At 46.3% G+C, this 72,089-nt stretch overlaps 1 protein-coding gene across 1 annotated transcript; it reads right to left on the bottom strand.

Moving 5' to 3' along the window:
* Positions 1 to 29,350: 29,350 nt before the first annotated feature.
* SEPSECS (Sep (O-phosphoserine) tRNA:Sec (selenocysteine) tRNA synthase) lies at positions 29,351 to 71,760 on the bottom strand. The gene is made up of 11 exons (XM_056855551.1): positions 71,644 to 71,760; positions 66,681 to 66,835; positions 62,306 to 62,424; positions 62,046 to 62,204; positions 54,986 to 55,139; positions 48,978 to 49,080; positions 41,415 to 41,544; positions 41,195 to 41,286; positions 31,694 to 31,787; positions 29,941 to 30,031; positions 29,351 to 29,633 (listed from the first exon to the last, which is right to left on the bottom strand). Exons 1-11 carry the CDS (start codon positions 71,755 to 71,757, stop codon positions 29,351 to 29,353), a joined length of 1,494 nt encoding a protein of 497 aa, XP_056711529.1. The 5' UTR covers positions 71,758 to 71,760.
* Positions 71,761 to 72,089: the final 329 nt, after the last annotated feature.

The raw sequence follows: 72,089 nt of genomic DNA, 5'->3' as shown, positions 1-72,089 counted from the left end.
TACAGAGACTAAACCTCCTTCTTGGGGTTTCCAGGGGAATCTCAGGTAAGAGACAAAAACCAAAGGAATAGGTTATTTTCTGCTTGGTTTGACAGCTTTTGCTAGCAGCTCCATGTTCTACAAGCTCAGCTTGAAGTCAGACCCCACTGATTGCCATCCTTTGCCCCCACACCTGGTGTTATGCCAAGCACAGGGGGTCTCCATTTATTGGGGGAAATTAGTTGGAGACTAGATAGAGCTTTGCAAGAGGCTGGCGTGGGGGTCTTTTAACCGCTTCTGCTCCAGGTGTGCAAACCACTGGAAAGCAACCCAATAACGAGGAGGCTTTTATGACTTTTAAGGATTTTATTAAAAAGTAATCAAATTGGTTACACACACACAATTCCCAACACATATAGAGCTCAGAAAATAAAGGTTTAAGAGTCCCAAGCGGGTTTATAGTTACCTTCCTGAAGAGAGATGTCCTGAATGGCAGCAGCAAAGAAAGCAAGTACTGGCCAGCAATGCTTAGCTAGGAAAACGACACACGCAAGTATCATGGCTCACGCTTTGGATCCAGGAAGTGGTAGCAATTTTACTGTGGCCAATGGGGCTTTGCGTATACCCCAAAATGTAGCTGGAGGCTATGTCTGTGCTATCCTTTGCGCACCAGCTTCAGTCCTGTACCCCATGTAGGGTGTCCCAGGCTTATCCAGGGTCTGTTCGGCCACCATAACGCAGGCTCCGCCACAGCACATTCCACCTGCAGTTCTGTAAAGATCTGTAATTTCTAACTCTCTCTCCTCTGTCATGTGGGGATTCATACTTTAAAGATCTGGCAAACCATTCTGGAGACAAGTGGTGAACAGGACAGTGCAAGTGTGGAAGAAAAGCCATGGGCCTAGGAGAAAGGAGGCAAGAGCCAGTGAGGTGTGGTGGCAAGTGTGTCAGACTAGGACCCGGGAGACACGAGTTCAATCCCCACTCTGCCATGGAAGCTTTCTGGGTGACCATGGGCCAATCATGCACTCAATCTAAGCTACCTCACAGGGTTGTTATGGGGATAAAATGGAAGAGAGAAGATGTAAGCTGCTTTGGGTCCGCATTGGGGAGACAGGCAGGGTATAAACAAACAAATAAATAAGATGCCCCTTGCTGAAACAGAAAAGGCCTCTGACTGGGAAGAAATGAGCACAGACCTGGAAAGGGGGAGTGGAGTAGACGAGGAGTGGCTAAAAGTAAAAAATAATGATGCTTACACTAGTAGCTCAGGAATTAACTGGAAAATACTGAGACCAGTGACCTTCCAAATATAGTGGTATAAGGCACAGTATTATAAGGCTACTTAGAAATGAACAACGTAGTACTAGTATATCCTGACCCTTAGGGTTGCCAGGTTGGTGTTTTTGGTGGGCAATTGCCCGTCAATCCATTGCACTGCTTGGAGCAGTGATCGCCTGTGCAGCCGCATGCAGTGCAATTATGTCACTTCCAGGGGTAAACCCGGAAGCTCCGCATTGCGACGGGATGCTTTAACACTCAACCCCCAAAACAGTAGTATTTTGGGGGGATGGGGGGGTTGAGTGCAAAGCGATGCTTCCGGGTTTACCCCCAGAAGTGACATAATCATGTTGCGTGCAGCCATACATGCACCCCCAAAAACCTCCCGCCAATGGAGAGGGGGGACCTGGCAACCCTACCTGACCTGGATGGTGGCGTAGCTTGATCTCATCAGATCTTGGGAGCTAAGCTGGGACTGTCCTGGTTAGTACTTGGATGGGAACCACCACAGAAGTCCAGGGTTGCTACACAGAGGCAGGCAAACCACCCGTTTGTCTCTTGCCTTGAAAACCCCATGGGGTTGCCAGAATTCTTCCACAACTTGGCAGCACTTTCCATCGCCAGGACTACTATGTGGAAACAGAAACTATCAAACCTGATAGTGAACACACATGGAAATATTAAGCTTCCTTATTCTGAGTCAGACAGTTGGTCTGTCAAGATGAGTATTGTCTCCTCAGACTGGAAGCAGCTCTCTAGAGCAGGGGTGTCCAACAGACGGCCCACAGGCCGGATCCAGCTCCTAGAGAGCTCTTATCTGGTCCACAAGCCAGCCAAGCCAGCCACCCCCACCCCCCATTCCCAATCTGGGCTCGTGAGGCATGGCCCGTCCTGACCAAGTGACATTTATGTCATATCCGGCCCTTGTAACAAATGAGTTCGACACCCCTGTCTGAGGAGGAGGTCTTTCATATTACTTCCTACCCGATCCTTCTAAATGGAGATGCCAGGAATTGAACCTGGGACCTTCGGCAAAGCAGATGCTCTGCTACAGAGCCACAGGCCCTCCCCAGAAGAGTTGTGCTGTGGTCTCAGTTTGGCACAAACAAAGAGGCTGATTTAAAGCATATATTTAATTATTTTAAGTTTAATGCTGGTTTAGAGCCCCTTCATTGAGGAGGTTAAACGTTTAATCCTTGTGATACAAAACTAAGCAATGGTCGCGCTATGGATAGAGCAACATAAATCAGGGGGGCAGATTTATAACTGAAGTACAAACGATCCATGTTCAAGAAATCTAAGTAGGTAAATAGATTTTATTTATACACATACGCAGTGTTTTCATATAATCTCTCAGCAGGTTTGTTTCCTGAGGAGAGGGGAAAAAAATCTGGGATGAATGTAAATTAGACTACAGCATGGCTCTTAAGGGACATTGCTTGTGATTAGAAATTCCCGCAAGCCTTGGGCCGAGGCCAAATGTTCCGTCACCGTGTGGGACAGGCAAGACAAAGTAGGCAAGACACAACATACAATAATGGGATTTGCCTCTACAAGGTGATGGGATGACTGCTTGACTGACAAATAGTAAAGCACCGTTTTTGATAGGGTTGCCATCTCCGGGTTGGGAAATACCTGGAGATTTTGGGGGGTGGAGTCTGAGGAGGGCGGGGTTTGGAGAGGGGAGGGACTTCAGTGCCATAGAGTCCAATTGCCCAAGTGGCTATTTTCTCTAGGGCAGTGGTTCCCAACCTTTTTTTGACCAGGGACCATTAGGACTTTTTTGTTCGGAGCAGGGACCCCAAGGTTCAAAATAAAAATTCCGAGAATTTGAAAACAAACTTTAATCATAACTGTTAGTTAAAAATTAAACTTAGAATAATATTTGAATATATATATTTTTATAATAGAGAACTTTTAATTGAAAATATTCATTTATTATGGGTTTATAACTTTGTTTCGCGGACCTTAATTTAGTTCTTGCGGACCCCCGGGGGGTCCGTGGACCCCCAGTTGGGAACCAGTGCTCTAGGGGAACTGATTTCTATTGCATGATCAGTTGTAACAGCAGGAGACCTCCAGACACCACCTGGAGGTGGACAACCCTAGTTTTTGAGAGGACTTGTTTTAGATCGGGGGGGTCACCAACCTTGCTGAGCCTGAGGGCACTTTTGGAGTTCTGAGAAAGGTCCATAGGCATCACCATAAAGTGGCAAGACCAATCACAAGATGGCTACCGTGCAGGGAATTATAAAACGGTGGGAGGTTACAAACATCCTTCTAAGATGGAGGGGGATGAGTTCGTGATTACCTTTCTCACTCACGCAGAGTGCCTACCACCCTCCACAGCCTCTCTCCCACAGGTTCAGGGTTACAAGTAGGTCGGGTTGCCAACCTCCAGGTGGTTCTCAATAAATCACAACGTGTGCTGAGAAAACACTGGTTAAAGGGGAAAACAGCACCAGCTCCAATTAACAATAATCAAACTGAATTTTATAATAATTACTCAAAAATAATTCAGTATTGGTGTACTATTCTGTACATTTGTCATTGATATAATCAAAACAGTCACAACCAAGGTGTCACAGGTTACCCTACCAATGAAAAATAAAAGTATTATAAACATCAAAATGAAATAGAGTCCAAAATGTACAATTCGAGTTCAAATCAAAGTCCAATACTGAGTCCTCTTGAGAGAAAATGAACTGGTTCCGGGAAGATCCAGAAACCATCTGGTATGAAACTTGATTTGAACTCGAATTGTACATTTTGGACTCTATTTCATTTTGATGTTTATAATACTTTTATTTTTCATTGGTGGGGTAACCTGTGACACCTTGGTTGTGGCTGTTTTGATTATATCAATGACAAATGTACAGAATAGTACACCAATACTGAATTATTTTTGAGTAATTATAACCTCCAGGTGGTGGCTGGAGATCTCCTGGGATTACAGCTGATCTCTCGGCGACAGAGATCAGTTCCCCTGGAGAAAATGGATGCTTTGGAAGGTGGACACTATGGCATCGTACCCCATGGAAGTCCTTCCCCTCTCCAAACCCCGCCGTCCTCAGGCTCCACCCCCAAAATATCCAGGTATTTCCCAACCCGGAGCTGGCAACCCTACTTGGTAGGGTGGGATTTGGGGAGGGGGAGAGACCTAGGAGAGGGACCTAGCAGGGTATAATTTCATACAGTCCACCCTCCAAAACAGCCTTTTTCTCTAGGGGAAAGATCTCTGTAGTCTGGACATCAGTTTTAATTCTGGGAAATCTTCAACCTTACGAAAAAAACAGAATCTTTCTGGAGTAGGGTGGGGACTTTTGAAGTGATTCCTCATCAACAAATGAGCCAATTTCCTTTTGACATGATATGGAATGTTGTTGAAGCCCTATTTGACCTCTCTTACCATGTGTGGTTGGAGAGTCACACATATGCCGGTCACACACGTGCCAACCTGGAGCTGGCAACCCTACAAGTAGGTCAGGCAGTCACATGTCCCCTGCTACCCTTCTTGCCTCTTTTAAAACATAAAGAGAGCCGTGAGCGTTTCCCGTCCCAGGTCTTCTCTCTCGCTCGCAGAGATATCACCAGGTTGGTTAGCCCAGCCCCTCACTCAGACAATGCACAGACCTGTAGGGGCTGGGGGAACCAATGCTCCCTCCACAACCAAGCTCCTTCCGCCTGCTCCAGTTCCGTGGTATGTCTGGCCTCACCCTCGGACTAATTCGCTCTGTCATAATTAAATGGGATCTCCATTCACAGCGCCACTTGGGGAAGTCATTGTGGCAGAGGCAGACCTCGCTCGCAGGTCTGCCGGTGCACAGAAAGCAGTGCCCAAACATAATCTTAACTGTTGATACCAGAACTGTATGTTTTCTCGTCTCAAGTGTTTCCGTGAAATTTGATTCAGTCGATAGTTCATTTCACTCAGCGGACGCACAGCCTTCCTCCTTGTTCCAGAGCTTGGTTGCCAGGTAAACTCTTAGGGGTGGGTGGGGGAAGCTCATTTGTATTCCACACTCTGAGTCCCCGTGATAAGAAGCCAAAACACTCCTAGGAAACGGCGCAAATGAAATATGGCATGCGGGAGGCGAGATATTTATAGAAACAAAATATCAGCATTTTCCACACATTTACACAAAGCAATTTCAGGCTTTTCATGGGGAGAAAAGAACAACACGGGTGCTCATTCATTCGTTTCCCCTGCAGCCACACATTCCAGATGGAGATTGCCAATTGTGGAATAACCCTCCAGAAACCGTCGCTGCAGATTAAAGATCAATGACAGCGTATTACAGAGGAGACCATATTTTCAATCCCAGTATGTATTTGCAATTTAAAATGCCCTCTTTTAGACAAGTAGCAGGGTTACAGGGGTGGAAGAAGCGTTTGCTAGGAAACAGGTTGGCCTTATAGCCTCGCTCAGCCCACAGAACTTTCACTGAGGATGCTGCAAAGGTCAGCCTTGGAGTTGTTTGGACCTCCAAGTGGTTTTCAAAACTACAAGACTGTATTTTTCACCAACAGAAAGGGAGCTGTAATTTCCATCAGTTCCCCCATCCTGCTGCAGACCTCCAGTTTGCCCCTCATACCATTTCTGAGGGTCCCCCGAGCAGCATTTTGTGATCAGTGGGCTGCAGAAAGAGGGGGTGAGATAAGAAAGTTCTGTTCTACTGAAGGATGTGCCTTCCATCAGTAGGAAACTTAGTCTGGATTCTGAGGAAGAGAAAGATTTGTTTCTCTGGCCTGGGATCTTTTTAGAAAAACCAATATTCGTTTGAATATGAGATAGAACTTGTGAAAGTCTTTTTTTCTTTTCTTTACAGAATCCCAGGAAGAGTTAAACAGCGAAATTTAGTAGAGAGACTATGGTTTACTGAATATGTTAGGATCAGTAGACTTGTGGAGTAATAAACTCAGTTCCTCACAGAACGGTTAAATAAAACTCAGATTTACTTCCATACGGATAAGTTGAACGTACTTAAAACATAGGCAGTTTATGCTTGGTAATTAGCAGCGCTTTCCAGGCTGAAGTGCCCCACCTTTCCCCCCCCCAGTTTTTCACGCTGAACCGTGGAGGGCACCAGGAAAGGTGTCACCGGGTGCCATGCCACCCACGGGTGACCCTGTTCTAGGACATAGTCTCTGTCTAAAAGTGATGACCAAAAAGTCCAGCATTACTGATCAGTGTCCTGCCCAAATTTTGTACATCTTTGTATATGTCCCAGAATCCTTTACATCCTCTTGGGAAATTCTTATAGCCAACAGGCAACCCAGAAGTGAAAATAAAGTATGCAACTCAAGTTTTAAGGGGCCTCAGCTGAACAGTAAATGCTTGACAAAACCATACAAATCATTTGGAAAATATATTTGAGAAACCACGCAGGTGCTTCTTAGAGATATTGTGAACACTGGTACACACCAAATTTTAAGCATGGACATTTGTTGTTGTTGTGTGAGTGCATGTACGAAGGTTTCCTCGGCCTCAGCCCACTCAGCTGGGGAATCGGAGCTCTCTTCCCCGCCTGAGTCCGCCAGGATTGTGGGCTTCTCACAGCCAGCCCGTCCTAGCTTTTTCCTCCTCGGCCTCTACCTCCACAGCCTTTTGAGGGTTTCCTCCCTTAGCCCCACCCCCTCCGAGCCTACAAGGCTCAGCACCCCACCTGCCAACTGGGGCCAATCGGGCTGCCGGGCAGTCTCTCCAACCCCGACCCCACCCAGCCCTCGCTTGTCCGCAGCTCAGCTGGCTGTCAGGGCAGTAACGAAGGCCCTCGGAGGTTCACCTTTTTTCCAAATCATGTTTGGAAACCGCAGCCAGTAGGTCTCCTCCGAGATCATATACCTCTCCAAGACGGCGGCCTTCAGCCGATCGTAGTTAGCACTATCTGTCTTGGACATGGCCCGCAAGGCAGCTTGGGCGGGCCCCGTCAATTGAGGCCCAATGATGAAAGCCCATCTTTCTTTGGGCCACCCGGAAGCCTCCGCTGTATGCTCGAAAGCATCTAAATAGCCGTCAATGTCATCTTTGGCTCCTAATTTAACCAAGGGAACAGGAGGCATCCGCCCAAGAGTGCCCTCGGGGTTGGCTCCGCTGGCTGTTCCCCGGCCAGCTTCGAAGGCTTTAAACATGTCCCACATCAGGGCCGCTTGGGCTTCTTGATGTTGTAGAGACATCTCCTTAAGGAGACGCATCTGTGCTTCTTGCTGGTGTTGCATCATCTCTTGCATCATCCTACTTTGTTGCTCAGCCAGCCATTTCCCCATCTGGCCCAGTTCGGTCGGGTTAGTTCCTCCTGCCTCCGTTGGCTCCATGGGTCGTGGTGTGGCCCCAGTGGGTGCTATCGACCGAGGTGGTCGTAACACTGGTTTACTGGCCCGCCAGCCTGGGGGTACGGGAATCTGTGGCAGGGGCTTCTTCGCGTTAGCCCCTCCCATTATGCCCGCATTCTCCACCACTCCGTGGGGTCTTGGACCCACCGTCGATGCCCCCTGACTCGCCCCCCTTTCCACCTCTCGGGGCTGTGGGGTTTCCTCGGCCTCAGACTACTCAGCCGGGGAATCGGAGCTCTCTTCCCCGCCTGCGTCCACCAGGATTGTGGGCTTCTCACAGCCAGCCTGTCCTAGCTTTTTCCTCCTCGGCCTCTACCTCCACAGCCTTTTGAGGGTTTCCTCCCTTAGCCCCACCCCCTCCGAGCCTACAAGGCTCAGCACCCCACCTGCCGTCTGGGGCCAATTGGGCTGCCGGGCAGTCTCTCCGCCCCCGCTCCCACCCAGCCCTCGCTCGTCCACAGCTCAGATGGCTGTCGGGCGTGGTTCCCGCCGCAGCTCCGGGCAGCGGCCCACCCCGCCCTTGGAGCTCAAGGCGTTCTGGGCTGCGCATCTCTCCGCGGACGCCTGTAGGTCCTCTTCCTGGCTGCCACCCTGTAGAGATGAGAGGAGTGCCCCATGAGATGGCGCTGGGGTGATCTGCCAGCAGCCGGCGGGGAGTGGCATCATTCTCCTGCCCCCCCTCCATTCAAGCCGCAATGACGCCCTGTGCGGGGAGTCAGACTTTGGGACCACCGTTACCTCCGTTCCCTGTCTGCGTGTTTGCCTGGGCCATCCCTCTGCCCGCCCCCCAAGGACCAGGTGAGCGATAGGCCCGAGGAAGGGTCTACGCCCAGGACGTGGTCTGTCGCAGGACAGCCTGTATGGCCCCTTCCAACTCTGTGATTCTATGATTCTACTTTGAGCCGGGGGCATCCACCAGGAGGGAGTTATTTTGATTCTCAACAGAATTTCAAGGCGAGGATGTTGTTGTTGGTGACCCCAGGCATATTTTTCCTGTTGTGAAAACAGAGAATGAATAGCAATTCTGATTGATCTGAGCCACGGAGACTTTGATTCAAATCCTTGCTTAGTTCCTGTTCCACATTAAGAACTGTATTAGGTAGGAGTGGTTAAATACCCACAGGTGAACAGACATCTCTAGCAGGGCTGATAAACTTGTTACCAGAGCAGGATGGGACCACAGGACAGGAAACGGCAATGCTGACTTTCTCTGAGGTAGGTGGGGCTGAGAGAGCTCTAACAGAGCTGTGACTGGCCCAAGGTCACCCAGCTGGCTTCATGTTTAGGAGTGGAGAAACCGACCCAGTTCACCAGATTAGCCTCTGCCACTCAGGAGAGGGGAATCAAAACCGGTTCTCCAGATCAGACTCCACTGCTCCAAACCACCACTCTTAACCACTACACCACATAACACATTCATTAGACTATAGATTGCAGGTACCCATGTTGGTCCTAAATAGGGTTGCCAGCTCCGGGTTGGAAAATACCAGAAGATTTGGGGGTGGAGCCTGAGGAGGGCGGGGTTTGGGGACAGGAGGGGCTTTAGTGGGGTATAATGCCATATAGTCCACCTTCCAAAGTGGCCATTTTCTTCAGGTGGACTGATCTCTGTCACCTGGAGATCACTTGTAATAGCGGGAGATCTCCAGCCACCACCTGGATGTTGGCAACCATAATCCTAAACTAGGTTCCAAAACAAAAGCCTTACAATCCCTTCTACTAAGAGGAACCACAACTACACATTGGTGGTAGAAAAAATTAACACCCTTGACTTCTTCTTTACTATGGTACACCTCCTGGTGTTCACCTAGTGTTTCCTGTCTCCAGCTGTCATGTTCTGCTGTTCACAGTTCTAGTATCGACACCAGCAAAATCAATAGGCTCTCCTCTTCCTGGCATGTGAATGTGATGTCCCACGACTTCTTATCACTTTTTGCTGTTCAGTGAGCCCCATGGGTTCTGCGCAACTTGGGACACCATGGCTATGAGATGTGGCAAAGTACTCGCTTTGCATGCAGGTTTCAGTGCAGGGTCTCAGAAAAAGGCAATAAACCTTTTTCTGAGTCCCTGGGGAACTAAACTAGGCAATACAGAGCTAGATAGATGGTCCTAATCTAAGGTTGCCAGGTCGCCCCTGGCTACTTGCTGGGGATTGGAGGTATGATTGCCAGATCCAGGTTGGGAAACTCTTGGAGATTTGGGGATGGAGCCTGGGGAGGACAGGGAGCTCAGTGGGGTACAATGCCATAAAGTTCGCCCTCCAGAGCATTCCTTTTCTCCAGGGGAAATGATCTCTCTAGCCTGGAGATGAGCTGTAATTCCGGGAGATCCCCAGGTCCCTCTTGAAGGCTGGCATCCCTAATCTAATCTCATTCCATAAACGAAACACAGCCCCCCTCCCAAAGCAGGAGTTTTTCTGAATCCCAGATTGGTTGCATTTGGCAAGTCATAAACTGAGAAAGCTCACCCCGAGCATGTTTTATCAATCTACTGTGCTACTATTAACCACATTGCTTTTCTGCATTTTCCCCTGTAAAATGAGTATGGGACAGGAAAGTCTTTGGATATATTCAGCAAGGAAGTGCCTTCACTGGCATCTAGTTAAATGGTGACCAAAAGTACAACCGTAAAAAAAAAATTAGTGGGGACAGAGTTATTCTAGTAGACTACTACAGCTGTTGTCTGAATTAATTGGTTATTTTTAAAGATCAGAGCTTCTAGGAAGTTGCTTCTACTCTGACTGGACATTCAGTCCTTCCCCCATGACTTCTTTGCCTGCCCTTGCAGGAAAATAATAGCCTTTCTGGCACACAAACTGCATGGCAGAGGTTGTTGAAACAAGTACACAAAGCACACGATTGAGGGTGCTGGAAAGCAGTGCCTGACCTGAGCATAGGCGCCTGCTGAAACATTGTGTGCTTGCACATGTTTGTTTGGAAATCAACCCCACTGAATTCAGTGGGATTCACTCCCAAGTCATTATGAAATGAAGTTGCTATTTTGGTTCAGCTGCTGCCCTGCCAGTGTGTGTTTAGCTTCTGCAGGAAGAATGTCAAACCTGAAATGCATTCTTCATACTCCAAACCATCTGGTGAGTGCATGCAGCCATCTGTGGCTTTCATGGAGCAGGGCTTTCCTGCTTTCCCCTGAAGCAGCTCACTGAGACCCCTGAATTGTTTCCCCTGGGGGCCAGGAGTCCTTCTGAAACAGCCTGAGGGGAGGGGGCAAAATCCAGGTCTTCAGTGGGAGGGGGGGAAACTCTGTTCTGCCAGAGGAACTGCATGGCTGGATGCATGCCAATACCTATAAGGTCAACAACCTATATCCGGTTACAACCCAGACATTTCAAAATGTAAGAAACACAGATAAATCATAACATTACGACAACCGCTAACCCTTTCATCAGCTCTCCTTTGTATTTTTTCTTTGAGTGTGTTTGGTTTTGGTTGAGGCGTTGACCTGTGGGTGTTTTGTTTCATGCTTGCCTGGGTATTGTTGTGAGAAGGGTACTTCACTACTCAGATTAAGGCAGATGGCAAAGTTGGTGTTCCATTTTGTTTGTTATGCTGTGGGAGTGGGGAAAAGAAATTGTTGGAGTTTATGTATTTTGCCATTTCCTTGGGGGAGGGGGGAAACCCTGTGTGGTGTAATGGATTTGATTCTCCACTCCTCCACTGACCAAATAAGCAGCCACATAGGTTGTTTGGGATTATTTCAGGATTCTCTCAATTGTTCGATCTGAAACTGACCAACACTCACTGTGAAACTGACCAAATAAGCAGCCTCATGGTATTCCAGCATTATTCTCTCGCTAGTGCACTCACAAATGGCTTCGAGGGGACAGGCTGGATGAGGGGGACAGACACGTAGGAGGGAGAAGTGAGAATGGGTGTGGGGACAAAAACCCGAAGTGGCAAGCATGCACAGGACCTGCTTTCAATTTGGGATTGAGGCAGACTTTAAACTTGGTGTAAAACAGCATCCAGAAAATGTAGGGGAAATGTGAGGGGAGAGGAGGCAACTTCTGCATAATTAAAACAAAACCCTGAAGTAGTTGTGTGTGTATGTGTGTGTGTGTGAATGTGATGGGAACAACCCATGCTTAAAAGGCATTTGTCTCATCTAATGCTGGGAGGGTCCTTCAAGCTTTCAGGGGGCAGGTGGACAATGTGAGTGACTGTGGGGAGTGGTGATGTCACCGACAGAGGCACAATCCTCATGCAGGTTGTCTGGGCGAGTCCAGCACCCCAGGCACATAAAGCCTACTGCCATTCCTCGTTCTGAATCTACCCAGTTCCTCATTGACTTCTAATTTGTTAAGTGCTGCACAGAAGTCCTGGCATTTTCCAATTTATTGTTTATCGACCAAAATAAAAATATGAAATCAAGGTTGCTTCACAAGACTTCCATCTCCCATAATTATATTCCTGTCCTATAAATCTTTGTATGCTGTAATTGCTTCTCAGAAAATTTCACTCTGGATTGATCATGTCCTTTCTTGCATTTTTTTGTCTAGGTAGTTCCATCTTGGTGGAAGATGATGTACAACCACATCATCTATATAAGTTCCAAGAGAATTATTACAGATGAGAACAAAGGATGGGAAACCCTCAACAACATCTGGATCTTGAGAAGTGTCATACACACAAATTCAATGCCAGGCAAATCTTGCTGACCCAAAGTATGTCAGGATTTGTCTCCAAACTTTTTCCTGCTGGTCATCAGTGAGGACTGGATAAGATGGTTTTCATGGTTCAGTTGGTTTTAGTCTCCCGGCAACTTTTGCAAAAGGAAGACAGTTGTGTTTTGATTTTGGAGTCGTTCCTGCTCTTGTGCTTTTTCCAGCAGCCGAACATCCAGAGATTAGCTTCTTTCTTGGCACAGTGAGCAATGGGGAAGTGTAATTAGCTTCATTTCCACCTGCCATTGGAGAGGCTGGAACAGGGCCAGTAAGAACGGGGCCAATCCTGCCTACTCAGAGGATGAGGGAAGACTTTGCCCTGCTTTTTTGCATGGTAGTCTGAATACGGTTTGCCATATGGACTGCCTCATGTGTTGCATGTTTCTTCAGAAGCATACCCTACTGAGTTCCATAAGGCTTGAGTAAGTATACACAGGATTGCAGTCTTGCAGTGTAATCCTAAACAGAGTTACACCCTTCTAAATCCACTGACATTGACTCTGTAACTTTATTTTGGATTGCACGGATAAACATCTTAGGGTAGCAGTGGTCCTCCCAATGATGTTATAAATCCTGTAAAAGCATTTTGCTAACATCTTTTATTCCCCTACCTTTTTTTTTAATCTATGCTGACATTTATCTCTCTGATGAGAGAAGGACTGTCTCTAATAGACTATTACACACTGTTATGTAACACCTCATGAGAACCAGCGTGGTATAGTGGTTTCGAATGGTGGACTCTAATCTGGAGAACAGGGTTTGATTCCCCACTCCTCCACATGAAGCCTGCTGGGTGACCTTGGGCCAGTCACGGTTCTCTCAGAACTCTCTCGGCCCCACCTACCTCACAAGGTGCTTGTTGTGGGGGGAGGAAGGTATTGTGATTGTAAACCACTTTGAGATTCCTTAAGGTAGAGAAAAGGGGGTATAAAAACCAACTCTTCTTCTTCTGCCTCAACAGCATGGGTAAGTCTAGCAGTGCAATCTTGTGTGACACCAGTAACTGGAGTAACTCTTAAGTAACTCCATAGAATATTGTCGAAGGCTTTCACTGTCAGAGTTCATTGGTTCTTGTAGGTTATCCAGGCTGTGTGACCGTGGTCTGGGTATTTTCTTTCCTGACGTTTCGCCAGCAGCCGTGGCAGGCATCTTCAGAGGAGTAACACTGAAGGACAGTGTCTCTCAGTGTCAAGTGTGTAGGAAGAGTAATACATAGTCTGAAAGAGGTTGGGTTTGAGCTGAATCATTGTCCTGCAAAATATATCAAAGGTAATGTGCTAACCATTGTCCTGTAAGTATCAAGATAATGTGCTAATGAGGGTGTGGTATGTTAATATGGAACCATTGTATCCTGAAGTGATCTGTTAATGTGTGAAATCCAAAGCTAATCCGCATGGCTATTGTGGACTGTAGTCTTTGTTAGTCTGGCTCATGAGCTGGATAAGAACTCTCAAGGGGCTGAATCTGGCCTACAGGCCATATGTTTGACACCCCTGCCCTATGGGGTACCCATAAGTTGGCGATGACTTGATGCCGCTTTTCACTACCATGCCCATCTCAAAACTCCTCTCAGGATTTTTAAAAGATTTTTTAACAGTTTATATTTTTAATCAGGAAATTCGCAGCTGATGGAAGGGAGAAACATATTGAGAATGTTTGACACATTACAAATAGAATCCTGAGCTGACAGAGCAGACTATAATAAGCTACAAGGCTTTTTTTTTCCCAACATGCCTACACATTTTTAAAAATCCTGGCCAGAAATAAACTAGCATATCCAGCAGAAAGGTTCTAATTCTATGATGGTTTTCTACTTTGAAGGGGTTTTTTTTAAATCGTAATGTCGGCTTTATGACTGTGAGACTCCCCATCTGCAGTCTGAAGTGGCACAATTCATTTTGCAAGTTTTGGTCTCACCTTCTGCTGCAGATATAGGCCAGGCAAAAGTAATCTAGGGATTACTCAGCACTCAAGGTCTTTGACGCATGGCTGTTTCCCTCACGGTCACCCCTCCGAGGACTTCAGGTCCTTGTTTGGATTATGTTTGCCGTTTCCTTCAGAAGTCGCCTTGCTCTCCCCCTGTGTTTTCCCATGTTTTGCCCGTGTTTTCAGAGACCCATTTTATCTTGAATTTGAAAACACATGGAAACACAGGGGGAGAGCAATGCGACCTCTGATAGTCAGAAACGGCAGGCATAATCAACACAAAACCCCGAAATCATCGGATGGGTGACGGCGAGGGAAATAGCCATGCATAAAAGACCCAAGATTGCACAATCCTGACTGCAGGTGCAGAGGCAGAAGCATATATTGTAATGCCCCTGCATATAAACCCCCTACCCCCACCCCCCTTGGCTCATTTCTCTTCATTGTCTTCAGGCCATTATGCATGTGCAAAAAAACATTGAACTGAGCCCACTTCTGCATCCTAGAGATGTGCACACCTGGTAGTGTTTATTCATTTACCTATTAAAACATTTATATCCTGCCTTTCCTCGTGATTTCAGGTGGCTTACAATAATAGTTTTTAAATGTTTCCAGTTAAAACCAAAATAAAATAGCACCCCCCAATCTCTCCTTTCCCCCCTTCAAAGAGGCCTGCCATTCAAACCCCTTTAAAAGCCCTGGCAAACGGGAAGGCCTCGCAGTGCCTCCTGAAGATCACATCTTCAGGGAGCCCATTCCACAGAGCTGGAGCTCAGCGAAGAAGAGTTGGTTTTTATACCTGATTTTTCTCTACCTTTTAAGGAGTCTCAAAGTGGCTTACAATCACCTTCCCCTCCCCAACAGACATCTTGTGAGGTAGGTGGGGCTGAGAGAGAGTTCAGAGAGAACTGTGACTAGCCCAAGGTCACCCAGCAGGCTTCAGTTGGAGGAGAGGGGAAACCAACCTGGTTCACCAGATTAGAGTCCACTGCTCTTAACCACTACACCATGCTGGCTGAAAAGGGCCCAGGCTCTGGCTGATGCCAGACAGGCCATCCTAGGTGATGGTGCAGCCAACAGATGGCTGCCTGACAACCATAGTTGGTGCACATGGATGTATGGAGGGAGACAGTCCTTCACATGCTAACTGATAGTGAAACAGAGGTGAATGGAGAGCCTCTTTGCTTTATGCCATCTTCATTTTCTGAGCACTCCCTTTGGGGTGGGCTGCGGCTCAGTGGAAGAGCCTCTGCTTTGCATACAGGAAGTTCCAGTTTCAATCCCCAGCATCACCAGTGAAAGGGAGCCGGTGATGTGAAAGACCTCTGCCTAGGATTGCCAGCTCAGGGTTGGGAAATACTTGGAGATTTGGGGGTACAGCCTGGGGAGGGCAGGGTTTGAGGAGGGGAGGGGCCTCAGTGGGGTATAATGCCATAGAATCTGCCCTCCAAAGTGGCCGTTTTCTCCAGAGGAACTGACCTCTATCACCTGGAGATCAGTTGTAATAGCGGGAGATCTCCAGCCACCACCTGGAGACTGGCCACCTTACCTTTGCCTGAGACTCTGGAGAGCTACTGGCAGTCTGAGTAGACAGTACTGATCTTAAGGCTCAGGAGAAGGCATCATACGATTCTACATATTATCCTTGGGTCTATAAAGAAAGCAGAGACTGGAATATGTTTAAAGGTGGCTTGTTATTTCAGCATAACAGGCTAGGGATGCCGGCCTCCAGCTCATCTCCAGTCTGGAGCGATCAGTTCCCCTGGAGAAAATGGATGCTTTGGAGGTTGGACTCTATGGCATTGTACCCCACTGAGGTTCCTGTCCTCCCCAGGCTCCATCCCCAAATCTCCAGGAGTTTCCCAACCTGGATCTGGCAACCCTACCCCCCGCCCCATTCCCCACTGGTGGCCAGAGGGGACCTGTGGCAACCCTATCACAGGCCCTAGAAGTAGGGCAAATTGAACTGATGAAACAGTGACAAGGACTGCCAACTTATTTTCAGGGAGGGCTCCTGTGCCTTCAACCACAAAGAGTTTTAGGCCATCGCTGCATCAACTGTCTAGGAAAAGTTTGATTGGCTTAATTTCTGCATGTCCATCACACGTTGAAGGCACTGGAGCCAACCCAGACAAAAAGACTTGGCAGGAACACTTGCTAATCATGACAAATCTGGCCCTCCCTTCTATCTTGCCATCCCGCGCCCACAATTACTCTCCATCTTCGCTCAGAGGAGGACCTTGCTGGCATGTCCGCTATCCCTTGGATCGACAGAAAGATAAATGGGGCCCATGGTTGCTGGAGGGCTGATAGCCAGTTACACTGTTCCGTGTCAGTAATTGAGAAATAAAGTGTTCGTCGGAGATTATTTATTTATTTCCCCCCTTGAAATGATCTGTCCCATTTGGCTCTTTAAACCAGGTTCCTCCCTCAGCCCCATCAAGAAATACAGGTCAGCAATCCAGCCCGCTGATTCCTAGGCAGTATTCGGGAGAATTTGCTTACTCTGGACAGAAATACTGCAGACAAGAAGGGAAAAAAAATAATGATCTTATCAAGGGAAAACAGGTGCTGTGGTCATCACAGCAAGGTCGCTAGCATTTGGCTTTTTTTTTTTTTTTTTTTAATAATTGCTTTGAAAAGTTAACAGGGTCTTGTTCCCAGCAAGAGATTAGAAAGTTGCAGACAGAATGTACTCTGTTTCCTGGGGACAGAGCCGCAATATGTTTTATATTCCCAAACAGCTTTTTAACAGCAGAACATTTGGAGCTTGGCTCTGAAGCATCCCCTGAATGGAAGAGTTAAACTGAAATTACAGGGCTCACCATGTGGCGCTCAGCATCTTGCTGCTGTGATTTACCGAGGACGGAAGCCGCGATATTGCAAATTGGGTCGCAAGTTTCTAAAAACCATTGGATTCTCTTCGTAAGGCTAGAAGGTGAAGCTGGGGTAGGCTCGGATGGAACCTGGCAGATAGGGGATGTGGCCCTGGCTGAATCAAATGGACACGGTGCAAAAGGCCAAAGGTTCACGGACCAAGTCTGACTAAATCTGAAAAATGAACTTTGACTACAAAAAGACTTGCAGATATTAATCTTTCCTGCCTCCTGCTTCCTCTACCAGCTCTGAGACTTCCTCAAACACAAGAGAACCTCATGGAGACTGTGAGAACCTTATGCAGAAAAGACCATAGTGTCACAGTGGGCTAGGGTTGTCAGCTCCGGGTTGGGAAATACCTGGAGATGCTGGGGGTGGAGCCTGAGGAGGGCAGTGTTGCAGAGGGACTTCAGTGGGGTATGATGCTATAGAGTCCACCTTCCAAAGCGGCAATTTTCTGCAGGTGAACTGATCTCTGACACCTGGAGATCAGCTGTAAAGCAGATCTCCAGCAACCACCTGGAGGCTGGCAACCCTACAGTTAGGGTTGCCAGCTCCGGGTTGGGAAATACCTGGAGATTTTTGGGGCAGAGCCTGAGGAGAATGGGTTTGGAGAGGGAAGGGACTTCAATGCCATAGAGTCCAATGGCCAAAGCGGCCATTTTCTCCAGGTGAAGTGATCTCTATTGGTTGGAGATCAGTTGTAATAGCAGGAGATCTCCAGCTACTACCTGGAGGTTGGCAACCCTACCTACAGTGGGCTGCCTTGAAGAGGCGGAATCTGGTGACATTGGCCCTCTTCTGTCTTCTACAACCAGAGCCTCTTGACCCACTGCTGGCAGAAGAGCTCTCTTGCCCAACTCCCCTCCCTTCTTGCAAGTTCCCCATGGCTGTTGGCCCATGAGGCTCCCACTGCCCCCCTCCCTCATGAACTTTCCAGAGATCTTAGGCTGGAAAGGTCCATAGAAGCAATCTTGATATCTTTTACTAAAACCACCAGTGGCTTAATTATCTGCAACTTTCTAAGGTTCACAGACCTCTTGAGACAAAAGGAATATTTCAAGCATAAAATTGAGACTGTGCACTTAACTGTCCATTCAGTGCCAGCGGTTTCTGAAGAACAAAGCCTGATAACGGCCCCCTTAATACAATCTTTTAATAAAGGATTGCCTCTGGAGACCCAGTGTGGTGTAGTGGTTAAGAGCTGTGCCTCTAATCTGGAGAACCAGGTTTGATCCCCCACTCCCCCACATGAGTGGCAAACTCTAATCTGGAGAACCGGGTTTGATTCCCCACTCCTCCACATGAAGCCTGCTGGGTGACCTTGGGCCAGTCACAGCTCTCTTAGAGCTCTCTCAGCCCCACCTACCTCACAAGGTGTTTGTTGTGGGGAGAGGAAGGGAAGGTGCTTGTAAGCTGGTTTGAGACTCCTTAAAGGTAGATAAAATCAGGGTATACAATACAACTTTTCTTCTTTAGAACACCCCCCCAGCAAATGTATTGTCTATCTGTAATGTACATATGATTCCAGGTAATTTTTCTCCCGTTAGAATGATCATTACACTTTGAGAAGGATCTCATTATGTGAATGGGAACCATCTGAGCTTTGCAAGCATGTGTTTGGAACCAGGATATAAATTTAAGGAACAAACATACATAACAGCCTCATAACAAGAAATGCTGATACAAGATGGAGCCTTTGATTGTCACTGGGCTCTTGGCTTTTCTTGCAAAAACTGATGATTGCACAGTTTAGATGTCTTGGCTTGCATATGCTAAGCCACGGTGCCAACCTTTTTTCATTTGCGGCTTTTTCCTTTCCTCAACGCAAGAGTTTGCTGCATTTGGTAGACTTTTATTTCCACCATAGAGCTGGTACTGCAGTAAACTTCTAACAACCCGTACACCGCATGCACAAATAAATTAGTCCTTGTGTTATACACCTTCAGGGAGCCTCTTGCTTTCCCTGTTCAGCCATTCCGCTCGAACGCAGAGGTACAGGAGGCGATATTACAAGAAAGAAGTTACCAAAGATGTTTTCAGACAGAAGCTGGGCTGCAACCTTTCACTGTTCTGTTTGTGCTAACCCCAAACGTTTCTGGCCTGCTAACGTTTACTATCACGTTGGGTGTTCACTGTCCTAAAAAAAAATTATCCAGGAAATCCAAATTCTACACTCAGAAACACGGAATTCTGCAATGTTTCCCCTGCAATTTACGCACATAATTCTGCAAACTGAGCATTTTCTCCATTCCTCATGTGACATAAGTAGGGTTGCCAATCTCCAGGTGGTGGCTGGAGATCGCCTGCTATTACAACTGATCTCCAGCCGATAGAGATCAGTTCCCTAGAGAAGATTGCCGCTTTGGTCATTGGACTCTATGGCATTGAAGTCCCTCCCCTCCCCAAACCCCATTCTCCTCAGGCTCTGGAGAAAATTGCTGCTTTGGAAGGTGGACTCTCTAGCATCATACGCCACTGAAGTCCCTCCCCAACCCTGCCCTCCTCAGGCTCCACCCCCACTGGTGGTGAAGAGGGACCTGTCACCCCTAAACATAAGTAATTCTGCTTCTTTGTTTCTGTGTGACTTGGGTTTTGCTAGTCATGGGAAGAGAAAGGACACTGAGGTCTCATTCCTCGCCATGGAAAACCTCAGAGTTCTGGGATTGCAGCAGGCACTGGGTTGGATCCTGTGAAAATGTTGTTGACAGAAGGGATTTCCATCAGCGGAGTGGATCTTTCTCACCATCCTCTTCAGGCCCAAATGCCCTGTAATGCTGATCCTGAGGTAGCTGAGGGCTGAGAGAGCTCCAAGAGAACTGTGCCTGGCCCAAGGTTACCTAGCAGGCTTCATGAGTAGGAGTGGGAAAACCAACCTGGTTCTCCAGATTAGAGTCCACCCATTCTTAACCACTACACCATGCTGGCTCTCAGCAAGGGCCTTGTGAACTCTTCACTTGGCAGAAAAAACTTGTTCTAACCACTTCTTCCCACAGGAGACATGGTTAATGCAGGGACTTGGTTGCTGTAATGGAGACTTCTTCATTTCCCTGTTTGGACAATCAGTAATGTGTGGGTTAAATCTTTTCTCGTCACAATGTGCAAGCAATCGAGTCGACACTTCGACCACTATGAAGGTGGTTAAAGGTACTCAAGAGTTCAGCATGATCTGAGCAAACCACTGTGGCATAGCATGTCCTGCCATGCAAGGTGGCTCTTCTGCAGTGGTAAAAGGTCTGTTTTCTACGTTTAGATGTAAACTAGGGGTGTTTTCATAGCTTGTACTTCACTAAGCCGTTACACTGTACTGAGGTTGAAAACTAGGCCATTTTTATGTGTAGAAAAATCATCATGCGTCAAGTAGCTTTTAGAACTTCAGTGCGTAATTTGAGGCAAGTCTTTGATTTGCATTTTGGAAACCAAAATCTGACCCAAGAAACAGTATTTCCCCTGTCATACATTAGTTGTTTTTTTCCTTCACTACATAGTGATTGATAAAGGATCAAATAAAATGTGTCCTGATAGTTACTACAGTGAGAATCAATAGCTATGCAGACCCCTGCATCACCACGGCAAGTAAATTGCCAGATCAGCTGCTACCCAGTGCTTTTGTCAGGCAACTGCCTACTGTTCACTCTTTCTCCCCTTCTTTTTCTTTTTTAAGTCGACAGCGGGGTCGGAGGGAGGGATGTGTGTCTGCACCGAAGACTTCAATGAACAGCAGTTACAGGTAAGTGCAACTCTGTTTTCATTTTCAGTCTTCGGTGCAGCCCCACATGTGGGATTTTAGCAAGCTTACCCTTAGGAGGTGGGTGTCGATCTAGGAAAACAACGTCTGGAGGACTGCCTTTCCCACTGCCGCGTCTTTTCTAGCCTGCAGGTCCAACGCGTAGTGTCTGACGAACGTGTCCTCGCTCGACCATGTCGCTGCCTTACAGATGTCACCGATGGGAACCTTTCTGTGCAGAGCAGCGGAAGAACCTTGGGCCCTGGTGGAATGGGCCTGAACCTCTATTGGACATGTTTTGCCCGCACTCTTGTAAGCGAGCTTCACTTCAGAAACCACCCACCTAGCTATGGACTGGGAAGATGCTGTTTTCCCTTTCTTTGGTCCTTGATAACAAATAAAAAGGGATTTCGACTTTCTAAAGTGTTTCGTTCTATCAATATAGTAGAGGACCGCCCTCCGGAGGTCCAATGTGTGGAGGGTCTTCTCAGCTGCGGAGGCTGGTCTAGGAAAGAATACTGGAAGAACCAGCTCCATGAAAACTAGAGACCACCTTGGGTCTAAACTGGAGGCTAGGGTGTAACACTACCTTTTCATTGTACACCTTCAGAAAAGGACTATCGACTCTGAGGGCAGCAAGTTCCCCAACCCTCCTTGTCGAGGTAACTGCGACTAAGAATGCCACCTTAGCCGACAATAACGATAGATGTGTGAGGGCTAATGGTTCAAATTGAGGTAGCATAAGTTTGGCCAGCACCAGGGAGAGGGACCACTGAGGGACCAATCTAGGAGTAGGAGGGAACAAATTATTAAGTCCCTTTAGGAAGCGTTTGGAAAGGGGGTGTGAAAAGACAGTATGCACTTCAATTTTATCATGAGACGCTGAGATGGCAGCTAAATGCACCCTCACTGAAGATACAGTGAGTCCTGCTTGGCCAATTCCAGTAGGTAATCCAGTACCCTGGGGAGTGGACAGATGAAGGGGGAAACACCTTTAGTCTTGGACTACCTGGCAAACCTGTCCCACTTTCTATCATATGAATATCTGGTAGAAGGTTTTCTGGCCTGCAGTATGACCTCCTTCACTGGGGAAGAGCGTGTGTCATCTTGGCCGGGGCGATTCTCCACGCTGTGAGGTGTAATCTGTTCACATTGTTGTAGAATAAGCTGCCCCACCTGAGTAGTTCTGGATGATTGGGGAGGCTTCTGCAAACTCCCCTCGCTAAGCTCACCAGCTCCGTAAACCAAATCTGGCGGGGCCACTGGGGTGCTATTAGTATGCATGAGGTGTCGTCTGCCTTGATTTGCCCCAGGACCCTTGGCAGGAGTGGGAGAGGAGGAAAAGCGTAAAACAGGGTGCCCGACCAGGATATCTGAAAAGCGTCCCCCAATGATATCGGGTCGTTCCCTGCCAGTGAGCAAAACTCCTCTGCTTTTCTGTTCTCCCTGGTGGTGATCAGATCGACCTGGGGGGTCCCCCAGTCTTGAAAAATGAGCTGTAGGAATTGCTCCTGTATCTCCCATTCGTGATTGGTAAGGAACTTCCTGCTGAGGGAGTCCGCCCAGGTGTTCTGTAGCCCTGCTATATGTATTGCCTTCAACTGGATGTGGCTTGTGAGAGCCACCTGACATACTTTCTGAGCTTCCAGGCATAGGGGAAGGGATCCTGTGCCTCCCTGTTTGTTGATGTAATAAACTGTGCACGAGTTGTCAGACTGGAGGAGAGTTCTGGAGCCCCGCAGCATATCTGTGAATGAGGTAAGTGCGTAACGTACAGCACATAACTCTAGCATATTAATGTGTAGGAATGACTCCCTTGTCTCCCATCTACCCTGTATGGAAACGCCGTTACAATGACCACCCCAACCCTCCAAAGAGGCGTCTGTGGTGAGAGTGAACTCCTGGCTCCAGTAACCCAAAGGAACACCCCTGAGAAGGATGGGCTCCGAGAGCCACCACTGTAAGGACCTCAGAACCCTTCTAGGCATAGAGAGTCTGTGAAAATGGGAGTGTCGAGATACATCGAAAGCTCTAATGAACCAGTTTTGGAGCCCCCTCATCTGCAGCCTAGCAAATGGGGTGACTGCCGTGGTGGAGGCCATCAGCCCTAGCAGTCTTTGTATTGAAACAACTGGTTGGTGTCTGCACCTTGAAAACTGTTGGACCATACGTCTAATTGTCACCACTCTTTCCTGGGGAAGGAAAGCCTTGCCCCTGCTAGAGTCCAAAACCGCCCCTATAAACTGGGCTCGCAAAGAGGGTGTCAGTTTTGATTTCTTTAGATTGACCATGAGACCCAAACTGTCGCATGTGGACAGGACCAGCTCAAGGTGGGACGACAAGGTACTAGGGCTGTCTGCAGTGAGCAGCCAGTCGTCCAGGTATGGGAAAACGCTGCACCCTTTGCTCCTAAGGTATGACATAACAACTGCCATACATTTTGTGAAGACTCTAGGGGCTGTAGCGAGTCCGAAAGGGAGCACTGTATATTGAAAGAACTCTGAACCATAGTGAAACATAAGGAATTTTTTGTGGTCAGGGTGTATAGAGACATGAAAGTACGCATCTTTGAGGTCTAACACTGCAAACCACGTATCATGGGTGATAAGTTCCATAACAGAAGTCAGTGAGACCATCCTGAACTTCAAAATGCGTAAACATTTATTGAGGGCTCTAAGATCAATAATGGGTCTGGAACCTCCATCTTTTTTCTCCACCATAAATATCCTGGAGAAGAACCCAAACAGGTCGGAGGGACTTTCTGTACAGCTCCCTTTGTCAGAAGCTCCTGCAACTGGGGGGCAAAATCTGGAAAGGGGTTATCTCATGCTGAACTAGCGGGTGAACAGGTGGGCTGGGCCTTCAACTCTAGGTGATAGCCCTCTAACACAACTCTAAGGACCCAAGAGTCCAAACAAATATTGCGCCAAGCTTCAGCAAATTTGGCCAACCTATTCAGGAACGGGAAGTCCTGGGACTTGCTGTTTGTCGGTCCTTCTTGATATCTGTAAGAAATTCTGTGGTGTTAGCGGCAAACAAGGTGTCTCCCTAGAAAGGGAGGTCTTCAACTTGGGATCTCATTTCCACTGGGAGAGCTGTAGTGCGCAGCCAGGAGTGCCGTCGTAGTGTAATGGCTGATGCCATGGATCTGGCCGCAACCTCAGCTGCATGCTTGCCAGTGCTGATCTCCTGTTTGGATAAGCGAGTAGCCTCTGCTTGAATGATTCTCATGGCATTTCTGGATTCTTCAGGCAACAACTCCAGGTGTGGGGTGGCTTTTTCCCATAGGAAAAGTTGGTAGTCGCCCATAATGGTCTGATAGTTGGCAATGTGGAAGTTTAAAGCCGAGGAGGTGTACGCTTTTCTGCCTAGGTGGTCTAGGCGTCTGCTCTCCCTGTCTAATGGAGTGGAGTGCTGTCCTTGTCTCTGTTTGGTTTGCATCTCCCCTGTTACTATAGAAGAGTGGGGAGGATGCACCATCAAAAATTCTGCAGAGTCTGGCTTGACTCGATAGAGGTTCTCTATCTTCCTGGTGGACGGAGGAGTGGATGCTGGCTTTTTCCAGACGGATTTTGTAATATCAGACAGACCTTCTAAAATGGGGAAGGCAGCTATCCCTGGAGAGTCTGGGTACAGGCGACTGAGGATTTTGTCTTTAGGTTTGTTGTCAGATGTAGAGATATTTAAATCTAAGGCTTCCGCCATCCTTATAATCTGTTCCGTCGTAAGCCTTAAATCCTCTGAGGGGGAGACTGCATCCGTATCACCCACCAACTCAGGGGAGGGTTCGGAGATGCCTTCAAAGCTGTCAACAGAGGCTCTGGTTTCTGAATCATCTGGCTCTGATTCAACCCTGGGGCTCCGTTGAGTCAGTGGAGTAAAGGGTGAAGGTAGTTGTGGCGTGTCCAGAACTAGAGGCTTCCCCTGCAGAGTGATTTGGTGGTACTTGCAAAATTCAATCCAATCACGGACCAGCTCAGGTGAGATGGTAGGTTGAGCTACAAGAGGTGCAGGAGGCTGTGGTGTTCTCCTTGGTCCGCGAAGCCGGCCCGCCTGCCAAGGGGAGGGGCATCCCCAATTAGAGGTCTGTCTGAGGCTAATAAAAAGTTCTGGTGGCAGGCCTGCGAGCAGACGTAGTCCCACATGTGGGGCTGCACCAAAGACTGAAAATGAATTACCCAAGATTGTCTTGCAAGCGTAGCATGGTATTTATGGCAAATAAAATATTGTAGGACCTATAATTGGATCCACTGGACAATTTCTGCAAATGGAAGGGATTCCTATCAGTGGAAGGCAATTTCATCTTTCCCCTTCCCTGCAGCCCCAAAATGTGTTCCTGGGGGAGAGGGAACCCCCAAGAACAGCATGAAGGGGAAACTGGAGGCCAGCAGTGGGAGGGGGGAATCGGCTGAAATAGCGTCCCATCTATTCAAAGAAACTCTCCGGTGGATCTAAACCATAACCTGCAGCATCCCATCACAATGGCAGTTGAAATGCTAACCAACATTATATAAAGGGACAAAAATGGATGTTACGCAGAGAATGTCCTTCCTCCTGGGGGTGGGGGAGGATCAAACAATGAACAGTAATTATAGTGCAAAGAAGTCACAAGCTACCATAGCATTTTCATTAAACATATACACCAAGAGTAGATGCACACAACTCCTGGTTTCCATTTTTTCCTTGGTGGATCTCATGTTGAACTGATAATAACTGATAACAATTAACTGAGGTGGCACAGCAGCTTCCAGTGTGATTACTGGATCATGTGCTATTTCCACAATGTGGGATCCAGTCACGAGGAAGCACTAAGTTCCCCACAGAAGGAGAACACTAAAATTAGCTCCAATTAAGAGGTGGTTCCCATTTCAAGGAACAATGACACAGAATGTGGCTTAAATCACTTGAGAATGTCTAAGGCAGGGGTGTCAAACATACGGCCCGCAGGCCAGATCCGCCCCTTGAGAGGTCAGATCTGGCCTGCAAGCCAGCCGAGGCAGCCACCACCACCACCACCACCACCCCACTCTCGATCTGGGCTGGTGAAGCATGGCCCAGCCCAGCCCAACCAAGTGACATTTATGTCACATCCTGCCCTCATAACAATTGAGTTCGACACCCCTGGTCTAAGGCCTTCATAAGTCAGTCCATTTCAATAGCAATGCTTGTAAGAATTTTAAAAATAAGACATACATTGTGCACTGAAAATTAAAAACCCCTTTTCAGTAAAAGCATTTTCACTCGCAAGACAAGTGTCTTCTTGCAACTGAGTTCCTCTGAGGTAGTGATTCATTTGAAGTTATCTGCCTGCAGTCTTCAGAGGACTTTAATTAAAAAGAATCCCCCTATAAACACAGAAAACAACACCGATTCCCTGACAACTGAATGGGTTTTATTTAAAAACAAGCCTGTTACAATATTTCTCATTCACTCATGAATGGGAACCTGTAAACACTAAGTATTTATTCTGGGGAGGCAGGAGGAGAACACTAGTTTAAAAAGAAATAAGAGAACAGTGTTTAAGAGTTATATGATTTTTTTTGTACATTTAGACTGCTTTAAGTAACCAGATCCATGGCTGTTAAAATAAACAATGCTACAAACCCACATCCTGTTATTTCACTCACTATTAGTACCTTGTACTCCACCAGCCCTGAGGTCACAATGATGGTAGCACTGGAAAACGTTGAGACTGGCTGTGTAAGAAGCGCCATCCAGGGCTTGCTTCGAGTACATGGATCTAACCCAGTTCCGCAGGGCCTGTAAGACGGAGGTGTTCTGCCAGGTTGAGGGCAGCGACTGTGTTACAGAGCTGGCCTCCTTACAGGGTCGGATCTTGGGGGGTTCGGGTTGGGAGAGCAAGCGCTCCGAGCACAAGGAGGTGGGGGGGGCGCCAGCGCAGGCATGAAAAAGAGGAGCACCGCTGCCACGCTGTGGCATGGGCGCAGCTGCCTGCCCGTGGCACGGCTGGTGCTCACGCTGCTGCCCAGAATTTAGCCGCCCACCCTTCCTTGTCATGCACACAGCACCTACAGCAGCTGCGTGCGAGGCCAGGGGGGTGGGCGGACACTAGGTGGCACTGGGGCGACTGCCCCTCTGGCCACCAGCAGTTGGCTCCCGAACGAACATGGCACACACACCTTCCTCCCCCAAGTGCTCCTCCCCCCGGTCCATGCCTGCCTCCTTACCCTCTTACCCCTTATTCCTTTTTATTCCCTTCCCCCTTTGGCCTTCTCCCCCCCCCCCTTTTCCTGGTTGTGTTTTCCTTATCCCCATGTCTGTCCATCTCCATCCTTTCTGGTCCCCAACGAACTGAGTGATATCGATGGTGGGCATTATTGCACAGTCACCTGATAACATCCTCCCAAGATGGAGTAGTCTGGGTGCCATCAGTACAGGTTTTATTAATTAGTGATGTTTAGATTGTTTTCGAATGGTTTTAACTTATATTTATATTATTGTATATTTGCCTGTTGTCAGCCGCCCTGAGCCCGGTTCGCCAGGGGAGGGCAGGGTATAAATAAATTTTATTAGTAGTAGTATGTATATAAAGGTGTTCCGTTGGGAGACAAGTACTGTACCCCACCCCTTTCTGTACTGTGTGCTCTCCATGCCAGTTCCACAGGCTCATCACACCTAGTGGTGGGCATGGCTTGACCAGACACTTCCGCCAACTGCAGCCTTTCTAATCCTCCCCACGAAAGATATTTTGGGGGAAGCAGCTCACTTTCCTGCCAAATTGGATTAGCTCTTACACAGTTTGAAATGCTCGTGCCTCCAAAAGATAAGGTGGAGGGGAAATGACAACCGCGCCAAGTGTATTGTAAAGAAGAAGTTTGAGTGGACAAGAAGGCCCGTGGAGGCGTCAAGAGCAGGCTGCCGGGACAATCCACATATGTACCGAAAAAATACCACTATACTCCTGAATGTGATCAATTATATAATTTCAAAAAGGTGATTTATAATTCCAAATGTACACTTATAATATTCAAAACGCTTATGTTCTAACAATGCAAACTATCCATACAAGGTTTCACAAGTTGATGCGAAACAAGGTCATAATCGCGAAACCTTGTATGGATAGTTCGCATTGATTGGAGGTAAGCGTACATATAGAATTATAAATCACCTTTTTGAAATTATATAATTGATCACATTCAAGTGTATAGTGGTATTTTTTCAATATATATGTGCTTTGGGTACCACTCCCCTATTGATATATTGTATTGCCCAGGCAATGCAGCAGGAAGGTCTCTCTCGCTCGAGTCCCACCGAGATGCTCTCGCACAGTTCACGCTCGTTTCCCTGGAATGTGCGGGAACAGCTTTCGCACGCCCGGTCCCCATGTGGCTCGCTGCTGACACTGGGCCTCCCCACCCCCCTTCCTGCTCATCGTTGGTACAGATGTGCTGACCTGACAGTAATCAGGCAAGGAAGCACTGCCGGTACCCCCACAGCCTGGAATGCCCCTGCAAAAGCTGAACCAATGCTCACACCTGAGCTGTGCGGCTGAATGTTTTTTTAAAGTTCCGTTAAAGGGCTAAAAGGGATGCCAGAACTGAGTGCCGCCATTTAAAGGCACTGTCTGGTTCTGCTCCCCCCACCCAACCCAATTAGCTCCAGGCAGAGCTTTCCCACAGGGGCTCAGTTGGCAGCGAGCGCATCATTCCCCCCTCTAAGGCCAAGCAAAGAAGTTTTTCCTTAGCTTCAACGTAAAGAGGGAAAGTCCCATGAGTTGTGCTCAAAGAGAGCACAGCACTGTGTGAAAACTCTTAAATAAAGCAAGGGGGCACGCTGTGTGCCACCTGAAGGGGAAATCCTGGCATGGAAATACCCCTGGTTAACAATTCCAAAACCAAGACTGATAAAATTAATGCCACCCCCCACCCCACTCTAAAAAAGAATGCGAGGCAGGGTGATCACAATAGGTCACACCATCTGAATGCCCAAGAAGGTTTTGCAATATTCTTTTATGAGAGCAGGAGAACAAATAGGAGATTCAACAGCATATGATATTGTGTTGTGTGGTTTGTCCTGGTTTTGTAACAAAGCAGCGAATAATTAAAAAACTTTACTAGAGCGGAGTGGTTAGCTGCCCGAATAGAGTACCGCCTACGACTCTATCAGATTTTTGGAAGGCAACCACACCACTATGAGTAACGTTATCAAAGGGGTCTTTAAAAAGTAACCACTTTCCCCAGGTCAATGGCTTTAGCCCCCACTAACAGATTTACACAGGTCCTGCACAGAGCGCACCAGCCCCTCGACAGAGGTGTTACTTTCACTGACAACCTTGCTAAGCCTGAATATTTGCCAGGGGCCCAATCCGGCATAACCTTCGCCAGCACAAATGCCAGGGAAAGTAATAGAAGGTGGGCAAGAACTGTGCCCGTGTGTCACTATAATTCATTTCAATGAAACCAGGAAGGGCCCCTGGTGATTTTGATTTGGTCAAATTAATTTTAATTGCATAATCGATTGCACTATCTCCCCCACCCAAATATACAATTTGCACATTACAACCTGGACATTTTATCTTTCCCAATCTAATTTTTGGCATTTCTTTCAGCTGCATGGATGCTGCATTTTTCCATTTCAGACACAATTTCTTCTTCATTCGCTATGGGTGTATATTTGTCATGGTTCTTCCCTTTCGCTAGCGCCTTCAAACACTTGTCCAGTCTTTTTGAGAACACATCTACGTCTTGTTTGGACATTCCAATGGCGGAAGCAGCATTGAGGTACGGGCAGTGGTAGCTGTTTGTATGTGACATGAAGCCTTTGAAAGTGTAACCACTCACTGTCTGTAGCGAGCCCAGGGGAACCACCCTGGAAAGCAAACACAGCTAAGTTATAAACACAAATGTCAAAATTGCAAAGAAGAGTCAACAAGTCAGGGCCACTCACGCTTAGCAACTTAACCGCCTACATCCCACAAGAGGACAAACAATCCTCAGCTTGCCTCCCACTTTCTTGGGAGTAAGCACAATGAAAACAAGGTGGGTTTACTTCTTAGGATCAAGCTGTGTACAAACTCTGTCTTGCCAAACTTTACACATCTTTGGGGGTCAGATAGCAGCCTAGCTCCTAGCGCTAGTTTTAATTCTGAATCCAAGATGTTATTGGAAGAACTCACCTTGCTCCGGAAACCTGTCTTGTGAAAAGCATCGATCCAAGCTGTGTAACTGCTGTACCACTTTGTTCATCTAGCATCTTCAGTGACATGGCTAAAAATTCAAAGTAGCTGTATTACAATAAAGTTCTTTTTTACCAACAAAAACACACACAACTTGAACATTCTCATAAAAGCTATCCAGTACATACCACATTTTCCTGGTGAAACAGAAAAATCCTAGTTACACACCCCCTTCCACTTCCTCCTCCCATTTCAAATGAAAACTTCACCATTCCTTCCTTTATAGGCCCTAACCATAGTTCAGTGTTTCATCTGCATTGCTAGCCCTGGTTAACAGCCTTTCTTTATAGGCCTTAACCACAGCCCACTGTTTTATCTATATTGCTAATCATGGTTAACAGCCAGGGTTAGCTTTGAAACCAGTGTCTGAAGCTCGTTGGGAAATCCTAATTCAGAGAGAATCTAGCTGGGGTTGGATCCAGCCAGCTTTTCACTCAACCTCCCTCCCTATTTAGTACAGCTCCATCACATATGCCTTTTGTTCCTGTTCCCCAGCATAACCTTTTTGGTGGTCAAAGCCTCTCCCATCTTTAGCAGCAGAAAAGCTGCTTGAATCCAACTCAGAGACTAGATGTTTAACCGAACCTGATAATAATGGAACAGCTGTGTTTTATTCCTTACGATTTTTCAAAGGGCTACCAAATTTAAAAAGCTACACCCCTTACACTGGTTTACACAGCAGTCCTCAAAGCGCAGTGTTAGCAGTTTTGATTTTTGCCAACTGTCAGCTGCACACTAGCAAGGAAATAAGCGAAGCGTCATCTGACTTTCATTAATGGCATTAAGAGCTAATTCACACAATTTGTGTTGGGATTTTTAATGAACAGGCACACACCCCTAACGTATCGAAGACAAAATAGACTTCTGCGTGAAATAAATTCTATCATTAGTTTTATGTTCTTCAGTATGAGTTTTACAGAGCCCCCATGTTACCACATGCCCAGGGCATTGGTAATGACAGGCTCCAGGTGGGTCTCTGCCCCAAAGAGTTCACACAGTAGTCAACTTGCCTTTAAAAACAGACCAACAGAGACAGGTAGCGCTGCAATCCTATGCAGAGCTACACAGTGGGCTTAGACAGGAGGAACTCTGCATAGGACTGCGCTGCTACTCACATGAATTCACATGCACCATGTTTGCGCCTTTTCCTCCACGTGAGGATACAGGGCTTGCTTCTGCCCAGAGTCATACACTGGAGAAGTTTTTATTTATATTATTAAATGTATACCCCGCTCTCTATCCCAACCGAGGCCGGGCTCAGAGTGGCTAGCAACCGTTAAAAACAATCCAGCATATACTATATAAAATTCAATATAGCTCAGCAAAAATACAATTTAAATAAAATTTCACAATAAAACCAATTGGTGCCTATTGATAGCACACTGGTACACAGCGAGTCGGGGGGGAAGCAATCAGGACCAGCCTTAAATTCAATAAGATGGAGCAAAGAATGCAACTCCCATAGTTGCAAAAAAAAAAAAAAAGTTGTCGGGGTCTTGGGAATTTCTTCAAGGGCGTCTACTAGCTTTAACACAAGGCCTTTCCCCGTGCAATTATGGGTATGCAGATGTGAAAGAGCTCCAACCCACTACATGAGGGGAGGAAGCCACTGCCCCATAGTAACAAGGTGGCCTTCTAACACCACCATATGGTTCACTCCACGGCAGAAATGCAAGCGGTACCCCTAAGTTACCTAGGGAGATAGGGTTGTGCGGCGTCTCCAGCAGTCTTTCTCCATAGGCTTCTGCTAACTTCTTCAGCTCACTTGAAAGATAAGAAAACATTTCCTGGAAGAAGAAGAAGAACAGGACAAATGCCTTTTAGTTTTATTAGCTGTTCCTTACGAGGTGCTTGGCTCTCCAAGGAGGCCGTCACAATTAGCAGCATGAAAACAAGATCAAGGCCCAGCAAAGGGAAGTCCAAACAGGAGCAGATGATAATCAGCAGCTTCTTCCTTTTACAGGGGCTGCTGGGAGGCTGGAACCAAGGAGACCAGAGAACAGTCTCCGGTGGTGGGGGGTGGGGGGAAGAAGTAGAAGAGTTGGTTTTAATATGTTGATTTTCTCGCCTTTTTTCAAAAGGAGAATCAAACCGGCTTACAATCTCCTACACTTCTTCTCCCCACAACAGACACCTTGTGGCACAGGTGAGGCTGAGAGAGTTCGAAGGGAACTGTGGCTAGCCTAAGGTCACCCAGCTGGCTTCATGTGTAGGAGTGGGGAATCAAACCCAGTTCTCCAGATCAGTCCGCTACTCATGTGGAGGAGTGGGAAATTGAACCCGGTTCTCCAGATTACAATCCACCGCTCCTAACCACCCCACCACACTGGCTCTTGCTGGAGTTGTCTGCGACAAGCACAAAAGTTCACATCAGATGAACGGTTTATATTCATTTATTTACTTCATTTATACCCTCCCACTGTCCCCTCTGGGGACCCAAAGCAGCTTATATCATTCTCCTCTCTTCCATTACATCCTAACAACCCTGTGAGGTAGGTTAGGCTCAGTGTGTGTGCCAGGCCCAAGGTCACCCAGCAAGCTTCCATGGGAGAGTGGGAATCGGAACCTCGATCTCCCAACTCTCTAAACCAGTGGTTCCCAACCTTTTTTTGACCAGGGACCACTAGGACTTTTTTGTTCAGTGCAGGGACCCCAAGGTTCAAAATAAACTTTAATCATAACTGTTAGTTAAACATTAAGCTTAGAATAATATTTGAATATATATATAATAGAGAACTTTTAATTGAAAATATTAATTTATTATGGGTTTATAACTTTGTTTCGTGGACCTTAATTTAGTTCTCGCGGACCCCTGGGGGTCCACGGACCCCTGGTTGGGAACCAGTGCTCTAAACACTACACCACACTGACTGTCAATAATATAACAGTAGTACAGAAGGGTTGCCCTAACCTGGATGGCTCAGGCTAGCCCCATCTTGTTGAATCTCGGAAGCTAAGCAGAGACGGTCCTGGTTAGTACTTGGATGGGAGATCACCAAGGAAGTCCAGAGTTACTACGCAGGGGTGAGCAATGGCAAACCACCTGTCTTCATCGCTTGCCTTGAAAGCCCTACAAGGTCACCGTGAGAAGGCTGAGACTTGACTGCATTTTATGAAGGAGACCTTCATAAAATGAAGGAGACCTTCATATGAAGGAGACCTTCATATGAAGGAGACCTTCATATGAAGGAGACCTTCATATGAAGGAGACCTTCATAAAATGGGTTAGCAAGATCTGGAGGAAAGACAGCCCCAGGCTCCAATCTATGCAAAAACTAACCAACACACACACACAAAACCAAAATGGCTAGAGAATCTGGCACAGACATTCCTTGATGCATTTTGACCAATCCCCTTCAGCACGGCTGGCATGAGGAAAGCTAAACCAAGAAGCCTTTAAGGTTGAGCCACCAGACATTTTCTACAACAGTAAAGACACCTACACTAAGAACATAAGAAAGGCCTTGCTGGATCAGACCAAGGCCCATCAAGTCCAGCAGTCTGTTCACACAGTGGCCAACCAGGTGCCTTTAGGAAGCCACAAACAAGACGACTGCAGCAGCACCATCCTGCCTGTGTTCAAAGCACCCAAAATAACAGGCATGCTCCTCTGATACTAGAGAGAATGGGTATGCAGCATGACTAGTATCCATTCTAACTAACAGCCATGAATACCCCTCTCCTCCATGAATATGTCCACTCCCCTCTTAAAGCCCTCCAAGCTGGCAGCCATCACCACATCCTGGGGCAGGGAGTTCCACAATTTAACTATGCGTTGTGTGAAAAAATATTTCCTTTTATCTGTTTTGAATCTCTCGCTCTCCAGCTTTAGCAGATGACCTCGTGTTCTAGTATTATGGGAGAGGGAGAAAACAGGTATGATTGTAACAGTAGAAAAGAGCAAGAGTCCAGTAGCACCTTAAAGACTAACAAAATTTCTGGCAGGGTGTGAGCTTTCATGAGTCACGGCTCCCTTCTTCAGATATAGCTAGAATGTGAGTCCATCTATCCTTAAGTAGAGAAGAGTGAATTCAGACACCCAATGGCAATAGCATGTAAATGTCAATACCAGGTAAATGACATTAGCAGGAGTGATTGGATCAGGTGTGACAAGCAGAGGGGTAGTAGGTGTGGAGAAATCAGCATTGGCAATGAGACAGGAATCCCAGGTCCTATTCAATCCCGGAGAATGCATTGTCTTCATTATTAGTAGCAATTCAGCAGTCTCTCTCTGTAATCACAGCAGAGAAAGAACTTCTAAGAAGAAGGCTAATGTCATTTACCTGACATTGACATGCTATTGCCATTGGGTGTGTGAATTCACTCTTTTCTACTTAAGGATAGATGGACTCATATTCTAGCTGTTACCTGAAGAATTTCAGTAGTCTTTAAGGTGCTCCTGAATTCTTGCTCTTTTCTACTGCTACCGGCAGACTAACATGGCTACCCATCGTGAGGTATGATTGTAAAACCACCAATTCATTCTGTGTGTGTGGCTGGCTTGTGGGACTGGCTGCGGGGCCACGGTGCAACTCGAAGGAATGAAATTGTTCCCTGTCCCTGATTTATTAGATAATCTGAATTTCAAAATTATTTTTTCCACTTTAACAAGCTACTAGGATTGTTACAACCAGCCAGCTAAGCAGTTTACTATACAATCAATTAATTGCGTCTCGTATCAGGCAAATACTTTTTGCAGGGTCAAATCCATACCTAACCTCTATTAGAAAATCTGGCTTATTGTGAGGAATTTATGAGGGCTCAAAGCACATGTCTTAGTTAAAAGAGAGGTAACTGAATGCCATTGATTTTTCTGTGTCGTTGCTACTATATTTAACTCAGACGCAAAAGAATCCTATCATACTAGAAGGGTATTGAGCAACGAATGCACTAAATGTTAGCTACCTTTCCAGTGAGGGAAGACAACAGAGTCTTTTTTTTTTTAAAGGAAGAATTGCTTCAGGAAAGAACAGCATCAAATTTCTGAGGAAGGGTTCTCCCCAAAATGTGTTCCATACCCTTCAGCCTTCTACAGCTGATTTTAAATCATTTAACTGAGAATGGTTTCTGACAACTTCAGCCGCAGATGCCTGAAAATTGCAACTTTTCCCATTTCACAGAAGCATAATTGGTTTTTATATGCCGACTTTCTCTACCTTTTAAAGAGAATCAAACCGGCTTACAATCGCCTTCCCTTCCTCTCCCCACAACAGTCCCCTTGTGAGGTAGGTGGGGCTGAGAGAGTTCGGAGAGAACTGTGACTAGCACAAGGTCGCCCAGCTGGCTTCATGTGGAGGCGTGGGGAAACCAACCCAGCTCACCAGATTAGAGTCCACCGCTCATGTGGAGGAGTGGGGAATCAAACTCGGCTCTCCAGATTAGAGTCCACCGCTCTTAACCGCTACACCATGGTAGAAATGCCCCATCTCCTGCAGTGTGGAGTGGGGCCCCTCCAGCATGAGGCCCGTGTGCGAGGCCTAATAACTCTTAAGGCCTTATACAACACACAATCCACAGGAGGAAGTACCAGGCCTCGCACACAGGGTGGGGAATCAAATATGGTTCTCCGGATTAGAGTCCACCACTTTTAACCACTACACCACCCTGAAGGGAATGGGGTCACCTCGATTGAGTCTGGGGCTCTCATATTAGAGAACTAATGTGAGCAGACTGCTCAAGCGAATAGTTATTTGCAGAAAACTGCCTTGCTGATTGCTGGAACAGATGCTGAACCCTAACAGGAAGCTGGGAAATTCAGCTGACCTTAGCTACAAGCCATGGCCAGGATCCAAAAGCTGCATGGACGGGTGTTCCAATTGCTCCGAAGGAGCTCCCCCTACCAAGTGGCCGTCCTCCCTGGCCCTGAAAAGCCATTCCCAAGGCCCGTGGTCCTCCAAAATGGCATCCTGTATGGTTCAAAGGGCTACTGGCAGCAGGAAACTACACACACACCCCTACACAAAGGTACTGTCTGCTCTCACACAAAGTGGTTTGGATCATGGCCATTATATATCAAGTAAATCAAACTCTCTGGAACAGAAACATTCCACAAGCAGTTAAAAATACCCATACCTACGTGACCAACAAGTATTCCAAAATGTTACTGAAAGAACCAGGGCTTCCATTCAAGACCTGTTCAGTTATGGAGGGGCTGCAAAGATATCGGGGGGGGGGGAGAGACTGAGGATGTGGGAAAGGCACGGATGCTGCTTTTAAGACTAGCGCGGCCTAACCTACGCCTGCTTGCCTACCGCCTACCCAACCTGTATATTTGTAAAATAAGACTGCAAAATCACCTGAGGCTTCCAGACCTTTCCCTGGCACCTTAACAAGCTGTCCCAGTGCTTCCTACTGCTGGGGAGGGTGGGGGAAGAGTAAATCCTTTGCACCTAGAGCTACCAAGGAAGGAGGCTGGTGCTGGCTGTCCGGCTCTGCTGCAGAGATTAACACACACACACCTATGATGCTGGCTGGGCTCTTTGTCAACAACCTGCAATAAGACTGGAGGCAAGGCTGAGGCAAGCAAAGGGAGAAAGTTATTCTGATTTTTTTTAATAGCCTGGCCTCTTTTTTTGAGTAGGTGTAGTGGAACCGATAGAGAAAGGAACACTCAATGTCGAGCTATAAATAGCTCCTGCTGAGAGCGTAATAGTTCTGCCTCAGCCCTCGCCGAGCAAAAAAACAACAACCACCCCAAAAAGCAATAAAACGTCACGATTAAAATCTTGCTATTCAGGAATATGCACACTGGAGGCACAATAATAAAAATGGAGGGGGGGGCGGACTCTTATTTCTATACAACAACAAGAACATGTTTATGACGATTCGGAAATCAGGTTTACGGAGCGGAACTGGGTTTTTAGTGAAGAGGGCTGCTTCTTGAATGAAACTGTGAGATATCCAACCCTTCATTCGCTAAGGAATTCACTACAGACAAGTGCATTTCATTACTTCTCCAGATATATAGTCATTCGTCGAGGCTTTTATCTGCCAAATCATTTGTTGTTCCCAACAACTGCTAATATTCCTCAGTACTTATTTATCGTCGCTGTAAATCTAATCCTCCGACAAAGACCAAAATAGTCCATTGATTTTTCCCCCCACTGCCTTGGGGGGGGGGGGGGAAATGGGCACGATAAAGCTGATTTCGTTTAAAAATGGCCATGAGCCCTTCGTGAAGAATCATTAGGCATTTCACCTTGTCTCATGTCCAGGCGGAGCGGCAACTTTCCCGTGGCAATTATTGAAGCGCTTTCTACTTCTGCCTTTATTTCCCAAGTTCCTAATTGGCCATCACAACTTTCTTTTCCCTGAATTTAAATTGAATACTCATTTCATTCTTGCCCCTGAACGGAGTAAGAGCACACAACCAACCTTCCCTCATTGGCATTCATTATTGTATTTCTCCATATTGCCCTGACCTGGATAGCCAAGGATAGCCTGATCTCGTCAGATCTCAGAAGCTAAGCAGGGTCGACCCTGGCAAGTATTTGGATAGCAGGCCTCCGAGGAATACTAGGGGTGTGATGTGGAGACAGGCAATGGCAAACCACCTCTGAACATCTCTTGCCTTGGAAACCCTATGGGGGTTGCCACAAGTCAGCTGTCACTTTACGGCAAAAAAATCCCTCCCTATTACTGTACTGGGCATGCCTCTTGATTAAAAGGAATGACTGAGAGCAGCAACTCGTGCAGAGATGCAACGGGCAGCCTCCTTTCAGGATGGGTATTTTTGCTGCGCCTGCATAAAAAATGAGTGAATGACCCAATGACACCCCCCCCAATACAGAAGTACAGAAGAACTACCCCCACACTCCTTGCGGATTAGAAGAAGTTGCAACCAGAGCAGTAAATCATACATGGATGCATCAGGTCCACAGCAGCCTTTAACTGTTTATTCCTCAAGGCAACACAAAATATCCTGGTATACATTTTAGGAAATACCAACCTGGAATGTTTATCTTGGGGTTTCTACAGCAGCTGGAATTCAGGAAGCACCAGGTAACCGGTCACTTCTTCCTGAACCACCAACAATCACACTGCACTTTTGGATCTGCCCTCAACTCTGCAAAAATCTAAAGTGACGCCACAAAGTGCTGTATAACATGCTGAGTAGCTGGTAATGAAAACGGGGGGGGGGGGGGGAGAAGCAGCAGAGAGTGGCTTCCTGCTGGGAAGTTCCTGCAAGGAACAATCCAACAGTACCAGAGAATTAAGGAAGAGGCTCCTATTTTAAGTAACCCAAGTCACCTGATTTCCATCTAATTGCACAGGAGAATAGCTTGCAAGAAACTTCCAAGACTTGAGAACGGAGAGTTGCAAGAATTAAGGTAGCATGAATTTAACCAAGATCTCCTGCATGAGCAAATCGGAATGTCTTCCAACAATACAGCAGTGGGGGAAAAAATCAATAGCATATATAGTATGATGTTCTATCTGTTTGAGTACTGCCAAGCAAACCAAGTTATTAGATACTTGCCAGAATCACAGCTACTGTACTGAAATGTACTGTTATGTATGATGTAATAAAAAAAGCAAAAAGGAAGAAACTAGTCAGAATCAAACAAAGGCCCTTTAAATTATAACAGAAAATTCTGCATACATAAGGAGGCCGATGTTGTTATTTTCCTTGTGTTTGCTGCATGGGTCGATTGGTTTCCAGTCTGCAACATAAAGTTTCGCTGGTTACAGAAAGAACACGTCTTTTCTGGATCGCAGACTAGAACCTTCCAACACACACTTTCCTTTTCTTGCATCTCTCCACTTCCCACATTCGCCACCTCTCAGGGTCCGTTTATATATTCAGTGGAATCAAGTGATGACATTTTCCTGGAGTGTACCACTTAGGACTCCAGGTAGGGGTGAGAGAAGGCTCAGCATGATCGGAATGCTCCGGTTGCCAACCTCCAGGCAGTACCTGGAGATCCCCTGCTATTACAACTGATCTCCGGACAATAAAGGTCAGTTCCCCTAGAGAAAATTGCTGCTTTGAAGGGTGGACTCTATGGCATTGTACCCTGCTCAGGTCCCTCCCCTCTCCAAACCCCACCCTCCCCAGGCTCCACCCCAAAGCCTCCAGGTATTTCCCAACCCAGAGATGACAACCATAGCTGCCACAGTTATTTTTAAAATTACTCCCCAAAAATCATCAGCTCCCCAAAAATCATCAGCAAAACAGAACTCCTGCTAGCTTCCTCCATGACACACTTCCTATGTTGCCTATCTTCAGGGAGTCTTTTCTTTTTCAATGGCGCTCTCTACCCCCTCCCCCAAATGCTTGGCATAGCACAGGAAAAGTGATGCCATTTGATTCTAGTAGTAGTAGAAAAATAAGTAGTAAAAGTAGAAGTAGTAGTAGAAGATGAATTGGTTTTTATACCCCTATTTTCTGTACCTTTTTAAGGAGACTCAAACTGGCTTATAATCGCCTTCCCTTCCTCTCCCCACAACAGACACCATGTGAGGTAGGTGGGGCCGAGAGTTCGGAGAGAACTGTGACTAGCCCAAGGTTACCCAGCAGGCGTCATGTGGAGGAGTGGGGAAACCAACCCGGTTCACCAGATTGGAGTCCACTGCTCATGAGGAGGAGCAGGGAACCACCGCTCTTAACCACTACACCACACTGGCTCTGAAGGGAAAAGGGCCTCGGGCAGGACCACGAACATATGTTGCAGAAGTCGTCTGTGATTAGTTGTGAACACAGCATTGAAGGCTGCATCTTACGATATACACAAAACTAAAACTGCAGTCCAAGTATTGCTGAGGGTTTAAAGCTTTGGCAGGGCGATTAATGGGATGCCGACCAAGTGGTCCCTCTACAGCTTTGAAAGTAGCTCAAAGCAAACGTTTTTCTGCATTGCTGTAGAAATGGATGCTGCCATGAGACTGCCCATGTGGGTCACATCTGCTGATCTTCAGCTAGGGGTCAATAAAGAAAACTGTCCCCTGTTGATCTTATTGGGTTTTGCAGCAGCCTCGTTGATCACAAAGTGTCAGCATCTCAGCGGTGGGATGTGGTAAGTGCCCACAGGAATGGGTCTGAGTGATTCCACTCATTCCTAGCAGAGATTCCAGAGGGTCTTGGGGAAGTCATGTATACTTTCCAACAAGCATAGCTCACTGCACTACTGCAAGGCTTACTATACCCTTCCCAGTCTAAACTCCTAAAAAGTAATAATGTGATATGTATATTGGGGGAAGGAAGCCTTGGTTGAGATAGGGTTGCCAACCTCCGGATGGGATCTGGAGATCTGCTGCTATTACAGTTGATCTCGAGATGATCAAGATCAGTTCCCCTGGAGAAAATGGCTGCTTTGGAGGATGGACACTATGGCATTATACACATGAACACACACATGAAGCTGCCTTATACTGAATCAGACCCTTGGTCCATCAAAGTCAGTACTGTCTGTTGGTTCTCAAGGTTATCCGGGCTGTGTAACCGTGGTCTTGGTATTTTCTTTCCTGACGTTTCGCCAGCAGCTGTGGCAGGCATCTTCAGAGGAGTAACACTGAAGGCCAGTGTCTCTCAGTGTCAAGTGTGTAGGAAGAGTAACTCTTCCTACACACTTGACACTGAGAGACACTGGCCTTCAGTGTTACTCCTCTGAAGATGCCTGCCACAGCTGCTGGCGAAACGTCAGGAAAGAAAATACCAAGACCACGGTTACACAGCCCGGATAACCTACGAGAACCAATGAACTCTGACCGTGAAAGCCTTCGACAATATTCAGTACTGTCTACTCAGACCAGCAGTGGCTCGCCAGGGTCGCAGGCAGAAGTCTTTCACATCACCTACTTGCCTAGTCCCTTTAACTGGAGATGCCGGGGATTGAACCAGGGACCTTCTGCATGCCAAGCAGTTGCTCTACCACTGAGCCACAGCTTCTCCCCAACCCTGCTGAGGTTCCTCCCTTCCCTAAGCCCTGCCCTCCCCAGGCTCCACCCCCCAAAACCTCCAGGTATTTCCCAACCCAGAGCTAGCAACCCTAGGTTGAGATGACCCACAAAAAATTCAGTCTCTACCTATACAGACACACAAATGAAAGACAGAGAACCCTGCAAGAAACAACGATCCCCTTCACGCACAAAGCTTTTATTGCCCGTGAGTGGACACCCATAAACTTATGAGGAGCTCACACGTTTCTGATAACATAACGCTACAATTTGCCATCGGTTAATTTTGAAACATTACCTTTCTTTCTTTCAGCAGTTGCTGGTACCCCTTAGTGCCCAAGGACAGCAGCGTAATGAGAACATCTAATGAAGGGGAGGCGGATGCTCTTCCTGGGGAAAATGAGAAGACATCAATCATTTCCTAACAACGGCTCTTTCCTCATACAAAAGAATAAGCTACCGGAGTTCTTCTTTTAGAGTTGTCTCCCTGAAGAAAAATCAATTTAAAAACTAGGTACCTGGGTACATTTTGCTGATCTCCTGGATGAAGGAGTCACTGAAGCCAGCAATGACAGCACCACCTACTGGAACCATGAAATTTTTGTCCAAGCTCTGCACGAAAGCGTCGATCCGGCCTCTTCGTGCTCCCTGAAAAGGCAGAACACGGAGCCCAGCTGAGTAAGAGGCAACCCAGGAAATCTAGCCACGTTACGACCCCGGTAGCGTTGTTTATTAAAAAGCTGCCATGACGTAACACCAGCCTTTGCGCTTCAAAAGAAACGACAGCGAATGTTCGAGGTAATGGGGTAGATTAATTCATGCCATCATATTCCCTATTACTATGTATGGGTGTGAAAGCTGGACAGTGAAGAAAGCTGAGAGGAAGAAAATAGATTCCTTTGAAATGTGGTGTTGGAGAAGAGTGTTACGGATTCCGTGGACTGCCAAAAAAACAAATCAGTGGGTTATAGATCAAATCAAGCCTGAACTGACCCTAGAAGCTAAAATGACTAAACTGAAGCTGTCGTATTTTGGTCACGTCATGAGACGACAAGAGTCACTGGAAAAGGAAAAGTTGAGGGCAGCAGGAAAAGAGGAAGACCCAACAAGAGATGGATTGACTCAATAAAGGAAGCCACAGCCTTCAATTTGCAAGATCTGAGCAAGGCTGTCAAAGATAGGACATTTTGGAGGACTTTCATTCATAGGGTCGCCATGAGTCGGAAGCGACTTGACGGCACTTAACACACACACACACACACACACACACACAATGGGGTATGATCTACCAGGCAGCTTTCTTGTGTAAGTCCTGCTGAAATGAATGGAAAGAACTTCTGTGCTGTTGCACTGTTCCTGTCCATTTCAGCGGAAGTTGCAGAGTCCCATTCTAGTGGGACTGCGCCTTGGTTTCTTGACAGGGCTTCCTTTCTGTATTTGTGGTGATTCGTTGCAAAACTATGAAAAAAGACAAATGTCTCTGATACAGCCTGACTAAACCAAGTTTCAAGACAAGCCACAGGCTATATCTATACAGTTGGTATTCAGTAAGAGATCTGTGTAAGGCAGGCGTCCCCAACATTTTGATCCTGTGTGCACATTTGGTATTCTGACACAGTGTGGTGGGTGCAGCAACAAAATGGCTGCCACAAAATGGCTGCCTCTGGAGGCGGAGCCAGCCACAAAATGATTGCCACATCTTAACTTCAGTAACACAGTGCAGGTCCTTGTGCTGTGGTTGCAGCAGCTGCCAAAGCAACAATTAAAAAAACCTGCCCAGCTAATCAAATCTCCACAAGTCGAGAAGACGCCTTGCTGGGCAAAATTCTACATGGCCCCAACCCACTTCCTACAAACACTTGGCGGACACCAGAAAAGGTGTCGGCGGCTGCCACGGCACCCGTGGGCACCACAATGGCGACCCTTGGCATTAGTTCACAAAATACAAATCTCAACCTCTGTTAATATGGGGATGCATCTCATATAAACGGATGTAGATGTTCAAATTCATTAAACATGTTTTTCTTTTCTGGAAGAGCATGAGATCTCCCTACCTCCTGTGGCAGGCACTGCAGAATGACCCAGGGAGAGTCTATCCTCGTACTAAAATAATTCCACCAAAAGGAGGGAGGGAGGAGTTTGTGGATTTGTTGATTTTATTTTGGTTTTAACTGAAGATGCTTTTTTAACTATTATTGTAAGCTGCCTTGAACCACAAGGAAAGGCAGGGTACAAATGTTTCAGTAAATAAATAAATAAATACTAGGCATATTATGAAGACCCTCACCATCATACAAATGTAATTCCACCAGGGATAAGACTTTATTATTCTAAGAGAAGATAATTGCCAATGTACAGTGTAGCCCCGACTGACTTAAATCAACCTATATCCATTTTCCAGATTCTCAAGGAGGATTCACACCAGTTATTTAGGAAATGTAAATTCTTCAGTAGCAAGACTACTTCAACATTAAGGCAAATTATCACTCAACACCATGGGGGTAGCTATACCAAGGACGATTATTTTTTGGCCACACAGGCAAATGTGGTTGAAAAAAAAATACATTTCCTAGTCAACAGAATATATCTATTTCCTCCAGCCAAAAGTGAGCAAGTTCAAAGTAAAGGTGACCTCTCTGAAAGTTTAAACATACATCATAAAAAAGCAGGAACAAGCCAGGAACAGTGCGCAACCGAATGGACTGCTGGGCTCCTGTGGTATTTCTCCACAAGGCGATCATTAGAAATGATTTATTATTTCCATTATAAGTGATGCAGGAAGTTAAACTGTCCTTCGCATTTTGACCGGGATACTTTGGCTCTAATGGCGGAGCTTTCGCCTACAATAAAAATGTTAATTTGGCGGTAGCTAGCCTTCCAAACATGCCTGAGGGTGGGGGGGAATCAGTTCTCTCATTCATGCATCTTCTCAAGCATCATTATGCCTCCCTTCCAGCACTGAAGCCGGAGGGGGTGGCTTTGGGGAAAGGAAGTCTGTGCAGGATGTAAACTTCTTGCCAGCACTTTGGGGGCAATTCTCACTCTTATAGGATTGTAGAGCCAGTGTGGTGTAGTGGTTAAGAGCAGTGGACTCTAATCTGGAGACCCAGGTTTGTTTCCCCACTCCTCCATGTAAGTGGCGGACTCTAATCTGGTGAGCCGGGTTGGTTTCCCCACTCCTCCATATGCTGGGTGACCCTGGGCTAGTCACAGTTCTCTACGAACTCTCTCAGCCGGTTTGATTCTCCTTAAAAGGTAGAGGAAGTTGGCATATAAAAACCAACTCTTCTTGTATTACAGACTCCACTCACTTCTGCATGCCTTTTGCTGGCTGCTTTGTTATCTAGACAACCACTCACCAATGTGAAGACTCCCCTCGCTCAAGTCTGGAGCAGAAACAACGTTCGTGCCCTGCAAATCTGGGAGCTGCCTTTGAGGACAAGCGCTTCCTTCCCCAAACCCTGCCTAAAAAAGAACCATCTTGTGGCAGTGTCTGGCTTTGGGGGGTGAGTGGGGGCAAGGAGAGCCAGCCTGCCTCAGAGTGCAAGGAGGTGGGCTGGAAAAGCACTCTGAATGCTCCTCAGGGACTTCAATTGTTCCACCACAAACATGAACACTCCACCAGTTGTCATCCACCATGGTTAATCAGGAATCTTCCCGACAGCTCCTTCTTGCGTATTAAACCTTCAGCGTAACAGAGCTGGGATTGACCAGAAGGATGCAGAGCTGGGATTGACCAGAAGGATGTTGACAAGTTGGAGAGTGTCCAGAGGAGGGCGACCAGAATGGTCAAAGGTCTGGAATCCATGCCCTATGAGGAGAGACTTAGGGAGTTGGGTTTTAGTTTGGAGAAGAGAAGGTTGAGGGGAGACATGATAACCATGTTTAAATATTTGAAGGGGTGTCATGTTGATGAGGGAACTAGCTTGTTCTCTGTTGCTCCAGAGACTAGGACACGGAGTAATGGATTTAAACTAATAGAAAAGTGATTGCACCTAAACATTAGGAAGAAGTTTCTGACGGTGAGGGCTGTTCGACGGTGGAATGTGCTGCCTCAGAGGGTGGTGGAGTCCCCGTCTTTGGAGGTCTTTAAGCAGAGGCTAGATGGCCATCTGTCAAGAGTGCTTTGATTGTGGGATCCTGCATGGCGGGGGGAGGGTTGGGGTCACTGGGGATGTGGGGGGAGGTAGTTGTTAATTTCCTGCATTGTGCAGGGGTTGGACTAGATGACCCTGGTGGTCCCTTCCAATTCTATGATTCTATAAACGGAACACCACATCCGGGTTTGAGTATGACACAGAAGCTGAGAATCTTACTCAAACGTGGATACCTTATCAGAGTTGTTACATCAGCCACAAACCGTGCTAACTGCAAACCAAGGAAAGATTTTTTTATAAAGCATCCCACCTCTAATCAGGATAGCTCAATCTTTTTTTCATTACAATTTTCTCCACTGGCTGTGCAGATTAAGAATACCATCCTTAGACACTGGCATCTGTTAAATTCCATTCCATCTTGCGATACCAAGCCTATTATTGGATTTACAAGATCTCAGTCCACCACAAACACTGACAAGGGAAGTTTGTGCTAAAGATGGGAAGAGGAAGTGAGCCACCCCTGGAGAAAGTTCCCAAACGAAGGTTTACAAGGAGTCTCAGACTAAGCAGTAGTTAAAGGCCTGTCTTTTCATTTGGCCTTCCTCTCCTGATGACACGTCTACCTGCTTTTGGCATCAACCACAGTTTTCCTTTAGCCTCATATTTTAAGCCTTCGGGGACGGTCTCTGTCTCAACTTCTCTACAGCGAGTACTGGTGACTGTGTGCCTGCTATAAATAATAAATAGTCTGTATTACATTTCACACACAAATGAAACTGCTCCACACGTGACTAGGTATCATGATACCTGCAATAAGCAGGAGTTTACAAGGTGAGGATACAGACTGCCAATATGTACTCCCCCCACTCAAACAAAATTCACATGTATTTAGCCAAACACCTTTTTACCAGCTAAAGGATGAGAACTACACAAATTCCAAATGTGGCGCCTTTAAAGTTCTGCAACCATAAATAAAGTTTTCATAACATCACATCAGTCATGCTGCTAACACACAAAATATAAAGACTTCAGCAACAAGCTAACCCATGCTGCTACTATTTTAAGAAAGCGGCTACCTCAAAAAGAAAAAAAACCTTGCGTTGATGAGAAAAATGAAGAAGAAAAAGAAGAGTTGGTTTTTATATGCTGACTTTCTCTACCTTTTAAGGAGAATCAAACTGGCTTACAATCGTTTTCCCTTCCTGTCCCCCCACAAGAGACACCTTGCGAAGTAGGTGGGACTGAGAGAGTTCAGAGAGAACTGTGACTGGCCCAAGGTCACTCAGCTGGCTTCATGTGTAGGAGTAGGAAAACCAACCTGGTTCACCAGATTAAGAGTCCACCGCTCATGTGGAGGAGCAGGGAATTAGATCTCCAGATAGGAGTCCACTGCTCCTAACCACTACACCACCCTGGCTGAAAAGAGAAGCTAGCTTAGGAAAACTGACTAGCTAGACAGCTAAGCAACCACTGCTGATACAGAGAAATTCCATGTTGTTGATGCTCAGACAGGCAGTTGGGAATAAGTGAGGAAGAGAGCCCTCCCCTTCCAGGGGGACTCTCCTTAATACACTGGCACAGGACAGATGTTCACTCAACCTGATGCTGACAACTGCATACTCCTAGTCATTTCTCACCGGGGCAACTAGACACAGACACCTACATAAAAACTACAACCAACCTAAGAATCTTGTCTCAATGGTTTCATGGGAACTATGAGGGCCAATTCTTACCTTACATGGCAGTGTGGAAAGATCATCAAGCGATGACTTTAGCATGTTAAAAAATCTTTGTGTTCGGAAAGTGATAAACACACGTTCCATGTGAAAGAAATTACACTGAAATGGCTTGAACATACACAAACCAGGATTAATGGATTTGAGACTCAAGCTGCTCATTAATTTATAAAAACATAGATGCTGAGTCGTATACAGGAACCAGACTAATCTGACCACCACCACTACTGCATAGCATCGACATAGCGCACCGCCTGTTCAAAGTACTTTGCATACCAATCTCAGTAAAGTTTACAATAAACCTGTAATGTAGCTCAATACAGGTTGAGTATCCCTTATCCAGACTGCTTGGGACCAGAAGTGGCCCATATTTTGGATCTTTCCGTACACTGGAATATTTCAGAATTTTTGCCTATACATAATGGGACCTAAATTTATTTATGTTTTATATACACTTTATATACATAGACTGAATGTAATTTTAAACGATATTTTAAATAATTGGTGTACATTGAACCATCGGAAAGCAATGGTGTCACTATCTCACCAGAATGCCTGTACCAGCTGTTAACAGCAACAACAAACAAACAACAAACTAACAACGGCAGACTTTCAGCCTCCACTTGCGATGCCGTGTGCACTGTATTTTTAATTTTTTTAGGTGAGAGGAAACATTGGAAGCAGGCAGCATGGATCTGCCTGCAAGCTGGCTCAAAGGGTCTGGGATGTCCTGGTAAGAGATATTCTACCTGTATTATTATCCCTGCCAGGGGGCGGGGAAGGCTAGTTGCTTGGCTAGCGCCACCCAGGGAGAGCATTGCAGAAGTGAGATTTGCATCTGGGATTTCCTGGATCGCAGCTCAAACTCTTCACCACTACACAAACTCCTCTACAAGAATCCTTTACGTTTTATTTCCCCCCCAATTTAATTCCCTCCTGCATTTTTTGAATGAAAACATGTTGTACTAGACCACCACGACAGCTCCCTTTCGTCAACCTATCCTTACTAACAGCTGGGCAACCATATGGAAAGGAGCAGCCATGGCTGGCAAGAATTCCAAAACTGCCATAGAAGCAGACAGAGGAAACCGGAAGGGATCGCGGGCGGCCTCGCCCACTTCCTTTATCTTGACCTGTCCTCTCTCCCGAGTGGTCAACTCCCCTTGTTCCTCCCCCTAGGGAAATGAGCTGCTAAGGAGAGAGAAGTGATGATAAACAACCGAAGGAGAAATATGGCCTGTGGCTGTAAGATAGGCCTCCAGCACAATCTTTTCTGCCTTGGGGGAAGCCTTCAGAGTTCTCAGCAGCCAGGCCTGGTCTACAAAATGCAGACAAAAGTGATGGCAGAATACTGAGTTGGCAGAGTAGACTGTCCCACTTCAGACCGCCGTATGTGTCGCTTATGAATGTTGCGCCACATAAGAAACACTCCCTGCAAGTAGAGAAATAGTTGTATTTTCAAACACTCGTACTGGGAATATTCCTTTAGTGTGCAGAAATTCCCTGCGCAACAAAAGTGAGGGAATCTCAGAACTGCCAAATGAAAGCATAATTCTTTGCGCCTGATTTGTGTTGTTTAAAGCTTCTATTGTCACTAAATCAACGGGAGATACAAACTTGCCAAGAAGAACTCTTAAATGACAATCTACCTGATGTTTAGAGTTCCAAAGAGGGATTTCACCTTTGTATCTTACAGATAGTTAGGCAAACTTTACAGGGTTGTAACTTTAGATTGTAATTTAAGTTCCTGCCATCTTGTTGTTTCTGCCCATCAGTCATTTTTCTCCCTGCCCTGTAAGGATGAAAGCTTTGATCCCGAAAAAAGGCCTAGAGGAGTCTGAGTTAAAAAGCTCTCTCTGCAAGTAAATAATTACTGCATCAAGGATAAATTCTGGCTTAGTCCATTCCCTGTTTTCTCCCCCCCCCCTTAACTCCTTGAAAAAAGAAACTTTCTATATAGAGGAACATTCAAAAATGCCTTTCGCGCTCACAGCATGAAAGTGCAATAGTTCATCTTCACTACCTCATTCTACTGCATGTACAGAGAAGGTCTTGGAGTCTGGTTTCCATGTGCCTATTAATGTGAAGTGTAGCCCAGGCTTGGAAGACAGACAAGGAAAGGAGAATATACCAACTCTTCCAAACCTTTTGGAAACTAGGCTTTCCCTACAAGCAAGTGTGCATAGAGATTGCCATTTGCTGCAGAGGCTCAAGAATGAGGCTTGCCTCTGACGCAAAGGCCTTTTACCTGCTGAATGAGGTGCATGCATTTGGAAGACTGAACTCCGTACGCATTGTTGACAATGTGAGGGATGTTGTGTTTCACGCAGATCTCTGCCAGTTCTTCCAGTCTGTCAAGATAAAAATGAAATTTGGGCACATGAGATCAACAACTGAAATGTCCTAGGAGAAACTAAAAATAGGTTAAAAGGGAAAGGGAAGTTATTCACTGTCCAGGGTTTACCCCGCTACTGAGGGTGCTTCTGCAACTCCCCTTGGGTGCTAAAAATCAATTTTCAGTATGGCATAAGGTAGGGTTGCCAACCTCCAGGTGGGGCCTGCAGATCTCCTGCTATTACAACTGATCTCCAATGCAGATCAATTCCCCTGGAGAAAATGGCCGCTTTTGAGGGTGGACTCTATGGCATTATAGCCTGCTGAAGTCCCTTTCCTCCCCAAACCCCACCCTGTCCAGGCCCTCCCCCCTCCCCAAATCAGGTATTTCCCAACCCAGGGCTGGCAACCCCTATATAAGCCAAAAGCCAGTGTGACTCAGCAGAACAGCATGTTGGACATGTGCCAGGAAAACTAAGGGATGAGGGAACCTGTCAGGCACATGACTGACACTTGAAATAGTTCCTAAAGCCCCAATGTACTCACACGTCCAATTCTCCGTGAAAAGAACTATTTCACTATCCAATCAAAAAGAGGGTTCTTAAGGTAATATTATACTCACTATTTACATATAGCTAAAGATATCAAGATATAGATTATGAAGCGCTGTCAGGAAGGAAAGAGCTAAACATGAATGAGCTAAAATTCATAAAGTCAAAGCAAGGACCCAAATCTAACAAGCGTATTCAAACTCAAGAGTCCACAGAGACTCATGGATCCAGTTGGTTTCCAGAACGCTCTCCAGGATTCAACACCTCCCGGCGATTCCATTTTTTTTTCCTTTCCCGGTTTCCACTTCATTTTGGACATCTTGAAACCTCTGAAGACCATTAAGTTAAAAACAAACAAACCAAAGAAGTATTTAATTTAATTAACTAATCTTCTCTTGTTGGAAAAAATTTAAACTTCCGATCTCTTGCACAAACCAGCCTTTTCTCTACCTTTAAGGAGTCTCAAGGCAGCTTACAATCACCTTCCCTTCCCCTCTACACAACAGGCACCTTTACATAAGTAAAACAAACACTTTGTTTCTAGATAGAGATTTTACGTAATTCAGAAGGGAAAACTCTGGAATATAAAGAAAAGAATATGAATGTTATTCTGCTATCTTCTGTTGATTTTGGAGAGGCAAGACATTCCTGCCAATTGTTTGGTGAAAGGCCTTCTCCCAGAATTGAACACATTAAGCTGCCATGTACTGAATCAGATCTTGGTCCATCAGAGTCAGTATTGTCTACTCAGACCGGCAGCGGCTCACCAGGGTCTCAGGTAGAGGTCTTTCACATCACCTACTTGCCTAGTCCCTTTAACTGGAAATGCCCGGTATTGAACCTGGGACCTTTTGCATGCCAAGCAGATGCTCTACAAATTGAGCCACAGCCTCTCCCCTACACTACTTACTCAAGCCTTGCCCTGATCACAAATCAGTAACTTCACAATACCCAGTCATTTTTGTTTGCCAATGCTCAGCCATGTCAACTTTGGTACAGAATCTGAGGATGCATGTTGGTGCCCAACAGCTCTAGCTGTGCCCCCTGCTATCTGGAGCAGAGAGCTGGCAATCTGTCTACAACAGTTACAAACACAAGTCAAAACCCAATGCCGTGTCAGGCACATTTACGGCTTAAGCACACCTAACTCTGTTGAATTATGAAGCACAAACCCAGTGAGCTGAGCAAAGAGAGATTCTCCCAACCAATAATTAAATGGGGACTACAGCACTGGGAGAAACAGTGTGCTCAACAATGTTCTTTCCTCTTGAAAGGGATACTGTCAGAGGAAACCATACATAAAGTTTTTAAGAAAATACCATTTCATCAGATGAAAAGCTGAAACATATAAAAAGATATTTGCTAAGGTAGTTGCAAATCTTGTTGGAAAAGATAAACGTGTGACCTTCCGGGGCTGACAGAAGACTTTTTTAAATAAAAAGGCCCTTCTAATACCATTGAATATTTTAAATTCATAGTCCAGGGTATATGACAGGCCACAACTATGTACTGGAGGGAAAAGAGAAAGCGGCAGAGGAATAAAAGGTAAATGGCTATGGCCTGAGACAAGGCCGTTTTCATTTTCAATACTGTGATCCATGTTAATAAATTTTCCAACCCAGCTTCGGCATAAAGACAGAATTATTAGTCCTTGGCTTTACTACATACCAATAGAAGTTTATATCAAATCAATACATTCACAATGTATTTCAAATTCAATTTAGACTGACCAAAACCAACTTAAAAAATAAAAATCCTTGCTCAGAATTTGAACTTTGTGACTATACTTCTAATTACAAACATGTCAAGGGGAACACTGCAACTTGCGAGTAACCATGCAACTTGAGACAGAACTAGACAGACAGGACACAGAGCCAGCAAGGAAGCGTGGCCATTCACTGCCAATAGACACATCTGTGGCCATAAGCTTAGATGGCTTTAAAGGTCAGATTCGTGGAGGGTAGGGTACACCAGTGACTACTAGCCATCGTGACTAAAGGGGACCTTCACATCCACAATAAAGCTCTGAATTCCAGTGCTAGGAGGCAACATCAGATGATGATGAAGAAGAGTTGGTTTTGATATGTCGATTTTCTCTACCTTTAAGGAGAATCAAACCTTACTCTACCTTTAAGGAGAATCAGTCTCCTTCCCTTCCTCTCCCCACAACAGACACCTTGTGAGGTAGGTGGGACTGAGAGAGTTTGGAGAGAACTGTGACTAGCCCAAGGTCACCCAGCAGGCTTCAGGTGGAGGAGTGGGGAAACCAACCCGGTTCTCCAGATTAGAGTCCACCACTCTTTAACCACTACACCATGCTGACTCTGATGAAGGGCCACTTTCACCTGTTGGCTCACTAGGGCAATGGGTTGGCCACTGGCTCAGGATGCTGAGCTGTATGGAGCGCTAGCCTGATCAACACACAGACACACATGGAGCTGCCTTATATTGAATCAGACCACTGGTCCAGCAAGGTCAGTACCGTCTGGCAGCAGCTCTCCAGGGTCTCAGGCTGGGGTCTTTCACATCACCTCCTACCCGATTCTTTTAACTAGAGGTGCCAGGAATGGAAGCTATGACCTCCTGCAAGCAAAGTAGGTACTCTACCACTGAGCCACAGCTCTGCTTATGTTATGAGAGCCAGCATTGTGTAGTGGTTAGGAGTGATGGACTCTAATCTGGAGAACCGGGTTTGATTCCCCACTCCTCCACATGAAGTCTGCTGGGTGACCTTGGGCCAGTCACAGTTCTCTCCGAGCCCCACCTGCCTCACAAGGTGCCTGTTTTTTTTTTATTCAATACCTTTATTGGCATAATACAAGATGCCTGTTGTGGGGAGGGGAAGGTGATTGGAAGCCACTTTGAGACTCCTTAAAGGTAAAGAAAAGCAGATATAAAAACCAACTCTTCTTCTTCAGGTTCCATGTTGTTTTGCATGCTTTTCAACATTTCTATAAAACGGTTAAGAGATAACTTGCAATCTAGAGCGAAGAGTTAGTGCGTCAGACTAGGACTAGGATTTGAGCAACTCAGGTTCGAATCCCCATTGTCATGGAAGCTTGCTGGGTGACTTTGGGCCAATCACACAGCCTCAGCCTAACCTACCTCACAGGGTTGCTGTGCAGGTAGAATGGAGAGGAGAACGATGTAAGCTGTTTAAGGTCCCCATTGAGGGAAAAGGTGGGGAATGAATGAAGGAAATAAAGTTCTATTCACCTGATTCTGATGAAGCAGTGGGTGTTCTGACCAAGTATTTGGGCATGGTAACATCTCAGGTGCCGACTGAAAGCATTTTTATTTGCCCAGCCGTTTTAGTGAGAAGTTCCTGTTTACTGCTTGTCGCCATTTTCTGCCACTGTGATTGATATTTGCACTGTGGATCGTACACATCAAGCTGCTTTATACTGAATCAGACCTTGGTCCATCAAAGTCATATTGTCTACTCAGACAGGCAGCGACTCTCCAGGGTCTCGTGCAGAAGTCTTTCACAACACCTACTTGCCTGGTCCCTTTAATTGTAGATGCCGGGGATTGAACCTGGGACCTTCTGCATGCCAAGCAGATGCTCTGCCACTGAGCCACAGCCCCTCCCCACTTAAGATTTTAAGTCTTATTGCATTTGCTTTCAACATATGCTGCCTCAAGAATACTTGTTAAATGGCAGCGTGTGTGTGTGTGTGTGTGTGTGTGTATATATATATATATAAAGCACATGAGCATTAGAGCATTAAAGCACATGAGCATTAGAGTTGCAAAGCACTCATGTTCAGTATTCCACATATCATTTTGTGTGCCACCACATCAAGACGGCCAATGTTTAAAACAGACAAACCAGTATTTGATAAAGAGCTTCTCATATATCTCTATAACTGGAAGCATAATGTATAAGTTTCTTAATAGTCTTCCATTTACTATTGTTGCTCGCTCATAAGCCTGATGACAACACTATTAACTACTTACATAAAACTGTAAAGTAAGTCACGTTCAAGCCGAGGATTCCTATGCAGAAGCAGGGTTGAAGTGCCCATACCACAGTGTTCTACTGCACAAAATCTGCTACACAAATCTTGCTGACAGCCATTGGTATACAATTTGCAGAATAAACCTGGATGGATTTTTATGCAATCCAAAAGATCTTTAATTATTTCTCTGTTATTCAGAACAAAATTGTGAGAGCCTGGCAGCAACAGAGAAAAAGCAAGAACAACATATACCAAAAGGCTTATGAACGTGGACGTTTCAGTAGTTAAAGACCATCGTAATCCCAAACAAAGAGCAAGCTGCAAGAATAATCATTTCAGCCATAGCAACGGTAGGATCATTACTCTAATCTTCCTCTTCCTCCAATCCTCCTAGACACAGGAACTCCCACAGTTGGGTTCCTTGACTTACTGGAAAAATGAAAAGCTAGAAATTTGTGTTTTAAGAATCAAGCTCTAAAAATAGCGAGCTCATGATATGGAATCCAGGAGGGACTTTACTACAAACAGGAAATGGCATGTCAGGCTACGGGTATTATAAAAAACAGTGAAAAGGCTTCTTTCTAGAGAGAATCTCTCTCTAGTAAGAACACTTCTGTCTAGGTTGCTGGTTTCCCATGTGCTGGAGCCTGCTCTTTAATATGGGAGAGCATTCAAATATGAAATTCTCCAACCCACGATCTGAAATGACAACTATAAAAGATGAAGAGTTGGTTTTTATATGCTGATTTTCCCTACCTTTTTAAAAGGAGAATCACACCGGCTTACAATCTCCTTCCTTTCCCCTCCCCACAACAGACACCTTGTGAGGTAGGTGAGGCTGAGAGAGTTCTAAGAGACCTGTGACTAGCCCAAGGTCACCCAGCTGGCTTCATGTGGAGGAGTGGGGAAACCAACCCGGTTCACCAGATTAGAGTTCGCTGCTCACGTGGAGGAGCGGGGAATCCAACCTGGTTTTCCAGATTAGAGTCCACCGCTCCATGACTCTGCACCATATGACTCTGCTGTTTCTGTAGCTCAGCTCTTACTTGGAATTTTGTCCAAAATGTGTGTGTTTAGAACTTAATTAGAGCCCTGAACCAAATATTCAGCCCCTCCCGTTTTCTCCCTCAGCCAAAGCTTCTTCTGCAGACCTTTTCAATGCCTCCCCAGGATCCTCTCCTATCTCTTCTTAGGCTATGATTTTCCTCCCCACCCTTTACATCATAAGATTTTCTGCCTGCCTTGATTCTGTTTAATATCTGAGCAATTCAGCCAATAGCAGCCAGAGTCCCTCTTTGCTTCCCCACCTCCTGTGACATCAAGGAAGCTCAGCCAATCACGGCCAGAAGCTTTACCAACTCATAGTATAGATTATAGCCACCAAAATATTTACACGTGGATTTATTTACCTGTCAGGCACCCTTGGAGCAAAACATGATGTGGTAGAATGAACACAGAGAATATTATCAGCCCCAAGATCCTGGATTTTAGCTTCCACTGCCTTGAGATCTGTACGCAGCTCATCACCTTCTAATACATTTTCTATCACCACCGGCTCAAAACCTAGTCCGGCCAACAAAAACAACATATGAGTGGGCATCAAGGATCGCCTACAATTCAACCTTCACACTGTGTGCCGGTTTCTGTCCTGCACTTGATTTAATCCCCCTTGTTTAATACTGTTTTGAAAACAAACAAGCCACCAGTTACTTTCCAAGTTAATACTGATTACCATGAATATCAGTCCAGTGATTTTTTAGAAATTACATTATCATGCTAACAAATTACTGCTCTGGAAAATTTCATGCACAATATTTTGGGTAAGAAAATCCCCATGGAATTAATGGAAAGCGAGCAAGAGATTTAAGGGACTTCCATAGTGTATCCGATTTAACTCCTCAACTACAGACTTCTTTTTAGTTATGCTGTGATGGACCTTGATGTCAAACAGAAGAAACACAAACAGCTCATTTAAGAATGTTATCAATATATCTGTATCAATATATATCATTATATCAATCTATCAGAAGACAAGAGTCACTGGAAAAGACAATAAGACTAGGAAAAGTTGAAGGCAGCAGGAAAAAAGGAAGACCCAACATGAGATGGATTGACTCAATCAAGGAAACCACGGCCCTCAGTTTGCAAGACCTGAGCAAGGCTGTTAATAACAGGATGTTCTGGAAGACGTTGATTCACAGGGTCGCCATGAGTCGGAAGCAACTTGATGGCACATCACTGTATCTGGGGGAAATGTTTAGTTTGCAGCATAAGCATTCCAGATTGTAACACAGTGGCTCTGACAAGCAGGTGACTTGTTTTTAATACAGGAACAGATGCCATGTGGAACCCCTGGATGCAAAGAGGTTCCGCGCATAGGAGAATAGAATGCCTGCACACTCAAGGGCTTGGATCTCCCGCAATGGCCACAAACCAGCCCAGAGCTACATTACAAGGGGAATTGGGCCCGCGTAGCACTGCGTTGGGTTTAGCGATGGATAGTCAAGAAATTCAAATGCTGGATTATTATTTTTTTAATCTCCCTCGTTTTGGGTCAGATCAAAACCCCTCTGAAGGTTGGGCTTGATCAGAAATGGATCCATTTCAGGCCCACAGTAGTGCCAGGAGCCTTCTCAGCCACTCTCCCTACGTTTCTGAGAAGCAGTGGGAGATAACCGGAAGAAACTGATACAGAGGAGCCTTACATGCTTGCAGCCTCGTGCGGGGATACTGGGAACCATGAGAAATACATTCCCCCACTCTCGTTGCCGTGAACGCTTACCACGGCGACCACGGCCACCAAAAGAAATGGGAAACACGTTCCACAGGGTTCCCAGCATCTCTGCATACAGCTACACTATACAGCGGTATCCAAAGCCCCGAGAAATCAATGCTTCTAGCTTGCTGGAAGTCCTCCTCCTTGCTGTCTTTTGCCTTAGTAAAAGAAAAGGGGTACTGGCAGGGAAGGCTGCTGGTGAACGCAGACTCTTCCCATGAAAGAGACTGCACCAATTTGGACTCGACAGCAAGTACAGGTCCTCCAAGTTACCCAATGGAAGAGCTGCATTCCAAATGAGATGAGGCATTCTTGTCTTAACCTGTCCCTTGCTGTATTGTAACACAAATTACTATTCTTCCACACACACACACACACAGTATCCCCCTTTTGCTAATTTATCCTTCAGCAGACATTTTTTAATCATTTTATTAAATTAACAAAATTACAATAAACAAAAGAAAAAGGGAAAAATGAAAAAACAAACACAGAGACAAAAAGATACTTCCGTTTTCATTTGTATCAAATATAAATCTAATTAAGAAATTACAACCTGTTCTCTACTACATATACAGAATTATTTTTTGAATTATTCTTACAACTAAAAAATCAAACTCATTAAAATATCACTATTTTCAGTCTGTCAGCTAAAATTGTTGTAAATAGTTTATAATCATGATTCAACAATGATATTGGTCTGTAATTTCTTGTCAAAGTTAAGTCCTGACCTTCTTTAGGTATTAGAGCTATATTAGCCTCTTTCCAAGACTCCAGCATCTTTCCTCCTTGCAAGATGGAGTTCATTGTATTTTGTAGTGGTTGTAAGATTTCGTCCTCAAAGCATTTATAATATAGGCCTGATAAGCTATCAGGACCAGATGTCCACATCTGCTTTTGGCCTGCAGCTAATTTCTTTGGCTGTGAAAAAACCTAAGTGGCATCTATTCATTTAAGTAATTGTGGTGGTGGTGGAGGGGATGCAGAAGCATGTGTCGTTTTCTTACAGGACGTCCTATGCTTCATTCTGGCTTCTTGATTTAAAAATAAATAGGGTAACAGGTCTAGGAAAGTCCCCTGGGTCTGTGGAGGGCTGTTATCAATAGGAATAGATGAGCCAATGTCTAGTCTCAGTATAAGGAACTTCCTTCCATCTTACATAGGGTGGCCAAACAAAGATCACCATCATCTCAACATAGCAACTAGCTCCAAGTCAATGTCAGATTTTTCTCCTTTATATCATAGAATCATAGAGTTGGAAGGGGCCATGCAGGCCATCTAGTCCAACCCCCTGCTCAATGCAGGACCAGCCTAAACCGGGGGTGTCAAGCATAAGGCCTGAAGGCCAGCTCTGGCTCGAGAGCTCTTATTCGGCCCATGAGCCAGCCAACACCGCCCCCCCACTTACACACACACCTCAATCTGGGCTGGCGAGGCATGGCTGGACTGACCAAGTGACATTTATGTCATATCTGGCTTTTTTAACAATTGAGTTAGACACTCCTGGCCTAAAGCATCCATGAGAAGTGTTTGTCCAGCTGCTGCCTGAAGACTACTTCAAGAAGAGGCTATGTTTTTGTGTTTTGCCTGTGCTTAAGCCACAGTAAAAAGTAAAGCACAGGCAGCAATAAATTGCAATTCTAAAAATCAATGGGGGTTTCACCGCTGATGTTAGAATTCGGATTTTACCCTAAGCAAACATCGTCAGCATAACCAAACCACATTACACTTAAAACGCAGAAGGCTTAGTCATTCCTTACGAATTGAAACGCACAACACAGCCAAGCAATCTCTTTTTCTGCAGTTAGTATGGAAAGACATACTGGTCCAGACACAATCTCATGGAAACTGTATGTACATCTTACCAGCTTCCACCCTGCTTCTTACCTACTCCCCCACAAACCTCTCAAGACTGTCTGAAGAGATCTGTGGCAATAAGACTACTGTTGAGGAAAACATGAACTAATCACCTATTCAGCTGGACTAGATTTTGACTGGGGGCCCAGAGGTGAAAGACTGCCTTGAATAGTCAGTATGTACAATCCCAATTCTTTCGGGGTGGTGTGCATTTGTTTAAATAGGCAGTTTGAAACAGAATTCTGTTTTCCCAAGATGTCGCAATCAAATTTATCCTGACATGCTGCAAGCTAATATTTTCAATACAATCCTAATTATGTATATAATTAAGCCAAATACAGTAAATGTCACCAGCTACTGGCTGAGTTTCCAAGGTGCTGTGGACTGTCCTGAGGAGAAAAGACTGCACCGTGGCATGTTGGCAAACAGCGCCACTTCCAAGGAAGTGTAGCTACACTGTGGTTTAAAGCACGGAAGAGGAGTGGTTCAGAGGCAAGAGAAATGTTTAAAAGGATAATGGCCAGAAAATGGTGAAAAGTTCTGCAGGAATACTTGCTAAACATTTGCTGAGAGTATGTGTAATGAGTGGCTTCAAGGAATCATGTAGTTTGCCATACACCCAACTAGGGTTACAAACTGCCTGGAGAAACTATGCTCTGCCCCCTTGCATAGAAAGTTAATGGGGTGATGTTATTTACCTCTATGTCAAGGAAAGGGTCAGCTGCCCATTTCTATACATTAAGCCTCAATTAAAGAGACAGGACATTTTTCTCCATACTTCTACACCCAATTTAAGAGGCACTGAAAACTATGCAGTAGAGGAGAAGAGTTGGTTTTTATATGCCGACTTTCTCTACCACTTAAGGAAGAATCAAACCTCCTTACAATCACCTTCCCCTCCCCACAACAGACACCCTGTGAGGTAGGTGGGGCTGAGAGAGTTCAGAGAGAACTATGACTGGCCCAAGGTCACCCAGCTGGCTTCATGAGGAGTGGGGAAACTAACCCGGTTCACCAGATTAGCGTCCGCCGTTGATGTGGAGGAGTGGGGAATCAAACCCAGTTCTCCAGATTAGAGAGTACCGTTCCCAACCACTGCTCTTAATCACTACACCACACTGGCTCTCAAAGAGAACGCTAGCATTAGAAGCAGTGCCCTCTGCCTGTCCTTGGCTGTGCAGATTAAAAGGCATCCTGTTAACCAGAGCTTCTGCCTGAAATGGTGAAGATTAGCTTCTAGGAATATATATAACCTTGCTCCCTAAAATTTTGTGGTTGGGTCCACCTCCTGCAGCAGTCATTTTGTGATTGTGCCCACCAGCCTGTGTCAAAATTCCAAAGGTGCCCAGAGGGTGAAAAAGTTTGGGGACCTCTGGAACAGGGTAACTCTGTGTAGGACTGCACCGGGTGAGCCAAAGAGAGCGGGGCCATCACTTAGTGGGAGAGCATCTGTTTTGCATACAGAAGTTCCCAAGTTTGATCCCCAACATCTCCATTTTAAAGGTTGGGGGAGGGGAAGGGAAGGCTATTGTAAGCTGCTTAAAGGTAGAGAAAAGCAGGATATAAAAACCAATTCTTCTTCTTCTATGTGATGCGAAAGACCACAACCTATGAGCATGGAGAGCAGCTGCCAGTCAAAGTAAGGCAATACTGATCTTGACAGACAAATGACCTGACTCGTGTTCATGTGAGAGAAGGCAGGAGGGCCGCATTCTGCATATTGTTTGGACATATCAAATTAAACATTTGGCTGCAGCATCAAGTAAGCTATACTGATCCAAGAGCTTTACAAATGATGAGCTACCAAACCAACAGCACCCCCCACACACTTCATGAGCTGCCAGGTACTTTTAGAATCCTTCTGTTCTTGTATGCCCAGGCAGGTATATTAACAGAAGGTTTTGTTAAAAGGAGGTGTCAAGGAATTGAGACACTCACCATTCCTTATACATCTGTTCTTTGGTTCAGGCTTAGGCCTGGCCTGTTTTGATATCTACTCCCAGGCAGATTGGAATGCAAAAGGAGGGGGGGGGTTACAGCCTGAGAATGGTTTCACTCTTGCGAGACAACATCCAGCTGTGGCCAATTTATTGGCCTCACTCCTTCCTTGATTGAAGGTCATTTCGTGGCTGGGGAAATAACTCTACCAATTAAGCAGTTCATCCTGTCACTTGGTCAGGTGGGGGTGATTCATAGACTGCAGCTATGCTTCACAAGTACGCATCAAAGGACAGCTTTGGTCAGCTGAATTAGCATAACTCTTGACACTTGGGTTATGACTCTCCGGCTTGTGCTCACCCCATTTTGGTTCTGCGGGGATAAAAATACCTATCTCTGCCCTAGTAAGTGTGTGGTTCTTGGCATGCCGGAGAGTATGGAGGCCATTGCTACGATTGACCCACTTTTGATATTCTTCTAGGGCGGAATGTTGCTATTTGAATTTTTGGACTCTATCCTGAAATCCAGGAACAGGTGAAACCTTTTGTCAGAGGCTGCCTGACAACAGATTCAGACTCTGACGGAGACCAGATCCAGGGACAGAGTCCTCCTTCCCCACCCACACTGACAGAGAAAACAGCTGATGACGATGTATTGCCAAGACATACCTTAAAGTCACCGGCTACAGAGCAGCCTAAAGAAGACCAGACGCCGGCCGACCCAGGAACATCAAGGAAGCTGCCCAGGGAGCCGGGAGACCATGAGGAACAGATGTCTCCTGGGACTCGTCGAAGGAAAATGGGCCGGGTCCTGGCAGAACAACGCCGGCATTCAGCCAGGTTGGAACAACAAAGAAGGAACCGGGACAGCCATGAAGATAGTGAGTGAGTCTTTACAGAAGCTGCCTCCCCCAGACAGCTGCAAGTATTTAGGAGGGCTGAGTCAGCAGAAGCTGTGGAAGCAACGCATGGCGAACCTGCGGCACTCCACTCTGGCTGACGGTGTATAGACTCGGACTGCTTTCTCAACCCTGAATTCTTCTGGACTCCCTGCCTGACCTTGGACCGGCCCGACCGTGACTCTGCCTTTCGCTCTGACGGATTGCCTTTCACCCTGACTGACCTTGGACTGTTACTGGACTGCGTCTATTACTCCCATTCCCAATTAATACAGCTGCCAGCTGTAGAAGCCTCGGCTTCAGAAACCCCAGCCTGTTGCCCTGCCTGCTGCAGGCCTCTTCAGAGCACCGTGCTGCTACAGGAGCACCCCGCCCTAGTGGGCCAGCACACCTTTGAGAACAGTAGCAACTTGTTTGTAACTGTCTTTGCTTGCCAAACCTCTTGAAAATCAAATCTTACTGTGTAGTTAGATATTTGCTATAAGCTTTGTTATTTTGCTTTTGCGCACGTATTTTCTTATAAACTGTAACTAGCACAATCTTTAATAAACCTTTTAAACTTTTGACTTTACTGGCTTCAAGCCAGTAAAGTGGACTTGGTTAAAGGCGGCACACTTACCAATTTAGAACCTTTTTGTGTGTAACCCCCACCTTGCAGGAGTGCAACTCTGCAGGGTTGGTGTTTGGCTTGGTAACTGTTAAGGACAGTCAGGGGTTGCTCTTGGCCTCTGCCTGGGTTGAGCCGTAACAAGAGCTGATGGCAGACTACCTTTGAGCATGGTGGACACTCAGTTTTGGTTAAAAGTAATGCCCCCTTCCAACCTTCCAAGCAGGCTCCAGTGGCGGAGGGGCCTGGGTCTCCTCGACAGGAGGGATCCTAAGTTTTGCAAAGACTGAGTTGCTGCTTTACCTATTTAGAGAATATAGTAAAACTGCCATCCACTTCTGCAGTATTTCATTTACACAATGCCCAGTTTTGGAACAAGGAACACACTTTCTTTACCTGCAGTGATCATGGACTTGAAGCAGGACTTCTGGTCTATACGCGGCCAAATAATGTATTTTGCCTTCGGTCTCTGGTGCCGCAGGGTTAAGAAACATAAGGTAAGACTCATGCCAGTTGCCATGGGGACAACGAAGCAGCTACTTGCCGTCCTGACACCTGCAGAGGAAAAGGCAAATCAAAGGGGGGGGTCACAAAGCACCCCTAAATTATTTGCAGCATCTGTACATGAACAAACACTTTGCTCCCGGCTAGCTTACCGGCAAGTCTTATAATATCCAAGACGACAGAGTTGGTAAGTTTGTTCAAGAGGCTGGAGCCTGCGGCTTTTGGCTGGATGGCAGAAATGTCGCCCGACCTTCCAATCCCATGGATCAACCTGAAAACCAAGCAAAGAAATTAAACATACGCAAAATAAACGATGGATTGGATTCCAAGAATGTATTTGTTTATTTTGTTAAATGTATAGCCCATCCTCATTCCCAGCCAGGCTAGGCTCAGGGCAGGTAACAATATTTAAAACAACACAGAACTTCAGCGTAAAACACAATGATCAGAGAGCAATTGAACCCCCACAGGTGGCAGATGGAGGGGGAGAAAGATGGGGAGGCCAGCACCGAAGCAAAACTTGCGGCTGCCCTCAGTTGTAGGCCTGGTTGAACAGTCCGTCTTGCAGGCCCTGCGGAACTCTTTAAGGTTCCCCAGGGCCCTGATGTTACTAGGAAGAGTTTTCCACCAGGCCAAAAAAGCCCTGGACCTTGTCGAGGACAGCCACATGTTGATTGGGCCGGGGACCACCAGCAGATTGTTATTCGTAGAGCATAAGGCTCTCTGGGGGGTATACCAGGAGAGGCGGCCCCGTAGGTACGATGGTCCCAGACTGTGTAAGGCTTTAAAGGTCCAGAATCCATTTCGACAGCAACAAGAACCTTTACGTCACTCCCCGCTTCCCCAATACCTGTACTGTTGGGGGCGAGAGATTCAAAATGTTTTGGCTTCTCCACAGTTTTCTAAGACAAGCCCTGCATGACGCCTTTTCTCTCACTCAGAGGCCACTGTACCTCTGTCCCACAGGTTCGGAGTTACAGGTAGTTCAGACAGTCATTGTTCAGCTTCCATCTTGCCTCTTTTAAAACATCTAGAGAGTCCTCTGTCTCACATTGAGACATCACCGGACAAGGTGGGCCAGTTCCTTTGAATAATCACCCCTCACTCAGACACTGCACAGAGCTATTGGGGCTGGGGACCCAAACACAGCTTCACCCACACGCTGCCTCCATTTGTTCATTTCCTAATACATATTAGACAACCAGTGTGGTGTAGTGGTTAAGGTGTCGAACTAGGATCTGGGAAACCCAGGTTTGAATCCCCACTCTGCCATGGAAACTCGTTGGGTGACCTTGGGCCAGTCACACACTCTCAGCCCTGACTCTGGCTAGTATTTGGATGGGAGACCTGCAAGGAATACCCAGGGGTGTGACGCGGAGGCAAACAATGGCAAACTACCTCCGAACATCTCTTGCCTTGAAAACTTCCTAGAGACCATAAGCATCCAACACATATGAACACATGGAGCTGCCTTATACTGAATCAGACCATGAGTCCATCGAAGTCAGTATTGTCTACTCAGACCGGCAGCGGCTCTCCAGGGTCTCAGGCAGGGGTCTTTCACATCACCTACTTGCCTGGTTCCTTTAACTGGAGAAGTCAGGGACTGATCCTGGGACCTTCTGCATATCAAGCAGATGCTCTACCACTGAGCCACAGCCCCTCCCCACAGGGTTAAACAAACAAAGAGTAAACTTTTAGTTATAATTTGAATAACACTGGGCTGATTCAGGAAAAAGTTACAAAGTTTCTTTTCAGTTGAACTTCTGAACTATTTCCCTATTCATGCAACTGGGAATCTTTTGTTACAAATTGACCCTTTCCCTGGGCTGTTACTGCACTAGGTATTCCCAGCGATGTATCAAGAGTTTGGAAATGTTATAAAAAACATCATTTTAAAAGGGTTTTTGGATGCCACAGCTAAAAAATGGTTTGAAGACGTCTTCACAGCTAAAGGGGCCAAACAAAGTGCGAACAGTATTTTTTATAACAGTTTCAAACTCTTAATACATCGGTGGGAATACATTGAAAGTGCGAACAGAATTTTTTATAACGTTTCCAAACTCTTGATACGTCGCTGGGAATACCTAGTGCAGTAACAGCCCCTGTCAGTTTTAAGCTGCTGTTCTGCTCACACGGCCAGTCTGACTATCCCCAAACAGAACTTATCCCTGTTTTTGACTCTCCCTCTCACCAACACTTCGTCAGGCTCCCCCTGGTCATTCTTAGGGAGAGGTGGAACCTGACCAGTCCCTCACACCCTGTTTCTCCTGCAGGTTTTGCACGTGCCAGAGGGCCTGGGGGTTTTCTCATCAGGCTCTTGCAGAAGTCACAGGAGTTTCTTGCACTAATCCTGCCTTCTGCAAAGTCGCTGCAAGATTAGACAGACACCCCCCCCACACTCCCATAGGAGCACCTTGAGGTGAGACCATGAATAACGGCAAAGGCAAAATCTGTGAACTGCAATACCAATCCACTGCATGCAATCGTGCCAACATTTTAAGAACTGGAATTCCAGTAATTACTTACTTTGCAGACATAAAAGCTAAAATGACAATTCATCAAATACATTCAGTCAGGAACAGCCACATAAGCAGCTCTTTGAAAATGCGGGGTCTCTGTCATCTCTAAAATATCAAATAACCCAGTCAGGTGCCAGATGACCTAGGACTTTGGGCCATCAGCAGCTCAGCTTGCCCATAAGCTCTGCATCGTCTGAATAAAATCAATTTTAATAGGTATTTGTTCACGCTGCCAGCAGTTAATCTGTCATAAGCATCATTTAAAAACGCACCTGCCATAATTCAACATCCGCACATAACCGATGCTCACTATGCTTTTGTTTTTAATATACCAGAAGGAGAATTTTTGACCAGTGTGCTAGTGAAGGACCCATGTTCTACTGTAAAACTAACTTGTGAAATGGAGAGGATAAATGCATAATTCATTTCTTCACCTCAGTATTCAATTGCACTAAGCTACCAGTCAATAATGTTCACTTTTTGAGCACACCCGAGGTTCACGAAGTGCACAGATCTGTTCACATGAGAGATTTATTCATGTGAGGGCCACAACACCTGAGAAGAGGACCTGTAGGAGATCTCTGTACCTCTTTTTAAACACCACAAACTAATTCAGCAAAAGTGTTCAGTAGAAGGCAACTGCTGCCTGCCCACACAATGCACGCTGTGACAGCTCTAAGGAACTGGGAGAAAGACGATACCTAGACTGTATGCCTCAGCCACGCCCTCCTCCGCCCTGTCTGTCACATCCATTAAGCTTCAGTTATTCACATGGTACCCTGACCTGGATGGCCCAGGCTAGCCTGATCTCGTCAGATCTCAGAAGCTAAGCAGGGTCATCCCTGGTTAGTATCTGGATGGGAGACCACCAAGGAAGTCCAGGGTTGCTATACAGAGGAAGGCACTGGCAAACCACCTCTGTTAGTCTCTTGCCTTGAAAACACCATAAGGGGTCGCCATAAGTTGGCTGTGACTTGACGGCACTTTACACACACACATTCACATGGTGCAGAAACACGATGCACACGTTCACCCCGGAGGCTGAATGCGTTTTGTCCCCTAACCCTACAGTCTTTTGCACAGAGAGCAGATTCTAGTCTGGAGCAGAGGAGGTTGAGGGGCGACATGATTGCTCTCTTTAATATTTGGAGGGCTGTCATTTAGAGCAGGACTTCTTAAACTTTTTCCAGTCTCAACCTTTTTTTTGCTTGAGAAATTTTTACGCGACCCCAGGTATATAGGTATATAAAATAGGTATACAAATCAAACATTTACTGATAATAGATCATAAAGAAACCTTTTACTGTTGCCAAATTTTTTGCAACCCCCACATTCAGTTAAGCGACCCACAGTTTAAGAAGCTTTGATTTAAAGGAGGGTAGGAAGCTGTTCCTGTTGACAGCAGAGGATAGAACTCGTGATGGGTATAATTGTGGGTGGAAAGGTACCGTCTGGATACTAGGAACAAATTTTTTACAGTAAGAGTTGTTTGACAATGGAATCAGCTACCTAGGGAGGTGGTGAGCTCCCCCTCACTGGCAGTCTTTAAGCAGAGGCTGGACAAACACTTGTCAGGGATGCTCTAGGCTGATCCTGCATTAAGCAGGGGGTTGGACTAGATGGCCTGTATGGCCCCTTCCAATTTTATGATTCTAATGCAGAAACGTTTAATCTAACTTCAGCTAACAAAAAAAAGCCAAATCAATTTCACTGTCACATCATGAGATTCCATCTGCAATCCATGAATCGTTCAACTACTTCAGGGTTATCCGCCTGTGACTCTAGCAGGATACCACGGTTTGACACCAGGCTGAGGGTGGAGCGACTGGTACTCCCCCATCCTAAGAATGTGCCTGCTGCCTCAGCAAATTAGGGTTGTGAAATAAACCAGGTTAAAGTGACTGCCTTTAATTTAAACGATGCATGCTACAGGCTATTTAAAAAATCAGAGTCCCATATGTCATTACATATACCATAAAAGGCAGATAATAAAAGCAGCGTTTACCTGTAATGCCGGCGGGCAACTAGCCCCGATGCCACTCTTCCTTCCCTCTCACCCACACCACAGTTGCCAAGAAAGTTGTTGCTGTCCATAATGGCAAGTTCATGGAGAAAGAGTTCAACGGTACTTTCATCCCATCCATCTTCAGGGCATTTGCCCTTCAGGAAACAGCACAATTAAAGACAGCGCAGTTAGTATATATTTTATTTCTGCTTCTTTATCGAGATAAGCAAGGCACGCATAAGGAAAATGGTAAGTTATTCTGAAACACTTTGGTTCACAAAAGAAAAGTATTCTGAAATTGAAAAACCATACGATGAATCTCAAAGACTAAAGCAATCTATATGGTAATTCGTTTACATCGGCAAACCTCCAATAAAATATTTTTATCACCATCACATGGGGGAGAGTTTCACCATTATTGTGAGTCCAATAAAACTAAAGCCAGTCAGTCTTGGTGCCTGTAATGCTACAGATATGCAGATGGAAAATTGCAGATGGAGAGGACATTGTAAACCAGCTGGGGAGAAAAGTGGGGTATAAATGAAATGAAATCAAATAAATAATATTTAGCCCAAGATCTCAATTCAAGGAACTATGAATGCAGCAAGACACTGCATGAGGCTTGTAAAATTTTCCCTACCTTCTCACCTCCCCCCCCCAAAAAAAAAACCTGAACTGCAATCAGCAGCAAAACAGCATCTCTTCTCCATAGGGCTGCCAGGTCCGCCCCCCCCCCCAGGTACCAGCAGGGGCGGGGGGTAGGGTTGGCCTCTCAAGGTTGGGGAACACCTGGAGAATTGGGGGTGGAGCCTGGGGAGGACAGGGACCTCAGTGGGGCACAATGCCGTACAGCCCACCCTCCAAAACATCCATTTCCTCCAGGGGAAATCATCTCTGTATTCTGGAGAGGAGATGTAATTCCAGGGGATCCCCAGGCCCACCTGGAGACTGGCATCTTAGTTTAGTTTTATTGCATATGGCCAAAGGCCGTGAAAAAAATTAAAATGGTATAGATCCATATGACGATTGTTAATAATTAACATATTACATATTAGTAACAAATTAAAAGCTTTATGGGTTTCTCTAACCCTCTGGACCTTATCAAACTACAGCCTATAAAACATCATTAAATAATTAACCCTCAGAGTTATCGTCGGCGTATCTAATATGAAATAAACAACAAGCTATTCTCATGTCAAAAATCGACTCTGTGAAGTGAGGAAAACCCAAAAAGTGAGATCTCAATAAGGTTTGAATCCCGGGCAATCCCTAGTTCTCCATCCCTTCCTCCAACAGCCAGCTGACATTGTCTGAGCTAGCCATAATGATGAAATCTTAGAGACTTATAGAGTGTGCACACAGCACCAGAGACCGCACACACAACCCTAAGCGACGCCCAATGGGTGGTCCTACTCTCTCCAACAGCAGCCTTTTTTGCAGGAAGAAGACTGTACTTGTATCTAGAACACAAATGTCATATTTACAAGGGGAAAAAAAGAACTGGAATACTACAGTGCTTCCTTTCCTATTCATCCTTAACCTATTTTGCTACTTCAGAAAACATAAAATCATCCTTTATAGTTTAGTTAGCATATTAAATTGTTTACTGGGAATATTTATGGATTTTAGAAGTATAATTGCCTTCGATGTCTATGAAGAAGAAGAGTTGGTTTTTATATTTATTTGTATTTGTATATGCCAACTTTCTCTACCACTTAAGGGAGAATCAAACTGGCTGACAATCACCTTCCCCCACCCCCCACAACAGACACCCTGGGAGGTGGGTGGGGCTGAGAATGTGTGATTGGCCCAAGGTCACCCAGCTGGCTTCATGTGGAGGAGTGGGGAAACAAATCCAGTTCACCAGATTAGCCACCGCCGCTCATGTGGAGGAGTCTCCTACACATGAAACCAGCTAGGTGACCTTGGGCAAGTTACAGCTCTGTTAGAGCTGTCTCAGCCCCACCTACCTCATAGGGTGTCTGTTGTGGGGAGGGGAAGGTGATCGTAAGCCGGTTTGAGTCTCCCTTAAGTGATAGAGAAAGTCGGCATTTAAAAACCAGCTCTTCATTTTCTTATTCAAAATGGCTGCTGCAGGAGGAGGCGCCAACCACAGAATGTCAGGCAGTGAGGTTATGTGTCACTACAATAGTAACTCTTTCCCATTCCAAGCAGAACCTCTGCTTCAGGATGCCTTTTAAAACAAACATTTTAAAATTATTTTCATGTGCACACATACACACAGCTTATCTTCAGTCAGGGAGTGAAGCTCCTTGTGTTGTGGTGGCAGCTGCTGCCAAAGCAAGCTATTTTTAAAAAGCTATATAGCTTAAAAGCTTCAGGTGGTGGCTGGATATCTCCCACTATTACAACTGATCTCCATCCAACAGAGATCAGTTCACTGGGGGAAAATGGCCACTTTGGCAATTGGACTCTATGGCATTGAAGCCTCTCCCCTCTCCAAACCCTGCCCTTCACAGGCTCTGCCCCCAAGATCTCCAGGTATTTCCCAACCCGGAGTTGGCAACCCTATATACAGCCCATCAGATGACAAATGACCAATCAGAGGCCCTGCTGAGTCAAAGCCCCCACCCACTTAGTGGGCACCAGAAAAGGTGTCAGTGAGCACCACATTGGGGACCCTAGATCCGTGTTGGCGAACCTATGGCACGAGTGCCACTTCCGGCACGCATAGCCCTCTTTGCCGGCACGCGTGGGTGAGCTCCAAAAGGCCTCCCGTGTTGTCTGTGCCCCTCCCTCTCTCAGCTGAGCTCCCTCTCCACCGTGCGTGCATCGGCGGGTCAGCTTCCTGCCTCGCACGCATGCGGCTGGCTTCTTCCTCTTCCCCCCCCTCTTGCCCCGCAACAGCTGACAGGCGGCGGGGAGGCCAGTAGCAATGAGGCGGGGCCTCCTCCTCTAGGCTCCAGCAGCAGCTCCTCCTCACCGCCTTCCTCCTCCTTGTCCCCCTCAGGCGGCTCCCAGCAGTCCAGCTCCAGGCTGCCGCCGCCATCGTCCTCCTCCTCAGGCGCCTCTCCCCCTGCCGTTTTCACCTGCCTCCTCCGGGTGCTCGTGGAGGGCCAGGCGGCCCCTCAATAGCCGCGCGTCCACCGGAGAAAGGCCTGCCATCTCCCGCAGTCCTCCCCCTCTCCCCCGTTCGCGCTCGTCCCTGACTCCTGCGGTAAGCTTGTGGAGTAGCCGGAGCCACCCTCAAGTCCTCTGGCTTGGGCGTGGCTGCGTGCCCTCTGACTTCTCCCTCCCCACCCCCTAAGGTCGCCCACAGGCTGGCGGGGTCGCCCTCACTCTCGCCGCCCCCTCCTCTCCTGCCCCTGACAGCAGGTGCCCAATGCCGCCGCGCCGGGGCCCAACGTCTCCGCCGTCCCGCGCCGTCGCCTCGCCACCTCCCCAGAGCTGCCGGTAAGGGGGGGGGAGAACTTCGGGTGTGCATCCTGGAGCAAGTCCTGGGTGGGGCTTGAGGCCCGACCCAGGACACTTCCTTCCTTCCTTACATCCTTTCTTCCCCAGTTCCTTCCTTCTCTTTCCTTTTCCAGTTACTTCCTACCTTCCTTCCTTCCTCTTTCTTTCTTTCTTTCTTTCTTTCTTTCTTTCTTTCTTTCTTTCTTTCTTTCTTTCTTTCTTTCTTTCTCTGTCCCTCCCCCCTTTCTTCCTTCCTTCCCCAGTTCCTTCATTCTCTTTCCTCTCCCTTTCCTCTCTCAGTTCCTTCCTTTCTCCATCCCTCCCCCTTCCCCTACTAGGGCTGCCAACCTCCAGGTGGTGGCTGGAGACCTGGCAACCCTAGCAATAATGTCCAGTATTCAGGTTAAATTGCTGTATTGGCACTTGGCGATAAATAAGTGGGTTTTGGGTTGCAGTTTGGGCACTCGGTCTCTAAAAGGTTCGCCATCACTGCCCTAGATCTATTTCAAAACATCCCTGTATTTAACTACGTTATGTGTGTGTAAAGTGCCGTCAAGTCACACCGACTTATGGCAACCCCTTTTGGGGGTTTTCATGGCAAGAGACTAATAGAGGTGGTTTGCCAGTGCCTTGCTCTGCACAGCAACCCTGGACTTCCTTGGTGGTCTCCCATCCAAATACTAACCAGGGCCGACCCTGCTTAGCTTCTGAGATCTGAGGTTTTGGGGGCAGAGCTTAGGGAGGGAGGGGTTTGGGGAGGGAGGGGCGTCAAAAGCCATGGAGTCCAATTGCCAAAGCGGCCCTTTTCCCCAGGTGAACTAATCTCTATCGGCTTTTTTAATAGCAGGAGTGGTACTGCCACCACCTGGAGGCTTGGAAATCAGCAGTCAAAGTACAAAATTACTATTAGTGATTAGGACAAATTACAAGTGCTATACAACAAATACTTACCTTCTACTATAATACATAAGATTCACTTAATGTCAGCCATTCAGGTGTACAATTATTCTTTGTGTTATAGATGCAAACATGCAATTTATCTTTATGCTATGGTTGAAAAAGTCCAATTCAAGTAGGATATCCAATGATTGGTATAACCAGCTCATTCTTTTTGGATTATACCAGTCATTGGATATCCTACTTGAATTGGACTTTTTCAACCATACCATAAAGATAAATTGCATGTTTGCATCTATAACACAAAGAATAATTGTACACCTGAATGGCTGACATTAAGTGAATCGTATGGATTACAGTAGTAGGATAAGTATTTGTTGTATAGCCCTTGTTGTAATTTGTCCTAATCACTAATAATAATTTTGTACTTTGACTGTGCTGATTTCCAAACCTATTTAGGTACTAGCCCAGTGATGCCTTTATTTGTTTAACCACCTGGAGGCTGGCTACCTTCCTCGTGCATCCCTATTCCAGACACTTGTGTTTGGGGGCGTGGCCAAGGCAGCCGCTGTGGGCGGAGCTTATACGCCCCGCCCCCTGCGTCCTTCCTTCTTGAGGACCTGTCTTGAGGCGCCGCCGGGGCCGGCTCTACCTGTTCCAGCAGCGTCCGCAGGCGGAGCTCGTGGGCGCGGCGGCCTTGGGACCCCTGCCGCACGTAAGCGGCGCTCACCAGCCGCTCGCCCGCCTCGAAGTTCTCCGCGTTCATGGCGGAGACGGGAGGGAAGGAAGGAAGGAACTGGAGAGCGACGACGGCCGCTCTGGTACGCGCTTGCGCAGTCGAGACGCCCGTCTGAGCCACGCCCCCCCGACGAGCGACAGCAGCTGCCTAGAGGGGTGGAGGCGTGGCGAGGAAAGGAGCGAACAGCGCCCCCTGCGGACGGAGGAGGAAGCAAAGGCCTGCGTCTCCCCATAAGAGGGATAAAGATGTTCCCTGGGATTCTTGCATGGTGGAATGTATTTTATTTTGGCCGCGTTAAGGAAAGCCTTCCTATCTATTTTCTTCCTATCAGCTTCCTGATAGGAAGAAAATAGATTCCT

The sequence above is a fragment of the Euleptes europaea genome, chromosome 9 (genome assembly GCF_029931775.1).
Source record: "Euleptes europaea isolate rEulEur1 chromosome 9, rEulEur1.hap1, whole genome shotgun sequence".
NCBI lineage: Eukaryota > Metazoa > Chordata > Lepidosauria > Squamata > Sphaerodactylidae > Euleptes > Euleptes europaea.
Note: the sequence above shows the minus strand (reverse complement) of the source record. Positions and strands in the feature narration are given on the sequence as shown.

Bases quoted from the DNA above. Each gene is read 5' to 3' on its own strand.
- SEPSECS (XM_056855551.1), bottom strand. From the start codon at position 71,757: ATGAACGCGGAGAACTTCGAGGCGGGCGAGCGGCTGGTGAGCGCCGCT. The intron at 62,205-62,305 runs GTAAGCTAGCCG...TTTCCTCTGCAG, and splicing joins GGATATTATAAGACTTGCCG to GTGTCAGGACGGCAAGTAGC. The intron at 29,634-29,940 runs GTGAGTTCTTCC...TTTGCTTTCCAG, and splicing joins AGACAGGTTTCCGGAGCAAG to GGTGGTTCCCCTGGGCTCGC.